At 43.2% G+C, this 51,159-nt stretch overlaps 3 protein-coding genes and 1 long non-coding RNA gene across 11 annotated transcripts; all 4 read right to left on the minus strand.

Moving 5' to 3' along the window:
* Positions 1-6,252: 6,252 nt before the first annotated feature.
* On the minus strand, positions 6,253-38,400 carry LOC118361105 (sorting nexin-19-like). Of its 5 annotated transcripts, none has more exons than XM_052482971.1 (14): positions 37,689-38,400; positions 32,278-32,360; positions 30,720-32,129; positions 30,338-30,562; positions 24,957-25,095; positions 24,634-24,734; positions 24,396-24,515; positions 24,102-24,208; positions 23,535-23,631; positions 23,204-23,369; positions 22,667-22,790; positions 9,574-9,758; positions 7,190-7,277; positions 6,253-7,015 (listed from the first exon to the last, which is right to left on the minus strand). In XM_052482971.1, exons 3-14 carry the CDS (start codon positions 32,109-32,111, stop codon positions 6,886-6,888), a joined length of 2,874 nt encoding a protein of 957 aa, XP_052338931.1. In that variant the 5' UTR covers positions 32,112-32,129; positions 32,278-32,360; positions 37,689-38,400; the 3' UTR covers positions 6,253-6,885. The 5 variants fall into 5 exon arrangements, with proteins under 5 accessions (XP_052338931.1, XP_052338929.1, XP_052338927.1 ...); XM_052482969.1 differs by having other exon boundaries at positions 30,338-30,556; positions 32,274-32,360; XM_052482967.1 differs by having other exon boundaries at positions 32,274-32,360.
* Positions 7,812-8,915, minus strand: LOC127912796 (uncharacterized). 3 transcript variants are annotated; one of them, XR_008083455.1, is made up of 6 exons: positions 8,855-8,915; positions 8,639-8,746; positions 8,531-8,566; positions 8,207-8,278; positions 7,991-8,134; positions 7,812-7,954 (listed from the first exon to the last, which is right to left on the minus strand). It is a non-coding gene; the product is annotated as an uncharacterized LOC127912796 (long non-coding RNA). The 3 variants fall into 3 exon arrangements; XR_008083454.1 differs by lacking the exons at positions 8,207-8,278; positions 8,531-8,566; positions 8,855-8,915 and adding an exon at positions 8,495-8,530 and having other exon boundaries at positions 7,991-8,098; positions 8,567-8,805; XR_008083456.1 differs by lacking the exons at positions 7,812-7,954; positions 7,991-8,134; positions 8,207-8,278; positions 8,531-8,566; positions 8,855-8,915 and adding exons at positions 8,292-8,314; positions 8,387-8,530 and having other exon boundaries at positions 8,567-8,805.
* Positions 38,401-38,538: 138 nt separating the features above from the next.
* On the minus strand, positions 38,539-40,034 carry gig2o (grass carp reovirus (GCRV)-induced gene 2o). 2 transcript variants are annotated; one of them, XM_035741115.2, is made up of 2 exons: positions 39,890-40,034; positions 38,539-39,393 (listed from the first exon to the last, which is right to left on the minus strand). In XM_035741115.2, the coding sequence occupies exon 2, from the start codon at positions 39,382-39,384 to the stop codon at positions 38,746-38,748; it is 639 nt and encodes a 212-aa protein (XP_035597008.1). In that variant the 5' UTR covers positions 39,385-39,393; positions 39,890-40,034; the 3' UTR covers positions 38,539-38,745. The 2 variants fall into 2 exon arrangements, with proteins under 2 accessions (XP_035597008.1, XP_035597007.1); XM_035741114.2 differs by lacking the exon at positions 39,890-40,034 and adding an exon at positions 39,535-39,644.
* Positions 40,035-40,695: 661 nt separating this feature from the next.
* LOC118361292 (mitochondrial import inner membrane translocase subunit Tim8 B-like) lies at positions 40,696-42,959 on the minus strand. Its single transcript, XM_035741116.2, has 2 exons — positions 42,742-42,959; positions 40,696-41,976 (listed from the first exon to the last, which is right to left on the minus strand). The coding sequence occupies exons 1-2, from the start codon at positions 42,844-42,846 to the stop codon at positions 41,806-41,808; spliced, it is 276 nt and encodes a 91-aa protein (XP_035597009.1). The 5' UTR covers positions 42,847-42,959; the 3' UTR covers positions 40,696-41,805.
* Between the last annotated feature and the right edge of the window lie 8,200 nt (positions 42,960-51,159).

A 51,159-nucleotide genomic window follows, 5' to 3' on the forward strand; every position in this document is an offset into this window, starting at 1 on the left:
ATGAACACAAGTTCACACACATTTGAAAAATCATACAATATATAATTGTATGAAGCTATGGCATAATAATACTAATACTAATAATATTCTATTTTTTTTTTAGCTTATTGTCATTTGTAATAGGCATAGACCTACTCTGGTTGCTTGTAAGACCAGGTGCAGGGGTCCTATTAATTATGACATCATCTTTTTGACACCTCCAGGATCTGCATTTATGGTCTGTATTTCTGTCATGTCTTTGAAGTCTACTGTGGTCAGAAGTGATTTAGCAAAATAAAGGACATTCCATACTTCCTAGCTACAGTTTGTACACCAGATAATGTGATATAACCAAAGATTTTTGGTATCTATTACTGGGCGCTACAGGTTTGCATATACAAAACACAGCCATAGATTTTCCAACTAACCTGGATTTTGTGATACGGTCTTCGTTCTCGATTGGGGAAAAACACGTATCTTCTAAAATGTCTGTGTCCAGTTGCAGGTGGTTAGCTTGCATTTAGAAAATGCTCTGTCTTGTCTAACTCTCTCATCTAGCTCTCTCATTGATCGAGACAGGTGATTGTCACCATGACGTGCGGCACTTCGGGGTGGACCCACCTGTCTAAATGAAAGAGAGAAGATTTGAAACAGACAAGATGGCAGCGTACACGTTGCTGGAACACTAATTCATTTTATAAGGGAGCATTTCTTTTTTATTCAAACACACCACCTGCAAGTGGACACATAAGAGACATGTTTGGCCGAATCGAGAACGAAGACAGGCAACGAATGCATCTAGGGTTATTCTTTGTCAATTTAGATTCTGTGTCATGGAGGCTAGTTCCCAATTCATTTGAAAAACGTCTTTAAAAAATGACATCTTATAATACACAATAGTATAAGGCCCTATAATACTGTAGCGGATTCAGGGATAGCACAATGTTAATGGGGCAATCAGGAATTCGAACAACAACAAAAGGTGCTTGCCTACGGAGCTGTGAGGGGAACGGCACCTCAGTACCTCCAGGCTCTGATCAGGCCCTACACCCAAACAAGGGCACTGCATTCATCCACCTCTGGCCTGCTCGCCTCCCTACCACTGAGGAAGTACAGTTCCCGCTCAGCCCAGTCAAAACTGTTCGCTGCTCTGGCCCCCCAATGGTGGAACAAACTACCTCACGACGCCAGGACAGCGGAGTCAATCACCACCTTCCGGAGACACCTGAAACCCCACCTCTTTAAGGAATACCTAGGATAGGATAAGTAATCCTTCTCACCCCCCCTAAAAGATTTAGATGCACTATTGTAAAGTGGCTGTTCCACTGGATGTCATAAGGTGAATGCACCAATTTGTAAGTCGCTCTGGATAAGAGCGTCTGCTAAATGACTTAAATGTAAATGTAAATGTATCCCCGCCATTATTTTTGGTAAAAATTTTAGGGATATGGGTCTGGGAAAATTTAACCTCTCTCAAATTCATAGACGCCCTTATGTGTGCAAGCACCATCCATGTGATCACAATCATAGTTTTAACCATGTTTACAATCACATTGTTTACAAACCTGATGTATCAATCCCATATTGCTCCTTTATTCGTGACTATAGCCAGTGCCTCTAGAGCAGATAAAAGTAGATCATCGGACATGTAAGCTAATTAGAGTAGGCTATATAGAGTAGGCTATATAGAGTAGGCTATAATACATGCTTTTTTTATGAAGTCATTTTCAAACAAATTGTACAGGTTACAAAGTACTATTTTTCATGCGTACTCTGGTTGCTTGTATAGTAGCATATACAGTGGGGCAAAAAAGTATTTAGTCATCCACCAATTGTGCAAGTTCCCCCACTTAAAAAGATGAGAGAGGCCTGTAATTTTCATCATAGGTACACTTCAACTATGACAGACTAAATGAGAAAAAAAATCCAGAAAATCACATTGTATGATTTTTAATTAATTTATTTTCAAATTATGGTGGAAAATAAGTATTTGGTTACCTACAAACAAGCAAGATTTCTGGATCTCACAGACCTGTAACTTCTTCTTTAAGAGGCTCCTCTGTCCTGCACTCGTTACCTGTATTAATGGCACCTGTTTGAACCTGTTATCAGTATAAAAGACACCTGTCCACAACCTCAAACAGTCACACTCCAAACTCCACTATGGCCAAGACCAAAGAGCTATCAAAGGACACCAGAAACAAAATTGTAGACCTGCACCAGGCTGGGAAGACTGAATATGCAATAGGTAAGCAGCTTGGTTTGAAGAAATCAACTGTGGGAGCAATTATTAGGAAATGGAAGACATACAAGACCACTGATAATCTCCCTCGATCTGGGGCTCCACGCAAGATCTCACCACGTGGGGTCAAAATGATCATAAGAACGGTGAGCAAAAATCCCAGAACCACAGGGGGGGACCTAGTGAATGACCTGCAGAGAGTTGGGACCAAAGTAACAAAGCCTACCATCATTAACACACTACGCCACCAGGGACTCAAATCCTGCAGTGCCAGATGTGTCCCCCTGCTTAAGCCAGTACATGTCCAGGCCCGTCTGAAGTTTGCTAGAGAGCATTTGGATGATCCAGAAGAAGATTGGGAGAATGTCATATGGTCAGATGAAACCAAAATATAACTTTTTGGTAAAAACTCAACTCGTCGTGTTTGGAGGACAAAGAATGCTGAGTTGCATCCAAAGAACACCATACCCATTGTGAAGCATAGGGGTGGAAACATCATGCTTTGGGGCTGTTTTTCTGCAAAGGGACCAGGACGACTGATCCGGAAAGAATGAATGGGGCCATGTATCAGCAAGGGCATTGAAGATGAAAAGTGGCTGGGTCTTTCAGCATGACAATGATCCCAAACACACCGCCCGGGCAACGAAGGAGTGGCTTCATAAGAAGCATTTCAAAGTCCTGGAGTGGCCTAGCCAGTCTCCAGATCCCAACCCCATAGAAAATCTTTGGAGGGAGTTGAAAGGCCGTGTTGCCCAGTAACAGCCCCAAAACATCACTGCTCTAGAGGAGATCTGCACGGAGGAATGGGCCAAAATACCAGCAACAGTGTGTGAAAACCTTGTGAAGACTTACAGAAAACGTTTGACCTCTGTCATTGCCAACAAAGGGTATATAACAAAGTATTCAGATAAACTTTTGTTATTGACCAAATACTTATTTTCCACCATATTTTGCAAATAAATTCATTAAAAACCCTACAATGTGATTTTCTGGATTATTCTCCCTCATTTTGTCTGTCATAGTTGAAGTGTACCTATGATGAAAAGTACAGGCCTCTCATCTTTTTAAGTGGGAGAACTTGCACAATTGGTGGCTGACTAGATACTTTTTTGCCCCACTGTAAGATGCAAATGGCCTATCAATTGTGACATCTTTATGACACCCCTCGATTTCAACACCAGCACTTGTCCATAGTTGCACAGCTCAAGCACTTTGAAGCCTAGTGTAGTTAAGTGTGTTTAGCAAGCAAATTTTGCCAAGTAGCTAGATTAAGAACAATCTTCGCAAATACCTTGACATTAGGCCCTGAATCCTTTCGAGGTTCAGACCTATTTCTAGTAGTTTTCTGTCAAATGTAATGTTTTAAAAAGCTTTTACAAACCAAAGCCAATAGGCTCAGATAATTACTTTTATTTCAATAACGAAACATGATGTATTCTCAAGTAATACATATCTCTGTTATTCGCGATTTTGAAAAGAGAGAAAAGGATTGAGGTAAAGGAGGAGAAAGGGATGGAAGAGCCAGCTGCTCAACCAAGGAGATTTTTGAATTGGCCCATATAAAATATAAAATATTCAATTTCATGAATTAATGGTGGACAGTAATTATCCCCCTAATTCTAAACTAAATATAAGGATATCAACCCTCCACTTAATGGTGCACAATTTTCAGAAGGGCTTATTTCTTAAATTATTTTGATTTGACTTGAGACGCTTTTAAAGGCATGTTTCATGGTCTGTATGAACCTCTCCACCAGCCAATAGGTAGATGGGTGATATGGTGAGGACCTGATGTACTGTACGCCATTCACCTGTAGGAACGTGACCATTTCTTGGGACAGTAAGCTGCCGCTGTTGTCACTAACAAGTTGGAGTTGCGATCCGAACCGACTCAAACACTTCTCCAAGTTTCTCGATGGTCTTCTCTGCAGTAGTACACCTCATGATGGCAACCTCTGGCCACTTGCTATGAGCATCCACAACCACGAGAAACAGTCCGTCTTTGAATGGACCTGCGATGTCGACGTGAATGCGTGTTGTCCATCACTTCAGATAATACCGGGTCGTTTCTGGTGTTTCTCTGCACTTGTGTTGAAGTGACTGGTGCATTTTCCACTTGTCTGACGTAGAAGATGTCCACTTGGCCTGACTCTGGTTCTGACAGGTAGTGTTTACCTGGAAAGTCCATCTGCGTTGCAATGCAGCTCTGACCTGAAGTACTTGATGTCGTAGGTGTGTGCTGACAACAAAGCCCACATAAGCATTCTGCTACAAATCATACCCTAAGTTCTAGACCTCAGCTGAATCTGGTAATGAATGGTGGGGCTGTTAAACAAGTCGAGGAGACTAAATTGCTTGGGGTTACCAAAACATATAGATTCCATGGTTGTAAAGATGGGGAGAAGACTGTCCATAATAAAAGAGAAGTCCTGCAGGCTCTAGTTATTTATCTTATCTTGATTATTGTCCAGTCATATATTCAAGTGCTGCAAAGAAAGACCTAGTTCAGCTGCAGCTGGCCCAGAACAGAGTGGCACGTCTTGCTCTTCACTGTAATCAGAGGGCTAATATTAATTCGATGCATGCCTCTCTTGGCTAAGAGTCGCGGAAAGACTGACTGTGTCACTTCTTGTTTTTATAAGAAACATTGTGTTGGAAATTCCAAATAGTTTGCATAGTCAATTTACACAGCACTGACACACACACTTACCCCACCAGACATGCCACCAGGGGTCTTTTCACAGTCCCCGGGTCCAGAACAAATCCAAGGAAACATACAGTATTATACAGAACCATGAGTGCATGAAACTCCCTGACATCTCATATAGCGCAAGTGAACAGCAAACCTGGTTTAAAAAAAAAAATCAATAAAGCAACACCTCAAGGCACAACGCCTCTCCCCCATGTGACCTACTTCTTGTGTGTACTGACATGTATGTGTAACTGAGAGATGCACACACACACACACACACAACATGTTAATGTTTTTAAATGTAGGTAAAAAGTATTTAGTCTGTAATGTCTTTTTCGTTGTGTCGGTCCCCAGTAAGACGAGCTGTCTTCGGCTAACGAGGATCTTAAGAAATCAACAACAACAAAAAACTTGCATCCGAAGATGCTCCTCCGCTTAACGGTGACCTTTGATCTCAGATTTGTACAGATGCCGGTGAAAGTTACGCACTCCAAAAACATTACTTAGGGCTTCACATTCTAACTGTGCATAGTGTACTTTCTGCTTTGTTCGTAAGCGATCGGCTTCTCTTCACTTGGAAGGCATGATATGGGACACGACTGCTCCCACGCCATAGAGACGAGCATCACGAGCTAGTTGGATGGGTCGAAAGTGTGTCAGGAGTGTTTCCTTGGTTTTCTTGAATGCTTCCTCACATTGTTCGGTCCATTTCCGTGTTTTGTCCTGACAAAAGCAACTGATGCAGCAGCTTCAGCTTCGTTGCTAAGCGATAAAGCGTCCGTAGTCATTCAGTAACCCCAGGAACGAACGTAGTTGACTCACGTTCCTAGGAGCTGGGGCATCTAAGATCGCGTTGACCTTGGACGGAACCTTGTGAAACGGGAATGCAAAAAGCAGAAAATAACCTACTACCTACTGTAAAATATGGTGGTGGATCTTTGATGTTATGGGCCTATTTGACTTCCATTGGTCCTGCCAACAACATCATGAACTTTACCCAGTCCTAGGATATTTTTGCCAAAAAACCTGGTTGCCTCTGCCAGGAGGCTGAAACTTAGCCGTAAGTGGACCTTCCAGCAAGACAATAACCCCAAGCACACATCAAAATACACAAAGAAATGGTTAATTGGCCAGAAAGATCAACATTGTGCAATGGCCGTATCAGTCTCCCGACTTGAAGCTCATTGAAAACCTGTGGTTTGAATTGAAGAGGACCGTCCATAAGCGCAGTCAAAAGATATGTGCTGTAATCCTCGCAAGGTGAGGTACTGAAAACAGGGGTGTCAATGATTTCGACCCCTACCTTAAAATGTATGTATAACTTATGAAACAAAATCTATTTCTCTGAGCAATTGTATTAGTATAAAATAATATAATTTCCCAATTATTTATTTGCATAAAATATACAGTAGCTCAGTATTTGATTTATTTTATATAGTCATTTTTGCTCATCATTATCAAGGGGGTCAAATAATTTCAGACCCCACTGTATATCTATTGATATCACACATACTGCATTTTACATATAAATAAATACATACAATAATTACTGCATATACTGTACATACATATCTACATAAATGTGTTTCTCTACACAAGCATCTAATTAAAACACAATATTAGCACAATCACCAACACAGTGCCTTGAGAAAACATTCAATAAAGTGTAATCAGTCATTTTAGAGCGTTGCCTATAAAGTGTAAGGAGTTCAAGAGCCCATTTCCCAGCCTTCCCACCCCTCCTATCTCCCCTGCCCTTTTCCTCCTCCCCCTCCTCCCCCCTCCTCCGCGCTCCTCACCTTTCTTCTCTGACCTCATGAGAAGCTCCAGTAAATCTCTGGTCCCATTCTGATTAACCCAGCAGGACCACGGTTACCATACTGATGAGCCAGCCAGGATGGGAGGGGGTAGAGGGTAATAGATAGGGGTAGTGACAGGTGAGCAGAGAGAGGGGTGGTGTGTTGGTGTGTCGTCAAGCTGAAGCAGAAAGCCTCTCTTCGTCCCCAAAGAGACTGTGTAGTAGAGATCTCTGAAAGCCCTCCTCTGAAGACTCTGGAATCAGGAACTCCAACAGCAGGTCACAGATACAGTAGATCAGGTGCCTGTAGAGTCAGCCAGACACAGAGAGAGGGGAGAGGTTACCACAGGTCAGACTGAAGTTGACATGGATCAAACGCTCAATGTTTGGTCTGTATGTGACATTGACATTTTAGGTTTAACAAACCTACTGTACACGCACACCAACATGCTAAAGCCAGTGATGATATAGGGCTCACCGGTTGATGTTAGGGTCCTGCAGAGACGCCAGTGCCATATCCCAGCTCACTCTGTACTTCTCAGAACCCAGCATGTCAGCAATCAGGTCTACACACACACACACACACACACACACACACACACACACACACACACACACACACACACACACACACACACACACACACACACACACACACACACACACACACACACACACACACACACACACACACACACACACACACACACACACACACACACACACACACACACACTAAAATGGCAAGAATGACGGTACAATGACCGAACACATGTGTGATTCCCATACAGGTAGCCTAGCGGGGTGGCAGGTAGCCTAGTGGGGCGGCAGGTAGCCTAGTGCGGTGGCTGGTAGTAGTTGTGTAGGCAGTGCAAACACTGACCTGGTAGTGCCTGTGTGAGGCAGTACAGACACTGACCTGGTAGTAGCTGTGTGAGGCAGTGCAGACACTGACCTGGTAGTAGTTGTGTGAGGCAGTGCAGACACTGACCTGGTAGTAGTTGTGTAAGGCAGTGCAGACACTGACCTGGTAGTGCCTGTGTGAGGCAGTGCAGACACTGACCTGGTAGTAGCTGTGTGAGGCAGTGCAGACACTGACCTGGTAGTAGTTGTGTGAGGCAGTGCAGACACTGACCTGGTAGTAGTTGTGTGAGGCAGTGCAGACACTGACCTGGTAGTAGCTGTGTGAGGCAGTGCAGACACTGACCTGGTAGTAGCTGTGTGAGGCAGTGCAGACACAGACCTGGTAGTAGTTGTGTGAGGCAGTGCAGACACTGACCTGGTAGTAGTTGTGTGAGGCAGTGCAGACACTGACCTGGTAGTAGTTGTGTGAGGCAGTGCAGACACTGACCTGGTAGTAGCTGTGTGAGGCAGTGCAGACACTGACCTGGTAGTAGTTGTGTGAGGCAGTGCAGACACTGACCTGGCAGTAGTTGTGTGAGGCAGTGCAGACACTGACCTGGTAGTAGTTGTTTGAGGCAGTGCAGACACTGACCTGGTAGTAGCTGTGTGAGGCAGTGCAGACACTGACCTGGTAGTAGTTGTGTGAGGCAGTGCAGACACTGACCTGGTAGTAGTTGTGTGAGGCAGTGCAGACACTGACCTGGTAGTAGTTGTGTAAGGCAGTGCAGACACTGACCTGGTAGTGCCTGTGTGAGGCAGTGCAGACACTGACCTGGTAGTAGCTGTGTGAGGCAGTGCAGACACTGACCTGGTAGTAGTTGTGTGAGGCAGTGCAGACACTGACCTGGTAGTAGTTGTGTGAGGCAGTGCAGACACTGACCTGGTAGTAGCTGTGTGAGGCAGTGCAGACACTGACCTGGTAGTAGCTGTGTGAGGCAGTGCAGACACAGACCTGGTAGTAGTTGTGTGAGGCAGTGCAGACACTGACCTGGTAGTAGTTGTGTGAGGCAGTGCAGACACTGACCTGGTAGTAGTTGTGTGAGGCAGTGCAGACACTGACCTGGTAGTAGCTGTGTGAGGCAGTGCAGACACTGACCTGGTAGTAGTTGTGTGAGGCAGTGCAGACACTGACCTGGCAGTAGTTGTGTGAGGCAGTGCAGACACTGACCTGGTAGTAGTTGTTTGAGGCAGTGCAGACACTGACCTGGTAGTAGCTGTGTGAGGCAGTGCAGACACTGACCTGGTAGTAGTTGTGTGAGGCAGTGCAGACACTGACCTGGTAGTAGCTGTGTGAGGCAGTGCAGACACAGACCTGGTAGTAGTTGTGTGAGGCAGTGCAGACACAGACCTGGTAGTAGTTGTGTGAGGCAGTGCAGACACTGACCTGGTAGTAGTTGTGTAAGGCAGTGCAGACACTGACCTGGTAGTAGTTGTGTAAGGCAGTGCAAACACTGACCTGGTAGTAGTTGTGTAAGGCAGTGCAAACACTGACCTGGTAGTAGTTGTGTAAGGCAGTGCAGACACTGACCTGGTAGTAGCTGTGTGAGGCAGTGCAGACACTGACCTGGTAGTAGTTGTGTGAGGCAGTGCAGACACTGACCTGGTAGTAGTTGTGTGAGGCAGTGCAGACACTGACCTGGTAGTAGTTGTGTAAGGCAGTGCAGACACTGACCTGGTAGTAGTTGTGTAAGGCAGTGAAACACTGACCTGGTAGTAGTTGTGTAAGGCAGTGCAAACACTGACCTGGTAGTAGTTGTGTAAGGCAGTGCAAACACTGACCTGGTAGTAGTTGTGTGAGGCAGTGCAGACACTGACCTGGTAGTAGTTGTGTGAGGCAGTGCAAACACTGACCTGGTAGTAGTTGTGTGAGGCAGTGCAGACACTGACCTGGTAGTAGTTGTGTAAGGCAGTGCAAACACTGACCTGGTAGTAGTTGTGTAAGGCAGTGCAGACACTGACCTGGTAGTAGTTGTGTAAGGCAGTGCAGACACTGCTGCCTGGTCTCTTCTCTCTGGATGAGGCTGCGGTCAGGACGGGGCCCATCGGGGAGGACACCCCCGGGCCACACTGCCTCCTGCATCACCTGGAGGTAGATCACCCAGCAGGGAGCACTGGTCAGGTGGGCCATGCCCACATCCAGCCACCTGGAGTGCAGGGATTGTGGGTGAGGATAGACAAAAGCAACATGGAGGTCGGTAGACATATGTATACATGATCGTACATACACAACAGGGTGAGTCGAAAATAGACGTGACACACTGAGACACACGCATTCGGGCAGACACATAAGAAAAAGGCACAAAACAAGTGAGGACACAAAGAATATGCAGAAGTGCATGCATACGTACACACAGTGAGCGGATTGCACAGTACATTCTCAGGTTAGCGGTTTTCATGATCAATCTCCTGGAGGCAGCTGGTCTGGCAAAGTCATAATGTCCTCAAATGTGATTTTATACCTAACCTTAACACACTGCTAACCTGAATTCCTAATAGCTGATTCATGCTTGATCCGGCACAGCTCTCCGGAGGCTCCGTATGGAGGGTGTGACACAATCGCGGCGCCTTGGGAAGCTTGCAGATGCCACACCACATCACCGTGCTCTCCCAAATTTTGTAACAATGCAGAGGGCTCTGTATTGCTCTGGATTGACATGATTGGTTGACGGTATGTGGGGGCGGTATGTCCTGTATGAACACAAACTCACTTCCTTGACAACAGCTCTGTGCTGCTAGCGCAAGAAGTATGAAGGCCTTGACTCCTGCAGAGGCCGTATCACGTATCGGATTGACCATGAAGCGCCTTTCATCCTAACCTTAAATTAAGACCAAATGAATTTCATGAATTTACAATATAGACAATTTTGACTTTGCAGCTGGACTCTCTTAAGGGGAAATTGCTCAGTTCTGCTTCCAGGACAAGACTCGTGACAATAAAGGTAAACCTGTGTACATTCACCCTGTGTGAGTGTGAAGATAACATTACTTAACACACCACCATCAAGGTGACCTAAGCTCACACAAACATACTTTACTCAGCTTTAAACTTTATTCTAGACGCATGCCCCCCACGCACACACACACACACACGAATCAAGAGTCCCTCCTAGGCACGTCCCCCTCTATCTCAGCTCACTCCTCAACATCTCCACTTCCAATAGCAATCTGTGCTCTGGTACACATCTCTTCACATGTACATTTGAGTCATTTAGCGGATGCTCTTATCCAGACCCACATACAGTTAGTGCATTCATCTTCAGATCGCGAGGTGAGACAACCACATATCAGTCACGGAAGTACATTTTTCCTCAATAAAGAAGTTCTCAGCAAAGTCAATAAGACCAAGATGGCACAGTGGAAACTGGCCCGCACGTCCAATAGCCATCATTCAATCCAGTTTTCTGCCGCGAATGAGCTGAAATAAACTGCAAAAAAAAAACGCTCAATCTTGACATTCATTCCATCACTCCCCTTTCTGATCATTAAGTCGGCTGTGTTGCAATTTCTGCTGCCAGTTATCTGTTTTTTTCCCCCTTCTCTAACCCACTGTGAATGTCTCATTGTTGTACAGCTGATGAAGTTGTACCTTTCCTCTGTACATGTATATAGAGTGTTGAATTGTTTGGCGGTACTGTGTGTTGTGCTGTTTGTTCACTCCTCTAATGTTACGCCTCTTGGCCAGGTCCTCATTGTAAATGAGAAAGGGTTCTCAGTTTAGACGTACACACACATCCATTAACCACGGCGGCAGCGTGATTTATACTTTTATGAACACATTAAGTGTACCTCAGAAGGTCCCTGAACAATGTATGTGTGTAACATAACAGGCACCCATCCAAGAACACGAGCAGACATTTTATTATGGGGGGGCAACCAGAACAAAGCAGAACAACGAAGATCACGTCGGACCGATAAATCTGATTTAGTGCCACAGAAATAAGTACGGTTGCTTATACAGTAACAGCATTCATTCCAATGTGTCAAGTAATTGCCTTTTTGTTTTCTCATGATTTGGTTGGGTCCTGGGGATCTGTGGGGTGTGTTTGTGTTTGTGAACAGAGCCCCAGGACCAGCTTCCTTAGGGGACTCTTCTCCAGGTTCATCTCTCTGTAGGTGATGGCTTTGTTATGGAAGGTTTGGGAATCGCTTCCTAGTAGGTGGTTGTAGAGTTTAACGGATCTTTTCTGGATTTTCATATTTAGCGAGTATCGGCCTAATTCTGCTCTGCATGCATTATTTGGTGTTTTTGAGGATATTTTTGCAGAATTCTGCATGCAGAGTCTCAATTTGGTGTTTGTCCCATTTTGTGAATTCTTGGTTGGTGAGCAGACCCCAGACCTCACAACCATAAAGGGTAATGGGTTCTATAACCGATTCAAGTATTTTCAGCCAGATCCGAATTGGTATGTCAAATTTATGTTCCTTTTGATGGCATAGAATGCCCTTCTTGCCTTGTCTCTCAGATCGTTCACAGTTTTGTGGAAGTTACCTGTGGCGCTGATGTTTAGGCCATACGTATAGATTTTTGTATTTGTGGTCCTGGCGACTGGCCCTTTTTTGGAACACCATTATTTTGGTCTTACTGAGATTTACTGTCAGGGCCCAGGTCTGGCAGAATCTTTGCAGAAGATCTAGGTGCTGCTGTAGGCCCTCCTTGGTTGGTGACAGAAGCACCAGATCATCAGAAAACAGTAGACATTTGACTTCAGATTCTAGAAGGGTGAGGCCGGGTGCTGCAGACTATTCTAATGCCCTTGCCAATTCGTTGATATATATGTTGAAGAGGGTGGGGCTTAAGCTGCATCCCTGTCTCACCCCATGGCCCTATGGGAATTTCTTGTGTGTTTTTTTTAACCTATTTTAACCACACTTGTTGATTATGTACATCGATTTTATAATGTTGTATGTTTTCCCCCAACACAACTTTCCATCAATTTGTACAGCAGACCCTCATGCCAAATTGAGTCGAAGGCTTTTTTGAAATCATTTTGGTTTGTTTGTCAATTAGGGTGTGCGGGGTGAATACGTGGTCTGTCGTACGATAATTTGGTAAAAAAAGCCCATTTGACATTTGCTCAGTACATTGTTTTCACTGAGGAAATGTACGAGTCTGCTGTTAATGATTAATGCAGAGGATTTTTCCAAGGTTGCTTTTGACGCAGATATGGGGGTCAAATTTGTCTCTCTCTCTGCTCACTCTCTCTCTCGCTCTCTCCGCTCACTCTCGACACACTCTCTCTCGCTCTCTCCGCTCTCACTGAACGGGGAAGGGGACATTAATAAAAGCTAGCAGGCTCAGTGACATAATGCCCATGGCATTCTAATATGGTCCATGGAACGTACACTATGTAATGTTGTGTGTTTGAATGACTGTGTATCTCTACGGCAGGTGGCCTGTGTAGTATGGAAGGATTGTCTATAGGCACATGGCTTGCAATGGGGCATAATGACAGACTCAATACGGCCTGCTGGTCCATGGCTGTATAAACCTTTGTAAATCTGTGATGCATGGCAAAAGGCACACTTTGGGTTTTCTTAATTCTGGCATACTTTAGGAGAATGTTCTGAGCACAGAGGGCTATACCATCCATACTAAGTTTATGAAGGAATATTTATACAGTTTCTGAATCTTTTTTTATACAGTTTATGGACGAATAGGAATTTTTCCTGTCCTGATTGATAACGTGTCAGTGACCCTTTGCCCTCAAGTCTGCAGTATTGATCTGATGGCTGGGCTGAATCATGAGTGCTGCTCTTGTCATCTGTCTGAGGATGCACACTTTCTGCCCAGAATCAGATGAGATTGCTAGGAGTGCTTTGCATGACTGTTCTCTACAGTATGTCCATGCAAACAACACAGGACTACAAAACTGGAGGCCCCAAGTTTTGAAGCGTTTTGACCCGTCGTCATAAGTCACTTGTTGCCAATCATATTACTTAAAAAAAATGTTTTTTAAAGAATCTGTCTGGTATTCAGACACATAAAACCTCAATTATCTTTATGAAAATGCAGTCATGTAAGCATGTTTTTAGATGTCTTTGTTTACAAATAGCGATCTGAGAATAAATATCCCCATAACGCATTTTACAAGAAATCTGCCAATATATTGTATATCAGCCAACTGAATACAAGATAAGAACCCCCAAGAATGCCTTGTGCTGTAGTCTATTCATGTCAACAGCATAATTCAGATAAGAAAAGATTCCTTAAAATGTTCAGATGATGGTAAAATGCTTCATAATGTTAAGATATGCTGCCTAGCAACAAATACCATTATCTTTAAGATGCAGTCTTTATACCACAATTGCACAATTTGTACACGGAAATACTTTTCATGACAACATAGTGTTTCCACACACTATTAAAATGAAGTGAGCAACATTCAAACTAGTGGCAACTGAGCTGCCACCAACTTTTAACAGGGCACATCCATTTGGCCATACAGGTGAAGGTGTTCACATTACAGTCCGTTTGTATCTCTCTGATAATACGGCTATGTGGTTCAAATTGCTGTGGTTCTAATCTCTCATGGAAAAATTCTGCGTGTAAAACGAAAGAATCTGTCAGGATTGAATTGCATTCGTAGAAAAAGAGCAGCCGTAGTTCTGGTGTTTGGGTTTTTCATCTCTGGTTATTTGAACAAATCATTTTGCAGGTGTTAGCATCTTTCGAATTTTGGAAGGGGAGGGAACATCTTCGAATTCCGGTTCCACTCTTTGTTCTAGCATTTCTTGATATCTTCTCTTAACATGTATTGGACACAGAATTTAATTACATGAGACTTTAGTTCTGGGTTAACCAAGATTACTTTGGGTGGAAGGCCGTCTACAGCCAGGATGACTAGATGTTAATGTCTTGGTGATGTCTTCATAATTACACAATTTGTAAACAAAAAAGGTACTTTTCATGACAAATGTCCTTCCGTGCATCTGTTTGCACTGGTAAAGGTGTTTACGGTCATTACGCCTGTCTGATAATACTATACAGACTCTGTGGCCGAGACCGTCTGCAGGATGACTGCGACTAGGAAATGTCTCTGTGCCGTCTCATCTCTCCCCTGCCTCTCTCCTCCCACTGGTTGTGTGAAAAGACACACCTCAGCAGCTCATCGTCCCCAGGACAGTCGGGACTTTCCCAGCAGCACTGTGTCTGGTCTGGCCTGGAGGTGAAATCTCCCCATTGTCGGGCTTCTGGCTTGTATGAACTGGACGGACTCCTCTCACCTGAGAATGGGTTGGGCAGATAGAGAGACACAGCCCAGGCAGCACGTCTGTTGGAAGACCCTTGAAAAGTCCAAGCCACCTGTGGGCCAGCCCATTGTGTACAGTGTCCTTTGACACCTAAAGGGTTGCACCAATGATAACGCAGGGGCCTGATGTAAAAGTGTGAATCGAAAGGAGCCCTGTCATGCTCTGTGTTTAGCATTATGAACCCAACCCAATCCCATGGCTGACCTAAACCCCCTGCTCATCTCACACCAAAATGCAATGGCCTGGTCTCTGATGTCATATCCTGTCACAGAACCCAGTGCAGTGGTGCAACAAATATATTTATATTTTGTCATATTTTAGTCGTTTAGTCCTTTCCAGAGCAACTAGGGTTTAGAGACTTGCTCAAGGGCACTGACAGATTTTTCACCTAGTCTGCTCGGGGATTCAAACCAACACCTTTTGGTTACTGGCCCAACACACTTAACAGCTATGGCTAGGACTAGGTCTAAGGCATGGAATATAAGATTCTGACATAAAAGCTATGGAAATTGCCATTCAATATTAAATATAATTCTGAAACTCCAAACCTTCCTCAACGTTCTGTGGCCATACTTCTACAGATGTGTGCTGCCTCCTAGCGGTAGAAAGGGACATTGCGACACAAACGTTAGAGATCCCAGATTTGTATTATTATAATTATTATTATTTTTTAAACCTTTATTTAACTAGGCAAGTCAGTTAAGAACAAATTCTTCTTTTCAACGACGGCCTAGGAACAGTGGGTTAACTGCCTGTTCAGGGGCAGAACGACAGATTTGTACCTTGTCAGCTCGGGATTTGAACATGCAACCTTCCGGTTACTAGTCCTAGTCTAACCACTAGGCTATCCTGCCACCCTAAATAATTGATATCATTTATTTAAGTGTCATACATCTACTGATGCAAGGCCCACATGGGCCTAGCGGACACCGCAGAACGAAATAATATTTTACAAATGAAATGCATACAATAATCAATGCCAGTACAGCGACCATCGAGCCACACGACACAAACAGTACATTTCTCCTTCTCCTCCAGGCATTATGAACAAACTCAGCCATCTCAAACACGCCCCGTCTGAAAAACAATGCAAGCCTCTGCTCACCCTGTAACCAGAATGCTTCAGGGTTATCACAAATAGTTTTTTCTTCAGAGAGTCATACAGAGGGCAATGAAAACACTAAATGGATTTGGTTTTCAATTTCCCCGAGATCACATAGTAGGCAAATTCTCTCCTCTTCAGACACTCTGTTAAATCTACCCGTATCTTATAGCCAGAGGGAGGGTGTTGGATCAGAGTTGTGCACAAACTGGGTTTTTGTTAGAATCAAGTAAGCATATGCTTCAAGGCTGTAGTTATTTTTGATAAGTGTGTACATTCTAAGTTTAGGTTTAAACCAAACATCAACTGCCCATTTTTCCTTGTGGATATGAAAAGGCTTGTCCTTGATTTGGTTAACACCACATGGTCATTTGTTCCTGAATATATATATATACTGCAAATCAGTTTCACAAATAAATAGATAACAATTATCTAGCCCACAGATAGTTATGAGTACGGTCCCACCTTTTTTTGTGATTATGTGTCTGTTCCATAGACGTAACATGTCACCTTTTTGCCTAACCACACATGGTTCCCAACCCATATCTCCACAGATGGCCAGGTTTGGAGTCAGTTTGTGCACACCAAGAAAGCAGCGGATTGTCTGTTTTGAACATTGTTACACACAATGTATACGGCTGAGAATAAGCCCGGGCTTAACCCTAAGGCTCTGCCTGCAGAATCTGCCTGTGATCTGATGCCATCGTCAAAGGTCACGTGTTCATTCAGACTGAAACCAAGGTATTTATAGAGCCCAGTGTAGAATAACAGGGTCGTACCAAAACAAACGTTGTGTGCACTTCTCTGCACGCCCTTCTTTCTGAAATTAACAATCTAGGTCCTCTCTTGATTTATCGCTAGTCTCCCGTTAGCACACCGTAGACTAACAATATTCAATATTCTGGGGGGGTCATCTTCGGTCCCGGTAAGGAGAACTACTTCGTCAGCATATACAACAAGATCCCAGGAATATATCAGCAACTTTAAACACTAAGTTTAGCATGTTTGATTTGTAGGGCTAAATCATTAACATGTAGTGGGAATTAAATGGGAGAGAGTACGTCTCCCTGTTTTACACCGTAAGGGTTTGGAGACCCGCCTGTCCTGAGGTCATTGACCTGAACACAGGCAACTGGAGGCCGATAAAGAGCTTTGATGGTATCATAGAATCTTCCATCAATTACCATTTTAATTGGTCTAAAGGCAAGAAGGTCTCTATTCACCCAATTATTCGCCTTCTGAATTAAAAATAAAAAAAACAGGCAAAAGTTGTCTCTCTTGAATTCTAGCCAGGACCACGGTGGAGACAGTATAGATATGGTCAATACACGCTCTGGCTTTCCAAAAGCCATTTTGTTCATCAGCAAGCTGACCAGACAGTTTTCGGCGCAGCTGCTATGAACAAACACGGGCTTCCTGCTTCCAGCCAAGGTAGAAATAGGCTATATCCGAAATGGCACCCTATTCACTACAACCTACATAGTTCACTACTTTTGACAATGGCCCTATGGGGAACAGGGTGCAATTTCAGACACAGCCATAGTATAGCTTCTGGCCGAGCTAACAGGCCTCAGCTCTTCCGTCAGCATACTGATTCTACAAGCCTGGGCTGCCTGGGTCACAGGAACCTTCCACGAGCTGATTAATATATGGACGCCATTCAGGAATCCCTCACTTACTGAGAAACGGGCAAAGGAAAATAGCCCAAAAGTAGTCAACAGGACAGGACCACACTGGACCACAAAGCACAAAGCACAAAGCACAAAGGACCACAAAGCACTCGGTGATGCTTTGTGCTGACTGCACCTCCCTCTGGAGAGCCATGCGGTTGTGGGCGGTGCAGTTACCATACCAGGCGGTGATGCAGCCTAACAGAATGCTCCCGATGGTGCGTCTGTAGAAGTTTGTGAGGGTCTTAAGGGCTATGCCGAATTTCTTCTGCCTCCTGAGGTTGAAGAGGTGCTGTTGTGCCATATTCAAATGGTGGGACCATTTCATGTCCTTGGTGATGTGCACATCAAGGAACTTGAAGCTTTTGACCCTCTCCGATGTGGATGGGGGCATGCTCCCTCTGCTGTCTCCTGTAGTTCACGGTCAGCTGCTTCATTTCTTTTAAGTTGAGGGAGAGGTCATTTTCCCGTCACCACTCCTCCAGAGCAATATTTTGTTGTTGCAGTTCTATACATTTAGCCGTTTCTAATGTCTATTCACGTGATAATTGAGTGACTCAAACATGACACGAAAATCGATGAGCTAACAAACCTAGCTAAAAAAAACTGACCCGCGCCCCTCCCCCTGCCGACTGCAGTTTGGAAACCACTCCTCCCAGGTATGCAATGACTGACATGACAAGAGGCAAGCTGATGATACACTACCCAATTTAGATTTCTACTATTCATACTTTCAAGAGTAAGTTGAAAACCACTGTCCTAGCTAACCTAAATTACTGAATGGATCAAATAGTGTTCTTGCCACAATCTAACCAAAATGTGTACTTATTCCAGGGGTCATATGAAGTATGTGGTACCACATCTGACTAGGGAATTCCTGTTCCTGACAGTGTAAAGTTGATTCTGTGACAGAAGATGCAATGAGTTAAAGTGCCCTGAATTACTAAGCAAACTGACTGACAACCCCATATGTACAAGATGAGTGGTTTGTTTCTTCTAGCTGCTAGTGGAGCAAAGGGCCACGCGCAATATAAAAGATGAGTATGAAGGACCAACTGTTCATTACTGTTGAAGTCTATGATGAGGGAGTGGTATGGTCTGCTTCCCTGTTCTAATCTATAGTGAGGGAGTGGTATGGTCTGCTTCCCTGTTCTAATCTATGGTGAGGGAGTGGTATGGTCTGCTTCCCTGTTCTAATCTATGGTGAGGGAGTGGTATGGTCTGCTTCCCTGTTCTAATCTATGGTGAGGGAGTGGTATGGTCTGCTTCCCTGTTCTAATCTATGGTGAGGGAGTGGTATGGTCTGCTTCCCTGTTCTAATCTATGGTGAGGGAGTGGTATGGTCTGCTTCCCTGTTCTAATCTATGGTGAGGGAGTGGTATGGTCTGCTTCCCTGTTCTAATCTATGGTGAGGGAGGGGTATGGTCTGCTTCCCTGTTCTAATCTATGGTGAGGGAGTGGTATGGTCTGCTTCCCTGTTCTAATCTATGGTGAGGGAGTGGTATGGTCTGCTTCCCTGTTCTAATCTATAGTGAGGTAGTGGTATGGTCTGCTTCCCTGTTCTAATCTATGGCGAGGGAGTGGTATGGTCTGCTTCCCTGTTCTAATCTATGGTGAGGGAGGGGTATGGTCTGCTTCCCTGTTCTAATCTATGGTGAGGGAGTGGTATGGTCTGCTTCCCTGTTCTAATCTATAGTGAGGTAGTGGTATGGTCTGCTTCCCTGTTCTAATCTATGGTGAGGGAGTGGTATGGTCTGCTTCCCTGTTCTAATCTATGGTGAGGGAGTGGTATGGTCTGCTTCCCTGTTCTAATCTATGGTGAGGGAGTGGTATGGTCTGCTTCCTGTTCTAATCTATGGTGAGGAGTGGTATGGTCTGCTTCCCTGTTCTAATCTATGATGAGGGAGTGGTATGGTCTGCTTCCCTGTTCTAATCTATGGTGAGGGAGTGGTATGGTCTGCTTCCCTGTTCTAATCTATGGTGAGGGAGTGGTATGGTCTGCTTCCCTGTTCTAATCTATGGTGAGGGAGTGGTATGGTCTGCTTCCCTGTTCTAATCTATGGTGAGGGAGTGGTATGGTCTGCTTCCCTGTTCTAATCTATGGTGAGGGAGTGGTATGGTCTGCTTCCCTGTTCTAATCTATGGTGAGGGAGTGGTATGGTCTGCTTCCCTGTTCTAATCTATGGTGAGGGAGTGGTATGGTCTGCTTCCCTGTTCTAATCTATGGTGAGGGATGGGGTATGGTCTGCTTCCCTGTTCTAATCTATGGTGAGGGAGTGGTATGGTCTGCTTCCCCTGTTCTAATCTATGGTGAGGGAGTGGTATGGTCTGCTTCCCTGTTCTAATCTATGGTGAGGGAGTGGTATGGTCTGCTTCCCTGTTCTAATCTATGGTGAGGAGTGGTATGGTCTGCTTCCCTGTTCTGAGGGAATCTATGGTGAGGGAGTGGTATGGTCTGCTTCCCTGTTCTAATCTATGTCTGCTTCCCTGTTCTAATCTATGGGAGGGAGGGGTATGGTCTGCTTCCCTGTTCTAATCTATGGTGAGGGAGGGGTATGGTCTGCTTCCCTGTTCTAATCTATGGTGAGGGAGTGGTATGGTCTGCTTCCCTGTTCTAATCTATGGTGAGGGAGGGGTATGGTCTGCTTCCTGTTCTAATCTATGGTGAGGGAGTGGTATGGTCTGCTTCCCTGTTCTAATCTATGGTGAGGGAGGGGTATGGTCTGCTTCCCTGTTCTAATCTATGGTGAGGGAGTGGTATGGTCTGCTTCCCTGTTCTAATCTATGGTGAGGGAGTGGTATGGTCTGCTTCCCTGTTCTAATCTATGGTGAGGGAGGGGTATGGTCTGCTTCCCTGTTCTAATCTATGGTGAGGGAGTGGTATGGTCTGCTTCCCTGTTCTAATCTATGGTGAGGGAGGGGTATGGTCTGCTTCCCTGTTCTAATCTATGGTGAGGGATGGTCTGCTTCCCTGTGGTATGGTCTGCTTCCCTGTTCTAATCTATGGTGAGGGAGGGGTATGGTCTGCTTCCCTGTTCTAATCTATGGTGAGGGAGTGGTATGGTCTGCTTCCCTGTTCTAATCTATAGTGAGGTAGTGGTATGGTCTGCTTCCCTGTTCTAATCTATGGTGAGGGAGTGGTATGGTCTGCTTCCCTGTTCTAATCTATGGTGAGGGAGTGGTATGGTCTGCTTCCCTGTTCTAATCTATGGTGAGGGAGTGGTATGGTCTGCTTGGTCTGCTTCCCTGTTCTAATCTATGGTGAGGGAGTGGTATGGTCTGCTTCCCTGTTCTAATCTATGGTGAGGGAGTGGTATGGTCTGCTTCCCTGTTCTAATCTATGGTGAGGGAGGGGTATGGTCTGCTTCCCTGTTCTAATCTATGGTGAGGGAGTGGTATGGTCTGCTTCCCTGTTCTAATCTATGGTCTGTGTTCTAATCTATGGGAGGGAGTGGTATGGTCTGCATCCCTGTTCTAATCTATGGTGAGGGAGGGGTATGGTCTGCTTCCCTGTTCTAATCTATGGTGAGGGAGGGGTATGGTCTGCTTCCCTGTTCTAATCTATGGTGAGGGAGTGGTATGGTCTGCTTCCCTGTTCTAATCTATGGTGAGGGAGGGGTATGGTCTGCTTCCTGTTCTAATCTATGGTGAGGGAGTGGTATGGTCTGCTTGCCTGTTCTAATCTATGGTGAGGGAGGGGTATGGTCTGCTTCCCTGTTCTAATCTATGGTGAGGGAGGGTATGGTCTGCTTCCCTGTTCTAATCTATGGTGAGGGAGTGGTATGGTCTGCTTCCTGTTCTAATCTATGGTGAGGGAGTGGTATGGTCTGCTTCCCTGTTCTAATCTATGGTGAGGGAGGGGTATGGTCTGCTTCCCTGTTCTAATCTATGGTGAGTATGGTCTGCTTCCCTGTTCTAATCTATGGTGAGGGAGGGGTATGGTCTGCTTCCCTGTTCTAATCTATGGTGAGGGAGTGGTATGGTCTGCTTCCCTGTTCTAATCTATGGTGAGGGAGGGGTATGGTCTGCTTCCCTGTTCTAATCTATGGTGAGGGAGGGGTATGGTCTGCTTGCCTGTTCTAATCTATGGTGAGGGAGGGGTATGGTCTGCTTCCCTGTTCTAATCTATGGTGAGGGAGTGGTATGGTCTGCTTCCCTGTTCTAATCTGTGGTGAGGGAGTGGTATGGTCTGCTTCCCTGTTCTAATCTATGGTGAGGGAGGGGTATGGTCTGCTTCCCTGTTCTAATCTATGGTGAGGGAGGGGTATGGTCTGCTTCCCTGTTCTAATCTATGGTGAGGGAGGGGTATGGTCTGCTTCCTGTTCTAATCTATGGTGAGGGAGTGGTATGGTCTGCTTGCCTGTTCTAATCTATGGTGAGGGAGGGGTATGGTCTGCTTCCCTGTTCTAATCTATGGTGAGGGAGTGGTATGGTCTGCTTCCCTGTTCTAATCTATGGTGAGGGAGTGGTATGGTCTGCTTCCCTGTTCTAGTCTATGATGAAGGGAGGGGTATGGTCTGCTTCCCTGTTCTAGTCTATGATAAAGGGAGGGGTATGGTCTGCTTCCCTGTTCTAGTCTATGATAAAGGGAGGGGTATGGTCTGCTTCCCTGTTCTAGTCTATGATAAAGGGAGGGGTATGGTCTGCTTCCCTGTTCTAGTCTATGATAAAGGGAGGGGTATGGTCTGCTTCCCTGTTCTAGTCTATGATGAAGGGAGGGTATGGTCTGCTTCCCTGTTCTAGTCTATGATGAAGGGAGGGGTATGGTCTGCTTCCCTGTTCTAGTCTATGATAAAGGGAGGGGTATGGTCTGCTTCCCTGTTCTAGTCTATGATAAAGGGAGGGGTATGGTCTGCTTCCCTGTTCTAGTCTATGATAAAGGGAGGGGTATGGTCTGCTTCCCTGTTCTAGTCTATGATAAAGGGAGGGGTATGGTCTGCTTCCCTGTTCTAGTCTATGATAAAGGGAGGGGTATGGTCTGCTTCCCTGTTCTAGTCTATGAAGATGACGGTATGATATGGTGTGATACCTCTCAATGAAGGTGCCAAACAGCAGTCTGATGGTCTTCTGTATGTTCTCAGTGCAGAGCCAGCTCCACTGGTCCTTCATCAGCAGACACAGGATGTTCAGAGCTACGTCTGCCACGGCCGTGTCTGCACGAACACGCATCACAGTCAGATTCACACATATAAGCGCGCACGCAACAGAATACAAAACCTGAACTTTTGACGAAGATACAAATACTGGGACATGATTCTGGAACACGAATAACAGAAAGGCAAACAGAGCCAGATAGCCTCAGACAGATAGGCAACACCGTTTCCTCAAACCAGTGGTGTGGTACTGGCCTACAGAGGCTGTGCAAGGTCACTACCACCTGCTGGCCATTACTGAGTGGAGTATGGTCATAGATGATCTCATTTGGAAAGTTTATAATTATGATAATAATGTCTGGTTTTTGCACTGAGACAGTCCTTAGATATTCAGTCAACTGCATGAAGGTCCTTCATGTAAGATAGTAATAGGTTGATAATGCAGGCCCGTGTAGACGTTAGAAAAACTGTACCTGTCCCCCGTAGTTTTCTCTCCCGACCCCCACCTCCCTTCCTGTCTTTGCCAGGTAACACGCTGAACCTCCTCCCGTCAGCCTCCTTCTCCTGGGGAGCATAGAGCAGAGCCTCCTGGTCCTTTATAAAGCCCTCCAGACCAGACAGGGACAGGCCATGGAACACCTGCAGAACCAGACCAGGGCACAGGAATGAATGAGTGAATTAATGGATGGATGGATGGGCGGGTTGAGTGAGTGAGTACAATCAAACAGACAGTTTGATGACATTAATATTGAATGATTATTCATATTGATACTCATTGATATGAAACGTCCATGGTTAACTTACAGTGCTCCCTTCATTGAAGCAGTATATGACTCTGGGCTGGATTTCAGGTATATTGAGAGTAGGGGCGACTTTACTGGAGAACCTCAGCCGGACAGACCTGACACAACAAGCAACAATTAACAAACACATTACACAAAACTAGATAGTTTGACTTTAATGTCAATAATAGCAGTTACAGAGAAGATTTTTTTTTTCCTAAAGCAGCTTTCAAATTTCATATGTGAATTGAAAACTACAGCGAGTTGTTTACAGGTGTTTTAATGAGTATTTCAAGAGAGACATGACAGTGGAAAAGCTTTGGCCAGGCCGTACATATTTGTGACATTTAGAGAAAGAGAAGACACAGAGAGGGGGAAGAGAGAGAGAGAGAGAGAGAGAGAGAGAGAGAGAGAGAGAGAGAGAGAGAGAGAGAGAGAGAGAGAGAGAGAGAGAGAGAGAGAGAGAGAGAGAGAGAGAGAGAGAGAGAGAGAGAGTGAGAGAGTGTGAGTGAGTGAGTGAGTGAGTGAGTGAGTGAGTGAGTGAGTGAGTGAGTGAGTGAGTGAGTGAGTGAAAAAAAAAGACTCCCACCTCTTCCTTCCTTCTGGGGCATTCCTCGCATCAGCAGGCTCTCCATCCAGGTCGTCCTCAGCACGAGGGAATGCTGTCTTCAGAGTGTCTACAGCATTCGCCATCATCTACAGTAGACGCCAATAACCAGGCCCAGGAGATCACAGCACACAAACAGCACCAAGGTTAGCTTCCCGAAAAAACCTGTCACCAGAAACCACACCTTCTATCATTTCTCATTAGCTCTCCCTTTTCATGTTTTTAGGTCACGTTATCATGCACTGTTTTTATTTCATAGCCCGAGACAGTTGTCACCTTATCAATCCTGGACATAACAAATGGTTTCTTCTCGAAGGCTGTGCTGGCGTCTGTGTGAAGAGCCAGGAACTGCTGCATCTCGTCGCTGTTGGCCGTCTCAGGGATGGTACACAGTTGCTGGAGGAAAACAAAGCGATCAGATAGTGAGTGATCAGATACGATGCAACAGTCACATTTCAAAAACATACAAATCAGGAAATGATTCACCTTGTTAGATAAACAATTCAATTCCTACTTTAAGAAAGGTATCCAGCTGTCCTTTTCGAACTTCCACCTTGTCGATATCTGGGTTCCCAAACGGAAGATCAGGGAAAATCTTCTTGGGTCCCTTGACATCTGAAATGGAAAAGATACAAACATCCTTTGGTGAGAATAAAATATCCATACAGCACGTGTAAGACTTCATCTACGCTATAAATGATTTGTTTTGACTGAATATAATGAACAGCTGCCAGCTTGGGTTGGAATCTGGCCTACTGCTCTTTCAGCACTACTCTCGTACCGCTCACCGCAATCTCTCTCTAGCCACAAAACATACAAAACACTTGGACTTCTTACTCTTAATCATCTTCCTGAGGTCAGGCTTCTCCTCCAGGCGCGTCTGCAGGTGGAGGAACTCGCTGTAGCGCCGGTTCACAGTGTGATAGGCTACAGGTTGTAGAGTACCTAGGCTCTCCGAGTCAACCACTGTCTCATACTTGGGGAACAACAACGGTTACAGACTAGTCCAATGTTCACATTTCAATAAGGCTAGTCCAATGTTCACATTTCAATAAGGCTAGTCCAATGTTCACATTTCAATAAGACTAGTCCAATGTTCACATTTCAATAAGACTAGTCCAATGTTCACATTTCAATAAGACTAGTCCAATGTTCACATTTCAATAAGACTAGTCCAATGTTCCAATGTTCACATTTCAATAAGACTAGTCCAATGTTCTGTTCACATTTCAATAGACTAGTCCAATGTTCACATTTCAAACTAGTCCAATGTTCACATTTAAGGACTAGTCCAATGTTCACATTTCAATAAGATTTCTAGTCCAATGTTCAACATTTCAATAAGACTAGTCCAATGTTCACATTTCAATAAGGCTAGTCCAATGTTCACATTTCAATAAGGCTATCCAAGTTCACATTTCTAAGCTAGTCCAAGTCCAATGTTCACATTTCAATAAGACTAGTCCAATGTTCACATTTCAATAATGTTCACATTTCAATAAGACTCCAATGTCCAATGTTCACATTTCAATAAGACTAGTCCAATGTTCACATTTCAATAAGACTCCAGTCCAATGTTCACATTTCAATAAGACTAGTCCAATGTTCACATTTCAATAAGACTAGTCCAATGTTCACATTTCAATAAGACTAGTCCAATGTTCAATTTCAATAAGACTAGTCCAATGTTCACATTTCAATAAGACTAGTCCAATGTTTCACTAATCCAATTTCACTATCCAATGTTCACATTTCAATAAGACTAGTCCAATGTTCACATTTCAATCCAATGTTCACATTTCAATAAGACTAGTCCAATGTTCACATTTCAATAAGACTAGTCCAATGTTCACATTTCAATAAGTTCACATTTCAATAAGACTAGTCCAATGTTCACATTTCAATAAGGCTAGTCCAATGTTCACATTTCAATAAGCTAGTCCAATGTTCACATTTCAATAAGACTAGTCCAATGTTCACATTTCAATAAGACTAGTCCAATGTTCACATTTCAATAAGGCTAGTCCAATGTTCACATTTCAATAAGACTAGTCCAATGTTCACATTTCAATAAGACTAGTCCAATGTTCACATTTCAATAAGACTAGTCCAATGTTCACATTTCAATAAGACTAGTCCAATGTTCACATTTCAATAAGACTCCAATGTTCACAAGTCCAATGTTCACATTTCAATAAGACTAGTCCAATGTTCACATTTCAATAAGACTAGTCCAATGTTCACATTTCAATAAGACGAGTCCAATGTTCACATTTCAATAAGACTAGTCCAATGTTCACATTTCAATAAGACTAGTCCAATGTTCACATTTCAAGATCGATATTAAAAAAGGTAAGGAAGTGTACACTAATGTCCGGTACGGTCACAAGTGATTCGTCTAGCGTTGTACCTTATGATAAAAAAGAGTAGCAGGCCTATGTGTTACATTGTTGCTATCCCTGCCTTTAGAGACCATGACTGCGTAAGCATTCAAGCGTCATGTCAAAATGTATATTTCCGTCTAAATAGATGTATTTATCACGAGAGGGCCATAAACAAAACCTAGTAATGTTTATACTGCCAGAATGATTCAAAACCCAGCTTTCTGGTATTAAAAAAAATAGCTGAGGTGTAGTCGATTATGAGGACACAAGCTCAAGTACACAGTACAACAATGATAAAAATGTGAAAATATGAAATATTTGATGCATTTCTTATTCAACACTGTATGAATAAGGTTTGAAATGACTTATATGCTTTCTAAATATAGTATAATCAAATTAGTACCAGCTAGAGCGACAAAACCACTCTCTCCTGCTCCTCTAGGATCTACGGGTGTTTCCACATATAGTCCTCTTTAAAAGAAGCGATCTCAGACCTCTTTAAAGTGAACTCGGGGGTAGAGAAAAAGAAGCTAAATATGTCAGGGCAGTATTCACACTTCCCTTGACTTTGAACTCTTTTGCCAGTTCATGTCACCTATGTTGTGGTGTGAATCCTCTTTGCATTCACATTGCTATGTTCAGAAAGGAACCAAGATCTTTTTCCAGCATTCACTCAAATGCACTCTGGATTTTTACAAAGTGCAGGACAAGCCATTCCATTAGATCGTGTTATCAGACAGCTAGATAATTACATTTTGGAAGCTAATAGACTAATAGAATTTAGTTAAAAGATGAGACATAATAATTATAATCATAAGATAATATTACCATGCGAATATGATTGGTAACAGAATAAATTGCAGACGAATACTGCATATTAAATAATGCTGTGATAGCAAAGTTGCATAAAAATTGAGGAATTCAGATACAGTGCATTTGGAAACTGACTTTTTCGTCATTTTGTTACATTACAACCTTATTCTAAAATGTTTTTTACATTTTTATTCTTCATCATGCTACACACAATAACCCATAATAACAAAAGCGCAAACTTTTTTTTGAACAGAAATACCACTCTTACATAAGTATTCAAACCCTTTGCTTTGTGACTCATAACTGAGCTCTTGTGCATCCTGTTTCCATTGATCATCTTTGAGATGTTTCTACAACTTGGAGTCCACCTGTGGTAAATTCAATTGACATGCTTTGAAAAAGGCACCCACCTGTCTATACAAGGTCCCACAGTTGACAGTGCATGTCATAGCAAAAACCAAGCCACGAGATCAAAGGAATTGTCCGTAGAGCTCCGAGACAGGATTGCACAGATCTTGGGAAGGATACCAAAACATTTCTGCAGCATTGAAGGTCCCCAAGAACACAGTGGCCTCCATTCTTAAATGGAAGACGTTTGGAACCACCAAGACTCTTCCTAGAGCTGGCCACCCGGCCAAACTGAACAATCAGGAGAGAGGGGCCTTGGTCAAGCAGGTGACAAAGAACCCAATGGTCACTCTGACAGAGCTCCAAGGTTCCTCTGATGAGATGGAAGAACCTTCCAGAAGGACAACCATCTTTGCAGCACTCCACCAATCAGACTTTTATGGTAGTGACCAGATGGAAGTCCCTCCTCAGTAAAAGGCACATGACAGCCCGCTTGGAGTTTGCCAAAAAGGCACCTAAAGTACTAAAGGACACCTAAAGAAACAAGATTCTCTGGTCTGATGAAACCAAGATTGAACTCTATGGCCTGAATTCCGAGCGTCACGTCTGGAGGAAACCTGGCACCATCCCTACGGTGAAGCATGGTGGTGGCAGCATCATGTTGTGGGGATGTTTTTTTCAGAGGAAGGGACTGGGAGATTAGTCAGGATCAAGAGAAAGAAGAACAGAGCAAAGTACAGAGAGATCCTTGATGAAGTCCTGAGCGCTCTGGAGCAGGATCTCAACAGGACAACAACCCTAAGCACACAGCCAAGACACCGCAGGAGTGGCTTCGGGACAAGTCTCTGAATGTCCTTGAGTGGCATTTTAGAATAAGGCTGTAACGTAACAAAATGTGGTAAAAGTCAAGGGGTCTGAAAACTGTCCAAAGGCACTGTATGAAGTATTCGTTTCAGCTCTATCCACACGCAACATAATTCAATGTGACTATATATCAGCACAATCTACCTTTTCATTTTTTCAAATTGCCGCCATCTTGGAGCTAGAATTGGGATCATGTATACTGTGCTAATGCCAATACAAAAAAGAGTAACACAGAGCACTACGGCGAACTTAGCAAATGAGGTGTTTCTGGTAAGTACATGGGTGCCGTCCTACATTTTTATGCACCTTCGCCATTGAAACTTTAACATCCAATGTAGGCTACTGCCCCTTTAAGAGGCTAGCATTCATTTTGTGGTCAATGCTATCCGGAATCCTTGGGACGTTCCTACCCTAAATCCTAACCATGACCTAACCCCAACCCTAACCATTGTAAATACCAACTTCATATGAGGTAACGTAACTACATAGGGCCGTAACTACATATGAGGACACCGAGGTCCCAACCACTGTAATTACTCAGAATAAAAAGAAATAAATTATTATTATTCAAAAAATTAGGAACTCAGTTGGTGTCTCAATTTACTGTTGAGAGTTAGAAAAAATAGAATACACCAGGTGCAATATGTAATCCACTGACAGTCACTCAATTAGCCCATGTCAGTAAAAACATTGCTAAAGATTGCTAAATTAATCTAGCCACCTATCTAAACTTGTAGTAATAATGGTGATTTACTGACTGGGCACACAGGGCATGTGCCCAGGGGCCCTGACCTCCGGGGGCCCCCATTGATTTTGTTAGTCACTCTCATTCAGATATCATATTAACATGGCATAAGTCATGGCAAAAGGTGAAGTATTGCAGGAAATCAGCTTTAAAACTGCAACAATGTCTCCCCACCCCATGGTAAAATGTGTAGAATTGCAAGAAATGTTCTGTAAAGCAAACTCGTTTGTTTTCTTTTGTTAAAGATCCTGTGCAGTCAAAAACGTGATTTTTCTGAGTTTTCTATGTATACAGTACCAGTCAAAAGTTTGGACACACCTACTCATTCAAACCCTCAAGTACTCAGAATATGTGGGAACTCCTTCACGACTATTGGAAAAGTTGGTGACACTGTATGTGATTTATTTAGAATTCAAGACACACTTAACCAGCATGGCTACCACAGCATTCTGCAACGATACGCCATCCCATCTGGTTTGCACTTAGTGGGACTATCATTTGTTTTTCAACAGGACAATGACCCAACACACCTCCAGGCTGTGTAAGGGCTATTTGACTAAGAAGGAGAGTGATGGAGTGCTGCATAAGAAGACCTGGCCTTCACTAGCCTGCACTAAAACTAACTTGTAATATTGGTAGTAAGTAACCGTCTGAATGTCATCGTGATACAGCTCAACGGGGAAAGTTAGCGCTGCAAGCCGGAAACACAATACAGGGCACAGTATGAGAGGGAAGTTAGATAGTGTAGGCCAGGGCAACAGCTAAAGCACATGTATTATAGTACAACTACAGTATTAATGTCTACATTTTCTTTTTTTTACTCCACTAAAAAAACAAATGATTCTAAAATCCCAATTTAGACAGGAAAGTTTCAAATTCTCACTGAAGTTTCTAGCCACAATAATTAACTAGCTAGCTCTGAATGCAAGCCATTTCGATTTACTGTGTCCAAAGCTCGATTTATATGCAGAAATGTCGGTAAGAGCCGGTACCAGAACCACGCTAGAATTGATATCGAACCTGGTTTGACACTGTGTTAAAGACATAATGTTAATAAGTCTTACCTTTACGGTGTATAGAGTATAGGGGTGTGAGCCGGTGCTGCGATGCTCCTTGGCTGTCACAGCACCAGTGATTCTCAGGTTCTGGATAAGGACGGGTCCATCTGGGCTGCTGAGGGGTTCGAAGCTGAAGGGGGTCAGACACAGCCTCCCCGGAGGGACAGGGCAGCCTGGGGGCAGCTCCTCCGCCATGCCCGCTGGCCAGTGGGGCTGCTCGGACACCTGCATCTCAAGATTTTAGCAAAGCCATTCATAGCAATTTGTAACCTTATTTATTCTACATCATTATTTTCTATTGTTTTACATTTATATACTATTTAAATAAGTGTTTAAGAAAATGTAGGAGTGCCGAAAGACCGATAAATAAAGTAACAAGCAAACAAACCTTGGGTCCCAGGACCTTCAAGTTGCCGAAGCATCCAGGTGGCTCGTCTTCAAACACACTGCAGAAGTTGGTAGGGGAGGTACAGTCACAGAAGCTGTCTGTCTGGTCCTCCTCGGAGTCCATCTGGTCTAGGGACTCCACAGAGAGCTGATTGGATTCTGTCGATGGGGACTCCAGGTCCGAGTCCACCACCTGATACAGGCGGCTGCCACCGCTGCAGGACCTCAGCAGATCCATAGACACATGACAACTGTTTATTTTGATCGATGAACCAATGCATGGCATTGGTAGGATCGCCCCGCAGTACTGCCGTGTTTCCTCCTTCAGATCTGGCACTGCCGTATGGTAGGACTCCATGGATTCCAGGGAGTCTGGAGTGGCTGGCTTGGGAGGAGTGGGGCTGTTGCTGGACTCGTTCTGGTCTCTCGGAGTCTGGAGCCAGGAGGTAGAACGGGTCTGGGTCCAGAGCTCCTGCTGGGTCTGACTCCTGTGCAGCTGGACTGGAGTATCAGGGAGCTCATCGAGGGACTCATCCGGTGATTCTTTGGCTTTGGTGAACAAGTCCACAATGGTAAGGTTGAGCCAGTCAGGATCGGACACCCTACTGACCAGTGGGAGGAGGACGTTACAGGTGATCAACTCCCCCACCATGTATCTCCCTGTCCTGGTCTCCAGGTGAGGGAACGGGACCAGGACTTGCATTAGGAGGTCCACTACGGCCCGGGAATAGCTGAGCTCCGTGGCTGGACTAGCCAGGGCTGGGTGGGGGGCATCTGCCTGGCTATAGAGCTCCCACAGGCTGGGGGTGCTGGAGCTGTCTCTGTCCTGCATCCCCAGCCATGCCTCTGCCTGCTTCATCATCTCCCTGGCTGTCATGTAGCTCTGCAGGTGGCAGCCACACAGCTCCAAGGTCCTCTGGACCAGCGCTCTCCTGTCCACGCACCGAGCCCTCTCCTTCAGCTCCATCACTGAATCCAACATGGCGTCCCGCATAATGTGCTCAAACTCCCCCAGCCCCTCCTCCTCGGTCAGCATGGTGTGGTACCAGGACGACACAAAGTCTCGGATGGCTTTATGCACAGCGCTTTGGATCTCGTGGTCCAGCCTCCATTCGCTCTCAGGCGAGTGGAGGGCCGGCTGTGATCTACCCAGGGGGACGAAGTGCTCCAGGTGTAGCAGGCTGTTGGCATCCAGGGCAGCACGGGACCCCAGCCAGCCACCCAGGACCACCAGCAGGCTGGTGAAGAGACAGAGGAGCCACACGTTCACCAGGAGGTGGAAGAGGACCATCCATGCTACTAGCACCCCCAACACCACAAGCCTCCTCTGGCCCAGTAACTCTGAGAGGGCCCAGTGGTTAGGGTTAGGACCAGAACCCTCTGGTGGAGGCATTCCCCTCAGTGCTGAGACCTGAGTTAAAAAGCAAGTAATAGAAAATCAATACACACCTCAATCAAATATCCGTATACCTTAGAGGACATTGGGGATTTCTTTCAGATGATATCATTTTAAAATTCATAGACTTGATTTTCAGGGAGAGAAACTGATACTCACAGACCTCGGTTGAAAACAAATCATTCAAAATGCACACTTCAAGCAATAGGTGGTGGCAAGGCTCCAGTTGTTTTTAGATACCTCTACCTGAGATATAACAAAACACAACAATGTTTTTTCAAATCTATAATGTCTCATCTATTAAAATGGATGGTTGTGTAAATATATTTTACTGCAAAAGGTGGTTAAATTGATAGATATTGTGTGACACCCCCTAAACTCAAAAGTGCAGAATAATGCCTGGCTGGAGGGAGGATGATAAGCTTACACATAAGCTTACAGTATGTAATACACTGCTCAAAAAAATAAATGGAACACTAAAATAACACATCCTAGATCTGAATGAATTAAATATTCATATTAAATACTTTTTTCTTTACATAGTTGAATGTGCTGACAACAAAATCACAGAAATTATCAATGGAAATCAAATTTATCAACCCATGGAGGTCTGGATTTGGAGTCACACTCGAAATTAAAGTGGAAAACCGCGCTACAGGCTGATCCAACTTCGATGTAATGTCCTTAAAACAAGTCAAAATGAGGCTCAGTAGTGTGTGCGGCCTCCACGTGCCTATATGACCTCCCTACAACGCCTGGGCATGCTCCTGATGAGGTGGCGGATGGTCTCCTGAGGGATCTCCTCCCAGACCTGGACCTAAAGCATCTGCCAACTCCTGGACAGTCTGTGGTGCACTCTGACTGGCCAAACCAGCATGAGTGTTGTATACAAATCTGAGAAAATGTATATAATTTACAAAAATCATATTTCCAGATTATTTAACCACATGTTATTATGGCAGTCTTTTGGGATTTTGGATGCCATATTGGATTTGAGGCAAAATCCAGGGTGACCCCAAAGATTATCTATTGTGCCCTCCTCACTTAATTGAAAGAATAGGGGTTTTGGAGCCCAAAACATTTAATTTCGATGTCTGAGACCAATTGTTTTCTTTGGAGACGATTTACTGTAGCCACAACATTAAAAAAACGTGTAATTATATGTATTTTTGTCAGGCAGGGCCACGCAGCACAGAATGAGAGCGAATTTGATTTAGAAAGTTCAGTTACTCAGCTACCAAAAAGTAAAGCTAACATTCATCATAAATATTCATTATATTTCCGCCTATTGTATCTCTGTCTACAGGTCTATATTTCCAAAGAAGCATGCTGCAGACAACCCTTGTATTCCAAATTTGAGCAATATCAGAGCTTGCAATATTGTACACTGCTGAAAATAAAGGGAACACTTAAACAACACAATGTAACTCCAAGTCAATCACACTTCTGTGAAATCAAACTGTCCACTTAGGAAGCAACACTGATTGACAATACATTTCACATGCTGTTGTGCAAATGGAATAGACAATAGGTGGAAATTATAGGCAATTAGCAAGACACCCCCAATAAATTTGTGGTTCCCTGGGGGTGACCACAGACCACTTCTCAAAGTTCCAAAAGACTGCTTCCTGGCTGATGATTTTTGGTCAATTTTGAATGCTCAGATTTTACACAACTCACTCTAGTGGTAGCATGAGACAGAGTATGAATCCAATACGGCCAACATGACTAAAGGCAACTTGTGACAACTTCTAAGCTTGTTCTGACTTACAGTTCATATAAGGAAATCAGTCAATTGAAAGAAAATCATTAGGCCCTAATCTACTGGATTTCACGACTGGGAATACAGATAGGAAATGCATCTCTTGGTTGCAGATACCTTTAAAAAAAAGGAAAACCAGCCAGTATCTGGAATGACCACCATTTGCCTCATGTACCTCGACACATCTCCTTCGCATTGAGTTGATCAGGCTATTGATTGTGGCCTGTTGTCCCACTCCTCTTCAATGGATGCGCGGAGTTGCTGGATATTGGCGGGAACTGGAACACGCTGTCGTACATGTCAATCCAGAGCATGCTCAATGGGTGACATGTCTGGTGAGTATGCAGGCCAGGGAAGAACTGTGCCATTTTCAGCTTCCAAGAATTGTGTACAGATCCTTGCGGCAAAGTTGGTCAGACGATCCCAGGTGTGGAGGTCCTGGGCTGGCGTGGTTACACATGGTCTGCAGTTGTGAGGCCGGTTGGACGTACTGCCAAATTCTCTAAAATGACATTGGAGACGGCTTATAGTAAGAAAAATGAACACGTAATTCTCTGGCAACAGCTGTGGTGGGCATTCCTGAAGTCAGCATGGCAATTGCACACTACCTCCAAACTTGAGACATGTGGATATGTTTTGTGTGACAAAACTTCACATTTTAGAGTGGAATTTTATTTTATTTTATTTTTAATTTGAATTTTTTACCCCTTTTTCTCCCAAATTTCGTGGTGTCCAATTGTTCAGTAGCTACTATCTTGTCTCATCGCTACAACTCCTGCACGTGCTCGGGAGAGACGAAGGTTGAAAGTCATGCGTCCTCCGATACACAACCCAACCAAGCCGCACTGTTTCTTAACACAGCGCCATCCAACCCGGAAGCCAGCCGCACCAATGCGGCAGGGTAGCCTAGAGGTTAGAGCATTGGGCTAGTAACCGAAAGGTTGCAAGTTCAAATCCCCGAGCTGACAATGTACAGAATCTGTCGTTCTGCCCCTGAACAGGCAGTTAACCCACTGTTCCTAGGCCGTCATTGAAAATAAGAATTTGTTCTTAACTGACTTGCCTAGTTAAATAAAAGTAAAATAAAAATGCGTCGGAGGAAACACCTTGCACCTGGCAACCTGTGCCCGGCCTGCCACAGGAGTCGCTGGTGTGCGATGAGACAAGGATTTCCCTACCGGCCAAACCCTCCCTCACCCGGGCGACACTAGGCCAATTGTGTGTCGCCCCACGGACCACCCGGTCGCAGCCTGTTAAGACAGAGCCTGGGCGCGAACCCAACCCAGAGTCTCTGGTAGCACAGCTGGCGCTGCAGTACAGCGCCACCCGGGAGGCCGATGAGTGGCCTTTTATTGTCCCCAGCACAAGATGGACGTGTGTAATGAGCATGTTTAATCAGCTTCTTGATATTCCACACCTGTCAGGTGGATGGATTATTGTGGCAAAGTATGAATGTAAACAAATTTGTGCACAACATTTTTTGAGAAATAAGCTATTTCAGATTAGCCTAATTTGCATGCTGGTATATGCTGGTCAAAGTTGGTCAGACCAACATGGTCTAGCTGGTTAGGCAGGCTGACAATCTGGTCAAGCTAGTGATGCTGGTGACCAAGCTGTTCCATGCTGGTCTGCAAAACTACGCCCATCATTATCATATTTCCCAACATGCTCTATTGTAGTTCAATATCTGGGCTTTTGTATGTACATTAATGTATCTTATGCTACACAAAGAGAAATAAGATACATTTTTCTAAACTAATCCAATCAGTTGACTTACCGCACCCGTTGCTGAAATGGTTGTTCCAGTTCAGATGATTTAGCTAGTCTAATTCATTAACCATTCTAACCCTGGCAGTCATTCTGAATATAGCTTGTTGGATCTCCCCACTCTGGCTGGATTCCATTTCTTAAGGCTGTTTGCCATCAAAAACACAGCAAAGGTGAGAGTATGTTTTTTTGAATGTTAAATGTGGAAAAAAGTCCTGCAGGTCAAATCGGGTAGGATGATAATTTGGTAAATAGCAATGTGGTTGGTAGGCTGTGATTAATCTGGGGCAGACCCAGCAGGAGATGAGCAGAGTGAGAAAACATGTGAGGACAACCTTAGACTACTAATTAAACTATGTCCTACACTCTAAGAAGCGTTGGTTCTGAGGGACGCTGCACAGATCCACTCACACACACACAAAGACAACAGGAGCACTGCCTCCGCTATTCCAGCACCATTTCAACGTAAATATTTAATCATAATCAACAAGGCTATATGTGCTTAGTTAAATATACTGACAACAAACGTAAAGATAACAAAAACGATTTAGTCCAATCAATGTTGCTAAATATCCTGTGGCTGTCCATGGTACTGATTTCTGTGTGCGCACTTTAAAAAAAATCAGGGTTATCCTTGTATTATTGCGCTAATGTTCTATTATCATGACCCATTTTATTATTCTACTATGATAGATACTAGATACATACTATGACAGCAATTCACTGTAATAGGTACACATGTATCTGGCACAAGTGACAATTAAACTGATTTGGATTTCAAAGACTGCTATTAATGTAATGTTTGATATTACAACATTGATGTGTGGAACCTTTTTTATCAACACATACGTTTTTTTTGCAAATGTATTTCTTTATTACTTCATGATTTAGATTGCCTGAACACTCAACGTTGATTAACACCACAGTTATGTGTGCTTTTGTCAGGGTTGTGGTCAAATGGTCCTTCTGTAGCTCAGTTGGTAGAGCATGGCGCTTGTAACGCCAGGGTAGTGGGTTCGATCCCCGGGACCACCCATACGTAGAATGTATGCACACATGACTGTAAGTCGCTTTGGATAAAAGCGTCTGCTAAATGGCATATATTATTATTATATTATTTATTATATAAATGCACGTCATTTAAAGTCAATTCACCAATTGAACAAAAATCCTATTTAATTTGAACATTTTTTCTAATTGCAAAAGCATGTAACATAATTAGGGTATTCCAGAACTGTAATTTACTGTAACTTAATGTAATTTAATTTAATGTAACTACCGGGGCGGAAGGTAGCATAGTGGTTAGAGCGCTGGGCCAGTAACCGAAAGGTTGGTGGCTCGAATCCCTGAGCTGACAAGATAAAAATCTGTCGTTCTGCCCCTGAACAAGGCAGTTAACCCATTGTTCCCCGGTAGGCCTTCATTGTAAATAAGAATTTGTTAACTGACTTGCCTCGTTAAATAAAAATATGTCAGGCAGGACAGCACTGAATGAGAACCATTGACTTGGAGAGTGGTCAATAAATCAGCTACCAAAAAGTAAAGCTCACGTTCAAATATATTCGAAGTTGATATTTCCGCCTATTAACATTTTTTTGCACTAAACAACCATCCATTTCATAAAATTGGAGACATTCGATAAGGAAAAACATGGTTTTGCTGTTATTCCCCATTTACAGGTATCTCACAAACGAAATCCCATTCATCCCCCCAGGCATGCAAACTGGCCCCGATAGTGTGGGTTGTGCTGAAAGGACAGCTCCGCTGATCGGCAAAGGATTACCCTCGTCTATGGTGGTCAGGGAAAATTTCGTGTTGCTGAAGGACAGATCTACCAAGGGCAAACTTGGTTTATATCACAGCTGCAGTGCTAACCTCAAGCAAATATCATATTTTAAAATCAAACAAACACGAATTAAGCTAATCAACAGTATTTGGGTTGTTTATAGTTTATATCAGAGACAAACTATAGCGTTTTTGTTCATGACGCTCTGCATTTTTACATATAGTTCCACTGTAAAACAAATTGGGACATATAAACTTACCGCAAACGATTTGAAATTGTCATAATTGATTTTCTCGAGGCTCTATTGAGTCTCTTTGCTTCAATCTCTTCAATGACATTTATTTACTTCCTGGTTCCCATGGAGCCATCTTGCTCTATTCTCTGAAACAGGTGTCCATGACGTTTACAGTAAGTACCGCCACCTACAGAGGTGAAGGTGCACCCAACCAGATATATACACACACTGTATGACTGCGCCCGGCTAATGCCGCGTTCACGTGCCAGTCATAACTAGGAAACTTTGAAATGTCCAATTTACTAACCGGTTGTAGTCATAAACGATTAGCTCACTAATCGGACATTTCCGAGTTTCCTAGTTCCGACTAGCAGGCTAACGCGCATATCTCCCGGCACTTCGTCATGATGACCCATGAAGTAGATGTCCTGTCCATTGGTCATCAGGCGGAGAAGCTTGACAAGACAGTCTGAACACACGCTTGTTCATTGACTGATACCGCGTTCACGTTCTTACCGGAACTAGGAAACTCTGAAATGTCCGACTCGCTAACTGATTAGTTTTGCCCAGTTCAGTGAGTCGGAAATGAGTTTCCTAGTTCTGACTAGCACGTGAACGCGGCACGAGAAACAGCTGTATCCGTCAAATATTACACATTGTCCTCGTTTGATATTAGTGCAGCCTATTAGGAAACTAAGTAGCCTAGGCTGGCTTCTGTATGGTCCATTTAAAAAATGTAAAAAAGCATCGCCTTTCCCGTATATAACATGCAAAAGAATAGGCTACAACAAAAACGTCCAATGTAAATTCTTAATTTGACATAATGTCAAGTTGTTTTCCCATGTCGGCCCTATATATTGCTTAATTTGTCTAATACAATTGAAACTTTATTTAACCAGGCAAGTCCGTTAACAAAATCGATCCCAATACAATTAGGTTGCAATGATTACACAAAATACATTAAAACATGACATCGACAACAAGCTTAATTTTAAATGGTATGCAAGGTCACATTGGGTGATGGGTCAAAAGCGAGACAGGCCACGCAAAGTAGGACTAGTTGTTTGTGCAAGTAGCCTTGTTACTTGTTGCACATATGCTTCTTCTGAAAGGGGCAAATCTGTTTGGTGCATGTCCAACAGCTTTGGATAGGGTGAGACCCAGTGTTTGAGGTATTCTGGTGGCACTGGCTGCACCCGTCTTTTGCGCCATGGTTATTCATGCCGCGTATTTGCTTTCGGAGGTCCCAGCGCGTTTTATCGTCCAGACAGCAGGCCACATCCACCACCACAATCCGGGCGGGATCCCAGACGCAATCCTCTTCTCGGCCAGATTTAATAGCGGTAAAGCCACAGTTTGGTGGCACCCAGCAACTGTCGTAACCATTCTGGTGCCATGACTTCTGAAGCGGATGGTTATCAATGTCGATCTTCTTCACCTTGCCGACCCGCACCTTTAACTTCAACACTACGGCTTCTTTCTTGTCAGCATTCAGCGGGTAACACTTTGCTTTGTCGATATTACGGCTCACGTAGACCCCCGATCCCAACATTCCATCGCTGGAGCGTTGGAACCCACTGGTGATAATACGCTGGACATACTTGAGAAACGTGCCATGGTACATGGTGTAAACTTTCTCGTCTTCGGGCTTCTCGCCTGCATGGAGCGTCTTCTCCTCAATTGCAGTCCAGCCAGAAAAAGTGATCTCTTCTAGGTCCATAGTCGGTATCTGTGGAAGTTGTATTTATTTAGTCCAAGACAAAAGGTAGCCTTATGAAGGGCCAAATATATCACGTAATCATATCCTAATGAAGTACCCAATTGACAATGCCAAGTACACAGTCAAATACATTCTAAACGCTATACGAACCTGTTGAAAGTACAGTCAAATATAAAGTCGAGGCTATTGCAACGCATAGGATCACTTTACTTTCACTTTTGATTCTCTAGTATGTCCTGTTATACAAACCCATATTTTATTTCCCATTCAAGTTCTTAAAGTGACACACACTCCTCGGCATGTCATGCACGTAGCCAGCCAATAAAGCCTATTTATTCTTCAATAATCTATGTAATCGTTCCAACAACAAAAACATAAAATGACCATAAGCTAGTCAAATGTATTCCACAATGCATGCACAACTGCCGCCTTCTGTCCTTTTAAATCCCCACGAATAAAGGGTCTACTCAACCATGTTCTTACTCAGTTTTAATTTCATTCCTACCTGTCATCACCCTTTAGATTGTGAAGAAGTACATGTTGACCATTCCCTAGTTTTCTTTCTCATCTCATGGGCGCACTCATTTTGCACCCCCGTGGACTCCAAACTGCATAAGCGTTACATGACCTACAGCATGGTCAAGCAAGTTAATGTTTGACATTTTAGAACAACTGAACAACTATTGATTTAGAACCACAGAGAGTTACTGCAAGTAGCGAAGAAAACAGGAGCTGCCTCCACTATTACAGCACCATTTCAACATCATCAAATGACCTATGCTTAGCCTAATACAGTGACAACTAAAAGATAACAAAAACAATTTAGGCCAACCAACTTAAGCTAAATATGTGGCTTTCCATGGTTCTGATGTGTGTCTGTGTGTGTGCATTCATGAAAGTAGAAAAAAACATGTTGACTCACCCTACTTGTAGAGAAACGTCAATACCACTATCCTTTCGTTCATGTTGACAAAACAGTCTATGATTCTGTCATACAGTACACTTTTTTTGTTGTCCTATGCTACCTGGCTAAAATTCTTGCCTGATAGCCTAACTTCCTTTCATGGGCAACATTAGCTAGTTAACATTAGCCTTCTACATTTGGCTAAATATTGAACTTCCATTCACTCAGGCCGGGGGTACAATGTATGAATTTATGGTGGGATCAGAATCGCCGTTATAGTCACTGATCAGTACGGAAAATTAAGTAAAACCACTAAATCCCTGTCGCCAATCATGGCTAATTTAGGAAAGGGCTAATTTTAGCTAACGAGCCACCAGAAGACAACACAATGAGATGCAACAATTCAAGTTGTTTTAGTCAATGACATATTTTATTTCAATGTGATGTGTTTGGAGTGAAGCCAAATCCAATCTGGCTTCCCTTTACATTGTTGGTGCACCAGGACCATTCACAGTTGAGTTCACTCAGTTTAGCTCAACACTGATTGGCTATTATTTTATACTTTTTTACATTTTTATCAATGGAAGCCAAACGCTCGCTGGCTTTTCTTGTATTCAATGCTACGGGTGGCCACAACGTCATACTATTTTTGAACAGATAGCATCAGATAGATGGCCTACACATTCAGAGAGAGACAGAAGGGCTCTGCTTCGGACGTCAAGTGCTTACTCTACTCACCCAGGCAACAGCCAGGGGACTGGGCAATGCAAAATGAGCTCACCTTATAAATTCACAGAGAGATGTTGCCTTAAAATAAAGAATTTCCCATCTGGCTCATTGTTCTTCAGGCTATTCCTTTTATTGACATGTTCAAAGCAGAGCAATGAATACCATTAAAGATCCCACATTAGAACTCCGTAACATGATGCACAGTCAAAATGCCTGCATCATTACAGATAACAATTTTTATCCAACAGCAACATGTTTATGTGCAATGTGTTGACCTACGTGTTAAAAAGGTATCTATGTCCTCATCTGTTTGTTTTTTACATGTCTGATGTATTTATGTTGCCTGTTTTGTGTATAATGTGTCCATGTTCACCTGCCCAGGGACCACAGATGGAAAGTAGCTATTAGCTAAATCTGGTGCGACATCATTTCTCAGTGCTATGAGACTTGTGTTTTTGTTGTGCATTGTCCCTGCCAAATAAACATAAAAATGGATCAGCATAGTCATTGAACAAGATGATAATCGTTGCACAGGTCCTTTGATCGTGGTCCTTCTGTAGCTCAGTTGGTAGAGCATGGCGCTTGTAACGCCAGGGTAGTGGGTTCGATTCCCGGGACCACCCATACGTAGAATGTATGCACACATGACTGTAAGTCGCTTTGGATAAAAGCGTCTGCTAAATGGCATATATTATATTATTATCTTGTCCCTGAAGTGTTGAGTTTGGCTCAGTGACTGAATGAATGAATCAATGCATATCCCTTCTCTTCATCTTCTCGCTGCTGAGTCAATGAATGCCCCCTTTCTGCGCCATATGAGTAAAGCGGTTTGTGATGGTGAGGGTGGTGTCAATGAAGCGCTCCACACAGCTAGCCAGGCACATGTCGGTCCGGGAGTCCAGCTTGCTGCTCGGCTTATCCATGCATTTGTCCCAGCACACATCGGTGAAGGTGTGCACCTACAAGAAAGAAGAAACCGCCATAAACACAACACAAGTCTAATGTATTTAAAAGGATTACGCAATAGCTCACCTGCAAATAGTTATCTTTGATTATACTGTCTAATAGTAAAGGAATACCATATAACCGTGAGAAAATAACTACATTTAAACATTTCAGTTTCACAAATGGGAATAGACAGGATAGAGGAATACTAAATGATCTGACTTTCAACTACTTTTAAGTCCAGAAAATAATAAGGAAATGTATTTGGAAGTGAACTAGCTCACTATCCCCAGTTTTCAAACCCAGAGGCGCAACGAGACTTACGGGAACTCTTGCGAAACAGACAAAACTGACCAGACCAGGGTTTGAGAAGTAAATGATAAGTTTATATTTTTTATCTTCCTTAGTTTTTAATTTTCTCGAAATCCAAGACAACCTATACTCTAGCCAATGGTATTACTCCAAACTGACATGTTTTCATTTTCGTTTAAAACGACTTTATATCGAAGGAGTGTCTTTGATTTGATGGCCTGCACATGCGCAGTTTGGCGCGAGACGACCGTTACACCCAATTACGTACCTATTAGTATTATTTATATATTTTTTACCAATTTTTCTGCACAATTTCTTATTCCTACGCATCAGTTTAGCTAGCCAACGTCGCCTAACAACTGTGATAGGCTAAAACTGCTTTTCCAATAAACCCCCTATATTCATACTGTAGTGTCTTTGCTATCACTTTAAGATAGCTAGCTAGCTTTGTAGTTACATTTAGCTACCTGTGCTTCAAACTGAGCTTTCTGTTGCTCGACTGCTATCATCATCTGAAGTTCCGAGGCCTCAGCATTTTCAGACGCACTGGCAGAGGACTGGTCAAAAGCCATATTATCGATCAAGATATTATGAAAAAATGTAACGCGCAAGAGTCCGACAGAAAGCACTACTCTGCTACAACAGCAAATGTTCAATCAATACCGGAAGTAAACTGGAAAAGTCGATCTGACATCACCTTCTTGTTCTTCTTCTTGTTCTGCTTGTTCTTCTTCTATGAGGTTTAACAGCGGTTGGCGTCCAATTTGTTGCATTACCGCAACCTACTAGACTGGAGTACAACTCCCTTATACTTTACTTGAAATAGAAAAATTTACTAAATAAATACCGTACCATCTACCACTATACGTACTAATTTCAAAATTATATAAAATAAAATGAACACCACCCTACTCCACTAATTAAATGTATGTATTCCTGCCTCATGCCATAATAACTCTTAGACTGTTTCTTCCTTTATGCCACCCAACTTCCTCAACAGTAAAATTGTTTTAAGTTGCATGGTTTAAAAAAACAGATTCACCACTTAACACATCCTGTAACTCTTTTGCTGCAAAGTCTTGTTCACCCAAATACCTCTGCAGCTGCCACCACAACCTCAATTTTCTGAGACTTCCGATCCATCCCTGCAGTACAATTGATAACCATTGCTATAAATGCTAAAAATCCAATCTTACTGAAACGTATTTCACTTTTTGTCCTATCCCTCTGTACTGGTATATCTCTACTACTCTCACCACTCCTCCCCCTTAACCCATCTTCCTCTACTTTCTTCACCACCTCAAGCATATGACAACTTCTGCTCTACTCAAACCCTGGAAACCTCAACCTGCCTCTCTCGCACAGGACATTTCTGAACCCCAGCCCCATGGGCACCCCTACAATTAACACATTCCACTACTTTCCCCAATACAACACATTCCTTTGTCTAATGCCCTTGTGCACATTTCTCACACCTTGGACCCTCCCTCCTACACACTGCTGCCACATGCTCATAAGCTTGACACCTGTAACATCTTAACGTATTTGGCACATACACTCGTACAGGATAACGTATATATCCTAACTTCACTTTGTCAGGCAAAGACTCAACTTCAAAAGTCAAAAGAACAGACAATGACTCTTCTGTTTCTCCACTCTCGCCACCCTGTCTGCATCGCATGAAAGGATGAGCATCACATACACCGGGAATCTTTGACCTCAACTGGTCAACGTTTATATCTACTGCTACCCCAGTTACCACTCCTTTCATTGGTGCCTATTTCTTGAAAACAAAACACTTTAACTTACCCTCATTTGTTTTACTTCAAGTGCATTCTTCCTCTGCCCAACTGAAACACAAACAATTATCACTAGACCACTTCTAGTTACCCTCACCGATTCCACATTACCCAACTCTTTTTTCACCCACCGTGAAACCACAAATGGATCAGTCAAAAGGCAAGAGTCCACTTTTTCCATAAACTTCACTCCTACTGTCACAGACTCTTCATCCTGATCGTCATTGCATACATCGGTCTCTGATTACTTTACCGCAACTACCACCTCCGATACTTCACCCTCATTCACTTCAATTTCTCCTCCTGTCTTCTCCCTCTGCTTACACTTTCTACCATTCTCCTTTAACAAACCCTCTCCCTTTTTCCCACCATTTTTATCTGACTCAAGCTCATCCTCTTCATCCCTCACTCGCTTAGACCTCTTCTCCCTCTCTTTTCCCTCCATTCCTCCTCCATTTGTCTCGGCATTGCTTTCCACATGCAAATAATTAACACAAAGCATTTTTTATTTATTCATTTTTATTTCACCTTTATTTAACCAGGTAGGCCAGTTGAGAACACGTTCTCATTTACAGCTGCGACCTGGCCAAGATAAAGCAAAGCAGTGCGACAAAAACAACAACACAAAGTTACACATGGGAAAAACAAAGTACAGTCAATACCACAATAGAAAATTTGTATACAATGTGAAGTAAGGAGGTAAGACAATAAATAGGCCATAGTGGCGAAGTAATTACAATTTAGCAATTCACACTGGAGTGATAGATGTGCAGATGAGGATGTGCAAGTATAAATACTAGTATAAATACTGGTGTGCAAAAGAGCAGAAAAAGCAAAAAACAAATATGGGGTGAGGTAGGTAGCTATTTACAGATGGGGCCTGTACAGCTGCAGCGATCTAAGCTGCTCTGACAGACGATGCTTGAAGTTAGTGAGGGAGATATAAGTCTCCAACTTCAGTGATTTTTGCAAATCGTTCCAGTCATTGGCAGCAGAGAACTGTAAGGAAAGGCGGCCAAAGTAGGTGTTGGCTTTGGGGATGACCAGTGAAGTATACCTGCTGGAGCGCGTGCTACGAGGAGCTTTACCTAGCAAAGACTTATAGATGACCTGGAGCCAGTGGGTTTGACGACGAATATGTAGCGAGGACCAGCCAACGAAAGCATACACGTCTCAGTTGTTGGTAGTATATGGGGCTTTGGTGACAAAACAGATTGTACTGTGATAGACTGCATACAATTTGCTGAGTAGAGTGTTGGAGGCTATTTTGTAAATGACATCGCCGGATTGGCAGGATAGTCAGTTTTACGAGGGTATGTTTGGCAGCATGAGTGAAGGAGGCTTTGTTGTGAAATAGGAAGCTGATTCTAGATTTAACTTTGGATTGGAGATGCTTAATGTGAGTCTGGAAGGAGAGTTTACAGTGTAACCAGACACCTAGGTATTTATGGTTGTCCACATATTCTAGGTCAGAACCTTCCGGAGTAGTGATGCCAGGCAGGCGGGCAGACAGGCGGGTGCGGGCAACAATCGGTTGAAGAGCATGCATTTTGTTTTACTAGCGTTTAAGAGCAGTTGTAGGCCACGGAAGGAGTGTTGTATGGCATTGAAGCTGGTTTGGAGGTTTGTTAACACGGTGTTCAACGAAGGGCCAGATGTATACAGAATGGTGTCATCTGCATAGAGGTGGATCAGAGAATCACCAGCAGCAAGAGCGACATCATTAATATATATAGAGAAAAGAGTACCCCATACAGGCGCCAGCTTCCCGTCGTCCCAAGACTCTCCTCAGCCTCTGACATCACTTGTAACATTGCTTCCATTTTAATATAATAATAATAATATATTTATTTACACATTTTTACCATGATGCATTCAATACATATTACATTTTATAATATCATAATGTGCCTTTCATAGTCTGCGTTTCTCAAATGTTGAAAAAAAATAAGTTTACAGCACAGTAGATGGCAACAGAGATCTTCATAAAGAAGACACGAGCTGATGGGTGCGTTCCAGACCAAATACACAAAAAAGTATACAAAGTCCACAGCTGCGCAGGCGTGCGAACCTCCACCAACTGTAAAGGCCAGTTTATACTTCGTCTAACGACATGTCTGTAGACCATTAGAATGTGACAAGTATCGCTGGTCAAAACAACATGTAATTTATACTCCGGTGGAATGTCTGTAGACCGTGACTCAACTGTCAGACATAAAAAAAAGTTTGAGACTAAGTCTCTGGGACTGTCTGGATGTCACGACCTCCGCCGAAGTCGGCTCCTTTCCTTGTTCGGGTGGTGTTTGGCGATTGACGTCACCAGCGTTCTAGCCATCGCCACTCCATTTCTCATATGTCCATTTGTTTTGCCTTGTTCCATACACACCTGTTTCATTCCATAATCACACTGCATGTATTTTGTCCTCTTTTCCCCTCCATGTCTTTGTGTGTAATTGTTTCGTGTTAAGTGGTTGTCGTTAGGCGCCAGTCTGGGTTTTCATGTTTCCGTGTTTTTTTTTTGGCACACGGTTTGTTTATTTTGTATTACAGTGTCTTGTATTGAACATTTATCGCGCCTTATTTATCGCGCCTTACACTTACACTGGAGGTTTCAAGAAGCTGTGTTCTCTACTGCCATAATAAAGTGTGCGCTTGTTCAATACTCCCTGCTCTCCTGCACCTGACTTCTCCACCAGCGGCGCACAGCCCTGACACTGGGACTGTCCATTGTAGTGGTTACCAGACTTCCACAGCAGCCGACCAAATCCTCCTGTTACATGCAGGAGTTATACAATTCTTGTATATAATGAATTACTTTGGCAGTAAGCTATTTTATGTAAGCTCTCCATGTAAATTATGTTGTTGTGGGTTTATTTTCCTTTAATAATGAATAAAAAGTAGCTGAAGTTAAGATGTTGTCAGCTATACTCTGGTCGTTATTTGAACTGGCTAGCCAGCTAGTAGCAACGGACAAAAACATTGTTGCTTTTAGTTGCCTGGCTTGCTAGGTGGAAGTTTACTGAATTCATTTTTATATGGATGGGTTGGTTTATTGGTGTTAAAATAGACAAGGTATGCTCTTTGTAGCACCAGGCTGCTGAAGTAATGCAGAGGCTGTCCTTTTGTGTTGATACTTTTTTTAAACGACAATACAATGTTTATGATGTCACAACAACAATTGTTTACAGACATGTTGATAGATGGACTGTAAACCAGCCCTTAAGCGCGCGTAAATTGGAAAGTTATTCCTCTTTATGCATTTTTCTCTCTTTGCGTATTCTGACCTTGAATTTAAGCATGCGAATAGCATGCTATTCGTTGAATTTAAGCATGCGAATAGCATGCTATTCGTTCGGGGTGAAAATCTAAGAAATAAATGAATGTGTGGCAGAGGTGTCAACAGATAAGCCCTATTTCTTACATTGACTTAATTCCCCCATAATTACACCACATTTATGCGTCATTGTCGAGGTCCAAGTACCGGTTCCAAATGGTAAAGCATTTACTTTCTTTTTCCCGATAAAAATAAAATTTTCCATGCTACTGTAATTTATAAATGGATACAAGCTATTGATAAGAGCTAGGTAAACGAGAAATCCGCTAGGAGAAAAGTATTGTAAATACACAATTGTTTTGGATGATCTTTCCTTATAATCTCTGGCAACGAATGTGAAACCAGCCATATGGAAGCAGACTGAAAATCAAATCAACATGACATCTATTGCGGCCCCCTTTCCACTGTGAAATAGGGGCTATAAATAGCTGTGCCGTTATTCAGAATTTTAATTGTGTGCCCTCATAAGGAGAAATTTGGACGCCCATAGGCTTCAGTAGGGCTGAACCTTCCGAGTTGATGTATGCGCTTTAGAACGTTTAATTATAGCCTATGACCGGGCTTTTTCTCATTTTTATTTTACAATTATCATGTTCGATATTAGCCGCTACCGGGAGCCGCGGTCAGTAATACCCACATACATTTATAACTGTCACTTTAGTGTTAGTCTTCTTGAATTTTTTGCTAACATTTAGCATTATTCCATTCTGTTTACCGTTTCTTTCCTCTGTCACGTCCGTGTACGTTGTTCCTGAGGGTCACGAGCATTAGTGGATCATATTTGGCTAACGTTATGCAATCATTTCTGACATCTAGCCTATTTGAATCATTATGGAACTCAGACAACACATAGCAGGTTAAACCTGGAGCACGGCACACGGTTCACGACGACTGGACCGTTGTCATACAGTTCCATGATTAGTGAGAATTGGGGTAGATTTATAGGACTATTGTTTAACCCCTATTATACACTATTTTCCACCTTCCAATGTTTCATGTATTAAACTTGAATAACAACTGTATTTCAGGATGAACCAACCACTGCATTTTTTGTTCATCCTTTAATAAAAAAAAAACGCACAAAATGTGCTTAAAGACTCTCCAAACATGTTTTTATTATTTTTATTATTCATACAACATACTTGACCAACCTTAAAAATGTGCCTAAATAATCTACAAGATCAGAGATCATTGTTTTATCTACCAGTTGGTGCTGAAACAGAGACAAAGATGCATCAATGGCATTCTTTCATTGATTCCTATTTTTTGAACCCTTTCCCCATGTATTCTAGTCTGGATGGCTTAAGATAGATGTACTGAAAACCAGTGGGGGCTGGTGGGAGGAGCTATAGGAGGATGGACTCATTTTAATGGCTGGAATGGAATACATTGAAAGGAGTCAAACGTGGTTTCCATATGTTTGATGTGTTTAATACCATTCCATTCCAGCCATTACAAATCAAATTTTATTTGTCACATATACATGCTCAGCAATGTTAATGCGAGTGTAGCGAAATGCTTGTGCTTCTAGTTCCGACAATGCAGTAATAGCCAACGAGTAATCTAACATAACAATTTCACAACAACTCCCGTATACACACAAGTGTAAAGGGATGAAGAATATGTACATAAAAATATATGAACGAGTGATGGTAGAGAACGGCATAGGCAAGATGCAGTAGATGGTATCGAGTACAGTATATACATATGAGATGAGTAATGTAGGGTATGTAAACATTATATTAAGTGGCATTGTTTAAAGTGGCTTGTGATCTGTACTGACCTCGCCTTCTGGATGATAGCGGGGTGAACAGGCGGTGGCTCGAGTGGTTGTTGTCCTTGATGATCTTAATGGCCTTCCTGTGACATTGGGTGGTGTAGGTGTCCTGGAGGGCAGGTAGTTTGCCCCCGGTGATGCGTTGTGCAGACCTCACTACTAGAGGTCGACCGATTATGATTTTTCAACGCCAATACCGATACTGATTATTGGAGGACCAAAAAAGCCGATACCGATTAAATCGGCCGATTTAAAAATATATATATTTGTAATAATGACAATTACAACAATACTGAATGAACACTTATTTTAACTTAATATAATACATCAATAAATTCAATTTAGCCTCAAATAAATAATGAAACATTCAATTTGGCTTAAATAATGCAAAAACAAAGTGTTGGAGAAGTAAATGTGCAATATGTGCCATGTAAAAAAGCTAATGTTTGAGTTCCTTGCTCAGAACATGAGAACATATGAAAGTTGGTTGTTCCTTTTAACATGAGACTTCAATATTCCAAGGTAAGAGGTTTTAGGTTGTAGTTAATATAGTATTTATAGGACTATTTCTCTCTATACCATTTGTATTTCATATACTTTGACTATTGGATGTTCTTATAGGCACTATAGTATTGCCAGTGTAACAGTATAGCTTCTGTCCCTCTCCTCGCCCCTACCTGGGCTCGAACCAGGAACACATCGACAACAGCCACACTCGAAGCAGCGTTACCCATCGCTCTACAAAAGCTGCGGCCCTTTCAGAGCAAGGGGAATAACTACTCCAAGTCTCAGAGCGAGTGACGTTTGAAACGCTATTAGCGCACACCCAGCTAACTAGCTAGCCATTTCACATTGGTTACACCAGCCATTAGGCTGATAGGCTTGAAGTCATAAACAGCGCTGTGCTTGCGAAGAGCTGAGCACGAAAGTGCTGTTTGAATGAATGCTTACGAGCCTGCTGCTGCCTACCATCGCTCAGTCAGACTGCTCTATCAAATCATAGACTTAATTATAACATAATAACACAAAGAAATACGAGAAATATGAATGTGTTCTTAAACTGACTTGCCTAGTTAAATAAAAGTATAATTTGTATTTTCATAAAAATAAAAAAAATTAAATCTGCAAAATCGGCGCTCAAAAATACCGATTTCCGATTGTTATGAAAACTTGAAATCGGCCCTAATTAATCTGCCATTCCGATTAATCGGTCGACCTCTACTCACTACCCTCTGGAGAGCGTTACAGTTGTGGGCGGAGCAGTTGCCGTACCAGGTGGTGATAGAGCCCGACAGGATGCTCTCGATTGTGTATCTGTAAAAGTTTGTGAGTTTGTTTGGTGACAAGCCAAATTTCTTCAGCCTCCTGAGGTTGAAGAGGCGCTGCTGCGCCTTCTTCACCACGTGGGTGGACCAATTCAGTTTGTCGGTGATGTGTACGCCGAGGAACTTAAAACTTACTACCCTCTCCACTACTGTCTCGTCGATGTGGATAGGGGGGTGCTCCCACTGTTGTTTCATGACGTCCACAATCATCTCCTTTGTTTTGTTGACGTTGAGTGTAAGGTTATTTTCCTGACACCACACTCCGAGGGCACTCACCTCCTCCCTGTAGCCCGTCTCGTCGTTGTTGGTAATCAAGCCTACCACTGTTGTGTCGTCCGCAAACTTTGGGGCATAACAGGCTTTTCACACCATCAACTATTGTTCCAACAAAACCTTTTACTGCAATGCCTAAATCAGGGTCACACACAGTGTTTCTTGGTAGTCTATAAAAATATACTTTGAAACAAAAGTATACACCTCACACACATGGTTTTGGGCTTTAAAAAAAGAAAACACCTGTAACATGTCTGATATAGAGTTTAAATGTATTACACTTTAAATATATTTTAGTCTTCTGTTATGTAACAAAACTGTTTGACATTCCACCCATGAGGCCACTAGGCCATTAGACTATGAGGAAGATTATTTTT

Source organism: Oncorhynchus keta, chromosome 28, assembly GCF_023373465.1.
Source record: "Oncorhynchus keta strain PuntledgeMale-10-30-2019 chromosome 28, Oket_V2, whole genome shotgun sequence".
NCBI lineage: Eukaryota > Metazoa > Chordata > Actinopteri > Salmoniformes > Salmonidae > Oncorhynchus > Oncorhynchus keta.

What these genes read in the sequence shown, in the direction of transcription:
- LOC118361292 (XM_035741116.2), bottom strand. Translation starts at nt 42,846, where the DNA reads ATGGCTTTTGACCAGTCCTCTGCCAGTGCGTCTGAAAATGCTGAGGCC. An exon ending in AAGCTCAGTTTGAAGCACAG is followed by an intron (nt 41,977 to 42,741) that starts GTAGCTAAATGT and finishes TCTTTCTTGTAG; the next exon opens with GTGCACACCTTCACCGATGT.
- LOC118361105 (XM_052482967.1), bottom strand. Translation starts at nt 32,297, where the DNA reads ATGATTTGTTTTCAACCGAGGTCT. An exon ending in TGAAGGTCCTGGGACCCAAG is followed by an intron (nt 30,563 to 30,719) that starts GTTTGTTTGCTT and finishes TAAAATCTTGAG; the next exon opens with ATGCAGGTGTCCGAGCAGCC. An exon ending in GCCCCAGAAGGAAGGAAGAG is followed by an intron (nt 23,632 to 24,101) that starts GTGGGAGTCTTT and finishes TTGTTGTGTCAG; the next exon opens with GTCTGTCCGGCTGAGGTTCT.
- gig2o (XM_035741115.2), bottom strand. Translation starts at nt 39,384, where the DNA reads ATGGACCTAGAAGAGATCACTTTTTCTGGCTGGACTGCAATTGAGGAG.